The sequence below is a fragment of the Trematomus bernacchii genome, unplaced genomic scaffold, assembly GCF_902827165.1.
Source record: "Trematomus bernacchii unplaced genomic scaffold, fTreBer1.1, whole genome shotgun sequence".
Taxonomy (NCBI): domain Eukaryota; kingdom Metazoa; phylum Chordata; class Actinopteri; order Perciformes; family Nototheniidae; genus Trematomus; species Trematomus bernacchii.
Genome location: NW_022987611.1, coordinates 3,255,130 through 3,324,775, shown reverse-complemented (window position 1 = coordinate 3,324,775; position 69,646 = coordinate 3,255,130). Strand labels below are relative to the sequence as shown.

The 69,646-nt window shown below is 43.5% G+C and overlaps 2 protein-coding genes across 2 annotated transcripts; both read left to right on the top strand.

The window, feature by feature from the left end:
* Positions 1-14,889: 14,889 nt before the first annotated feature.
* On the top strand, positions 14,890-65,344 carry LOC117483607 (ras-related protein Rab-37-like). Its single transcript, XM_034131982.1, has 9 exons — positions 14,890-15,105; positions 41,089-41,199; positions 42,003-42,044; positions 42,175-42,241; positions 42,349-42,401; positions 42,551-42,616; positions 53,955-54,011; positions 54,089-54,165; positions 64,428-65,344. Exons 1-9 carry the CDS (start codon positions 14,950-14,952, stop codon positions 64,531-64,533), a joined length of 735 nt encoding a protein of 244 aa, XP_033987873.1. The 5' UTR covers positions 14,890-14,949; the 3' UTR covers positions 64,534-65,344.
* On the top strand, positions 49,609-52,678 carry LOC117483608. Its single transcript, XM_034131983.1, has 3 exons — positions 49,609-50,117; positions 50,432-50,552; positions 50,643-52,678. Exons 1-3 carry the CDS (start codon positions 49,893-49,895, stop codon positions 50,900-50,902), a joined length of 606 nt encoding a protein of 201 aa, XP_033987874.1. The 5' UTR covers positions 49,609-49,892; the 3' UTR covers positions 50,903-52,678.
* Positions 65,345-69,646: the final 4,302 nt, after the last annotated feature.

Here is a 69,646-nt window from a genome sequence, read left to right as displayed (position 1 = left end):
TTAAAATATAGCTTAATGGGACTCTGATACGTTGTCTCATTGAAAGAATGTCATTATTTTGTTAACCACCATTCATGAACAATTACTGTCAGCTGGCAGCTTGTTTTGTTTAGTTTATTTACTTATGGGTTTATAAGGGCAACAGTGGTCTTTTGGGACCTGAACAAAATGTTTATAGTCAGCTTTTTGTGGTAGTTTTGATTGACAATATATAGAATGAATAATATAGAAATAGAAGAAAAAATGTAGGCACACATGTAGTTTTGACCATTAACTGGGTGGTATTGTTATGTCAATGCCTATTTGTATGGACCTCTATCAGGGACCAAAGAGGTCACCTGCATCCTTTTTGACTCTCCCAAAGCCCCCCAACTACACACACACACACACACACACACACACACACACACACACACACACACACACACACACACATACACACACACACACACACACACACACACACACACACACACACACACACACACAGAGGAATGGACGCTGGACATAGTGCCCCTCTCCACAACAAGCATTCATTTTAGTTATTTCAGTCTAGTATATAAGTTACTTTGTGTGTACAGCAGCGACGTGTAGTCAGTGGAGGCAGGGGAGGCAGGGGAGGCAGAGCCTCACCTGTCATACTCCAATGTAACGGAAAAACAACTAAAGAAAAACGAAATAGTAATAATAATAAAATGTCTCCACTGATCTGTGTTGTAAGTGTGATTTATGTATGATTCTAATCGCTTTTTATAGTCAAAATCAGCAAATTTTACGAGCTCCGCTACGGGAGCGATGACAAGTGAGGCAGGGGCGTGCTCTGCCTCTCGTAAGCCCACAGTAACTTGCTGGAGCGCGGGCACTAATGTAGCGCGGGCACTTATTTTGTGAGCGCGCTCAAGCCAGTTACTGTGGGCTGAGGTGAGGCACAGATGAGATCTGCCTCACCTCAGAATGCGTCACCCCACAGAAACTGGCTGGTAAGCGGGCCCTAAGCGCATGCCTGTTACCATCTCACTGTAGGTCACCAATGTAATGTTTGTAGATCCCTTTATTACATTTATCCTCACCATCCATAGTCTCTAAATAATTTATTTCACGTATATATGATATTTAGGCTCGCTGGTCTCAACGGCAATGAAAATGCACCAGGGGAGGCAGCCATAACCTCTGCCGCACTGAAGGGGGCGCACGTGAGCCCACAGGTTCTTGTTGCTACTGTAATTCTACGCAGAGACGGGAGACGCAAACAACAAACTAGACTTTTGAGACTACAGGAAGATAAGGAGGACTTTTACAAAAAAGTAATAGAGATTGTTGTCCAGAAGGATAGCATGGACTTCATCTTCAAGTCAAGGTAAGACCACATTTGTAATGAAAATGGGATCTTACTAAGAAAGAACAATCCAATATTTAGATTGTGGGTATCCTTTTGTTGAACGGTCTGTTTAAAATGAATCGAAGCATCAGACTAAAAAAGCTTTTGAAAATAACCGAATATTTCGATTAAGGTCAAAATATAATATTTGTAAATCTGACTCAGTGCCTCACCAGCCATGAACCTCACCGCACGTCACTGGTGTACAGTATATATATACAGTATATATATCTTGCTAGTTGTGTACTTTTGTAATTTATGTGGGATTTCTGTCAAATGTTGCTTCAACTCTCTTTGTAAATTTAAATCTGTCTCTTTCAAACCTATTCTCAGGAAAAAAAATAAAGACAGTGGATAGTATTTTTGGTTAAACCTGTGTTCCTTCAGTTCTGTGTGCTCTGTGAGGTTCTGAGAAACCAGCCGCCTAAGACTTGCACTATAGCCCCTTGCGTGCGTCAATCAATCAATCACATTTTATTTATATAGCCCAATATCACAAATTACAATTTGTCTCAGAGGGCTTCACAGTGTGTACAGGTACGACATCCTCTGTCCTTAGACCCTTGCAGCGCTCAAGGAAAAACTCCCCAAAACAGACCCCACAATTAACAGTGGGAAGTAGCAAGAAACCTCTGTGAGAGCAACAGAAGAGGGATCCCTCTCCCAGGACGGACAGACGTGCAATAGGTGTCGTGTGTACAGATGAAAAAGGCAATACAATTACAGCGATTAAAAAAAGGATGGAAAAATTAAATGAAAGCGTCAATGTATATAAAAAGATGCCGTCGACTCATCCTGTAGACTCATCTGGTCCTATCTCTATTGTGTTGTCATAGAAAGGGGAGGCAGGGCACTATAGGGTCCCCCCCCCCCTAAATTCACTAGAAGTCATCATTTAAGGGGTTATTTTTAAAACTTTTCTTCTGTGGGGGGCATACCCCCCCAGACCCCCCTATTAGTGCTCGGTCACTGTTCGCTTTGTGAGAGGGTTTGAAGGTCTAATTTCTAATGTTTGATAGTTACACATACTTGTGGTATGTATTAGTTTTGTTTGCCCCTGGTACGTAAAAAGGATAATAATAGCGTTTTTTAAAATTATACTGAGTTATTCTTCTTGTCAGGAACCGCTACTATTCGTTTGTTTTATGGATTTGGGCCGGTCTGGGTCTAAATGCCAGGGCCGATTTGCTGTCCCAGTCCAGCCCTGGCCGTGGCCCAACCCCACATTCCCCTGATAGGTGGAGAGTTGGCCCAATAGCCATAGCGCCACTTCTGTGACGACATAGAAGTGTTCAAATCTGGATCAGTTTTTATCAGATCCGTTGCATCCCCTTTTTTAGAGATTTGGGTATGGAGGAAAATAGAGAGGGTTGTGTTTTCTGACACTTGGTGAGTTCCCTGGAACACCGGGGACACATATTCATGTATAAAAGACGTACAAAAGTGCATTTTGCATGATAGGTCCCCTTTAACTTGTACTGGATAGAATGGCAGAAAACTTTGTACAGATATTTATGGTTCCCAGATTATGAATATTACTGATTTATTAGGGCTGTCAGTCGATTAAAATATGTAATCGCGATTAATCGCATGATTGTCCATAGTTAATCGCGATTAATCGCAAATTAATCGCACATTTTTTATCTGTTCTAAATGTACCTTAGAGGGATATTTTTCAAGTTTTTAATACTCTTATCAACATATGAGTGGACAAATATGCTGTATATGTTTGTTTATTATCATTTGAACAATGACAAATATTCTCATGAATATTAAACACAACAACCTCTGAACATTACAAATATTCGCCTCAATTCAACCTGGAACCTCTCTCATACAATAATACAGTGTGTGTGTGTGTGTGTGTGTGTGTGTGTGTGTGTGTGTGTGTGTGTGTGTGTGTGTGTGTGTGTGTGTGTGTGTGTGTGTGTGTGTGTGTGTGTGTGTGTGTGTGTGTGTGTGTGTGTGTTAATGTGGAGACACTGTGATGGATCGTTGGAGCTATGTGCAGCTCAAGGCATATATGCTCGAACGGGAGCTGCCTGGACGCTGCAATCATGTACTATCCGTGCTGAGTGTGCTGACTTTTCGTACAATGTCCCACTGTCTGGCTACCTGCATAAAGTCAAGTGCTCGGCGCAGTTGTCGGCGAAATGTCATTGAAACGGCTCCTTATATCCGCTAGCGCAGCTAGCTAGCACCAGATGCTAACAACAACAACAACAACACGTAAGGTGTGCCTCGCGCGAGTCGCGCCACACATACACACACCTTCCCGGTCCTCCCGATGGCCAGTCCGGGCCTGCCGGTGAGCGTGGAAGTGTGTTCTGCCACAAGCGGGCGGCAGGAGCGGGGCTGTCAGCATCAGCTTGTAGATGCTATTTTACACTCGATGCGCTCTGAAACTACGGCGGCCCTGAAACTACGGCGGCCGAGGACAAAAAATACACATGCGTTAATCGCGTTAAAATAATTAGTGGCGTTAACACGTTATTAACGCGTTAACTTGACAGCCCTATGATTTATATAATCCAGGTTTTTTTTATTACAGAGATTTACCTTTATTCCTGTGTGTAGTACTTTGTGTTTAGTGCTAATTAGCTAATGTTAGCATGCTAACACGCTACATTAAGGTGGTGATCATTAGTACCTGATGAACATCAGCATGTAAAGGCATTTTAAGCATGTTAGCATTCATATGTTTAGTTATTTTAGACACTATGAAGGCTTCTCAATTCTCTAATTTCCCCTCCTCGACTCCTCGACTCCTCGGTCCTCCGGTAGTGACCCGGAAATGGATTTTAGCGCGCCATGTTGAAGGACATCTCATTTCTCTAAATGCACATCGAGGACCGAGCATCGAGCATCGAGGAGGCTCTCTAGAGGAGCTATAATCGAGGATACACTGATGGGTCCTCCACGGCTCCTCCGCGGATGTATTTCCAGCAACAGTGATGTTTCAAAGTCGTGACGCACGCCCCCTGGATATTATTTTATGAACTGCTTTCATCGGGTTAGTGAGGGCCTAAGATATTCAAAAAAAGAATATTTGAAAACATTTAAAAAATATATATTTTTTTTAAATATATATTTTTTTAATATTATTTATTTTATTTTTTCCATTAATTTTACCGAAAAAACTTGATTTAATTGTATTTAAAAAAACATTTTAAAAGAAATAAATCCTTCGAATCTGCCTGTTCAGTTTCTGTTTGAATGTGAAGGGTTACATCAGGGGTGCCCAACCAGTCAATCGCGATCGACCGAGATTCCCAGTCGATCGCGAGATGTGTCTAAAAATAGAACAACAATATTCAGTTTTATCGTTAATGTCCTATAACATAATCTTCCTGTGCCAGAATAATGCACTTGAACGCATCAAAGCTTTGTGATTGGCCGGCGCTGACGTTGTCCGTGTCAACAGGAGTGACAGTCCGCACACACACACACACACACACAAGACCGCAATTATGGCAGAAGCAAAAAAGCCCAAAATATATAATTTTCACTCCGAGTGGGAGGATGATTATTTTTGTATCTATTCCAATTCAAAGTCCATCTGTCTCATCTGCAATGCGAGCGTGGCTTTATCGAAGAAGGGTAATTTAGGAGCGGCATTTCAAAACAGTGCACAAACGCTCCTAATTCTGCCCTACGCTCCCAAAAGGTGAGGGACCTGAAAGGACAGCTAATTGCACAGCAGTCCATTTTCACCAGGCCCAACAACAAGAGCAAGGCTGCTACCAGTGGCGGCGCCAGGGTATGGCTGGGGTAGGCTACAGCCATACCAAGAAATGGCTTAGCCCCACCTTAGCCCCACCATGAAAAGTGATGCAAATTCAATTAAATAATAAGCGAAATGCTAAATGTTGAGAACACGGATTGCGAAAATATACGGGTCGTGTCCACAGCACACAAACTGATCCTGCTGTAACAACAAGTGCACGTTACTTATGCAATATGGTTGAGACCATTCGGGCTTATGCTATAAGAGGGGTGCAAGGAATAGTCTAAGTAGTGGGGGAGTTTTATACACTAAAGGTGTGGAAATTCTCTGGCGTTATATCAGCGCGGCCGCGGTCAGATCAAAATGCCTCCGAATGCAATTTGAATAGACCTACAGCCAATCAGAGCAACGCAACGTTGGATCTGCGTCATGCCTTATTGATTGAGATCAATCGAAACCGCCATTCAGTATCCCCATTGGATCTTCAACGTGTACTATCATACGTCACGTTCACAGTGATCCCTTTTTATTTACTACAAGACAAATGTGCCGTTTTATTTCATACAGTTCCATTTTGATTGAGACAGGGAAATAATCTAAACCTCACGCGTGGCGTTTCACTGTCAAGGGGGGCGATATAGCGTGTATGTAATTACATTGAAAATACTGACTTGAGCACCACCACTGTATGGGTTAGCCCTACCATAGATTACCCAACAAAAATGCTCTGGCGCCGCCACTGGCTGCTACCATAGCATCTTATCGTGTCAGTCACGTTCTTGCGAAACACATGAAGTCTTTCAAAGACGGCGAAGTTGTGAAAGAAGCATTCCTGGAGGCTGCCGACGCGCTTTTTGGGGACAGTAAAAATAACAGTAGCATTTCAACAGGTTTTTGATATAATAAAAACTCAAGTTAGATACCGTTATTAATCAGCTGTAAGTTTTAGTTTGTTTGAACTTATTCATTATAATTATTGTACAAAATGGTATAAGAATGCAAACATTAAAATCTGTTCTGTTTAAATTGATTATAGTCTATTATCAATTCAGGTTAAGAAACTAGTGTTGCTTGCATCCTATTTTAAAGGCATGTCTTTTTATACTCTACTAAAATGCAACAAAAAAAGGGTTTGATTCTATTAATTTTGTCTTTTTTATTGCACTTTGGCAGCAGATTCCTGTGTAGCTTCAGATCAGAGTTGTCTTATTAGTAAGCCTAATTTATACTTTTGTAGCAACACTATTTTTATATACATGTAATGGCAAAGAAAGGGTTCAGAGTCTTTCCTTTTTTTCCTGTGTCATATGTGGCAGCACTGTTCAATGTTTCTTGAAAACATTACCCACTGTAGTGTGTGACGTGTGAATAAACTCCAACTCTGTATCAACAACACTGTTGTGTAACTTCAGTTACATACTTGTATGTGTGTAGATTAGAAAGAGGTAAGATAAAGGATCTGCAGTATTTTATGAAGTATTAATCGTACAAAGGTCAGTTTTATACAAGTAGAAGTGTGTATTTACCTGGTAGTAGGCTGTCAGTAATGGCTACGCCTCTCTATTTGGACTGGTAGGTCTCGGCAGACTGGCAACTTTAAAAGTAGCTCTCGGTTCAAAAAAGGTTGGGCACCCCTGGGTTACATGAAAGAAGCTCGTCTGGCCCTCTCTGTGATTCACAGAGGGCCCGCTATAGTAAAACAACGAGAGAGTAATGTCAAGTGACAGTACAATTGACCAATCATATCTTCCCTCTAAATGGGTGGGCTTTATTATCGCAGACTTTATGACAAGTTCCGCCCGCTGCGCTGCCAAGTTTATGCATGTGATATAACAACGGGTCAAGCTAGGCGGAAGTAGCTAATTAGCATACGTTCATTCACGATGGCTCACGTCAGTGATAGTGATGACATAGTTGCGAAACTACAGATGTAGCAGCTTATTTCAGACTCCAGCTTACAGCTTCCTGCCTGCTACCTGCCTGCTACCTGCCTGCTACCTGCCTAAGACCAGCATCTGGGAATGTTAAGCCCTCCCACTATTTTCCAAGAGGGCGTTGCCAGATTTTCAATTTCAGGATTTAACCAGGAGATGGCGCTTCATTCACAAATACAGAAAGACAACTTTTCATGGACTTTCAGTTTTGTTTAGAAGAGCATTTGAACACATCAATATTTTAGATCAAATAAAGTATATCTAATCTTGTAATTCAATAATATATAGTCTTTATATATTAAATAATCATAATAATAATGTAAATGTTTACATTACACTTCTTTATTTGTCATGCGGTCTACCTACGCTGTAAAATGTATTATCTCTTCGATTTACACACGGCATCTATTGCACTTCTGTCCATCCTGGGAGAGGGATCCCTCCTCTGTTGCTCTCCCCGAGGTTTCTCCCATTTTTCCCTTTGAAATTTGGGTTTTTCTCTGGAAGTTTTTCCTTGTACGATGTGAGGGTCTAAGGACAGAGGGTGTCGTTTTCTCATACTGATTTTCTGAACAAACTGTGCTGTTGTATTTGCTGTAAAGTGTCTTTACTGTAGGGTATTTTTATTATATGTACAGCACTTTGGCTCAACCAAAAATCGTTTAAAAATGTGCTATATAAATAAAACTTGATTTGATTTGATGCTCATACTTTTACCTTTACAATCGTTTGCTTTAATATGCAGTATATTTTTTGTATATTTTTGTGTTTGCTTCCTCCTGCTCCCTTTCGGACACATACTGTATGATTTATTATTATTATTAATATGAAGATATTATTAAGATAAGATAAGATGTTACTTTATTGATTGAACATTTTAGTTTCGAATGTGGTATCCCACGGTAATTCAGAAGGCTCACAGGCCACATTCCGACCATTATTTAAAACAATGGGTGCTTTCATAATAATGATGAGAAACTATGAAATAAGAAATGAATCAAATTTAAATGTAATTATCATATCATATATTATATAGTGTATTGTATTATTAAGTAATATCATACATTAACCCCATTATAGCAGATGCCACATTGAATGGATGAACACATTTATGCATCAATAATTACAACAGAGTATTTCTAAATACAAGTTGTAATCTAATCCTCTTATTTTACACAATTGACAGACAGTGTTATGTGTACGTCAATAGTCATATATTGTCATAACCTTTTTGTGTGAAATAATTAATATTATTATTATTTCCGCCTACTGTTTGGCGAGCTGCATGAGAAACTGACGGGCTGTCAGGAGAGAGAGAGAGGGAGAGAGGAAAAGAGAGGATCCGTTTCTCCCGTGTTATTATCCAAAGTTAATGTAAACTTTTGAATAATGTACTTATTATTATAGTGATGAACATTAAAAACAAAGCACGTTGGCTGATTTTGGACCCCCTCACTATTTGTTTTCACTACTTTAATTAAATGTTTGATAAGTGCATGCAGATCATAGTACAGTATGCTCGTTCAGTAAAACACGTACACAGATAAATTATTTTGTATTCCAAAAATCAGGACGTAAAGTCCCCTGGTTTGTGACAAGATGTGAAGTCAACAGATAGTCACTCAGAGGGGGGTACTATTTCTTTTCAAATGCATATAGGCAATGCCATTCATTTACATGTAGGCAACACTGCCCTTCCAGTCAAGAATTTGAATTTGAATGGGATGGGGAGACGTGTGTGATTAAAAATGAGTGGCCAAACTAGGACTTAGTTTTTCAAAAGAGAAAATGCAGATATTACACTCAGAAAAGAAATGGTAGACATATCAGTACTCTTAGTGCCAAGTTGTCTCAGACAATCTGCATTTCCTAATGTGGGACAGTTCTGTGCAAAATGTGGGACACTGAAAAGTCTATGTTAAAAAGCCTCAGTCACCTTAATTCATGTAATGAAAACATCTCAGGTCAGTAACACTGAAAGCTAAATGTGCAATACCATGCAAGGGGTGCATAACGTGGCAAAAATATGCTGACAAAGACTATGTAAACATATATTTTGATTATTATATGACAAATATGTAGAATTAAACAATACATTTTAAAGCACTTGTATACAGACAGGACGTAACAATAATAACAACAAAAAAAGATTAAAAAAAACAAAAACTGAAAAGGAAGTGACAAATGAATTTCGACACCACTACCATCAAATACGGAGCGAAAAGTTTAACCACAAGAATCAAGACTATATGAGCTACCACTAAACAACTCACAGTCTGAAAATTACCATTAATAAAAACCCTGAATGTTTACTTTTCGTTTTAAACATCAGTAAACGTGTCATTTAGGAACTGCGACAGCATAAATATGCGAACACAAACCTACAGACTGCTGGAGAAGAGATATCACAGGGGGGGGTTGGGACACACACATTCCGATGGCCAATTAGTTTTAAACAAAGAGTATACTCAACATAGGCCTACAGTAGGCAGTGGGGTGGGGGCTGGTGAACGGTATGGTCAATGTTTGTAAACACTGTGACATTTTGACTTTATTTGATCATTTCAGTTAACCTGTTAAGCACCTAGCCTGTTTTTCATGTTTCAGGCTCGAAAATGACATGCCCAAAACAAATTACTACAACTTAACTTCTAAAAGGGTTATATGAATAATTTCTTTTATCAAAGCAAGGTTACATCTGTGAGTTGGATGTAGAAGTGTCAGAATCAATATACATTTTTTTTATTTTAAAGAAAATTCAGATTTTACACAGTAAAAAACTGTAAATTATAGTGTCCGTCCAAAAATTATTTTGTACAGATAGAGAAAACTACCCTTGGATGATGGGTTAGTAGACTAAAAGCTTTAGGAATCCAAAGTACAACATATAATAAGTACCCTGTATCAAGATTGATGCAAAACAAGTGACATTTGACCTTTTTAGAGAGGTTTAGCCAAAACCACCCCACCTCTGAGGTGATTTGGGTGAAAATGTTTTTTTTTCTATATCTCTGGCCGCCCTTGCTCAATTTTGATGGTTGACACACCTTTCTGACCGTTAGAGCCAATAGAATCGAAGGGGGAGGCTCCCTCTCACACACATGGTAAAAAAAAAAGGTTGGGGCTTCGCGCATGCAGTTTTGCATCAGAGCGAGCCTGTACTCTAGCTCTGACATCTGGAAACGGAAAAGCAGTTTTATTGCTTATGGATTATCAGAAATAATTTCAAAGAGGGCACAGATACATTGGATTAACCTATGGATTAACTGCAGCATCGTTTTTTTATCGTTTTAATGCCATTGAAGACCAGTTTTGACCAAGGTAAGCCATGTTAGCGTTTCTAGCTACTTAGCTCCACATGTTATGATGTACGCTTTCGTTTATAGCGTCGCAAATGTTTATCACTGAGTGTTGAGGTTTGGCACCACTAGATTCAGTGTCTCCAGGCCACCAAAAACGAGTGGTTGGCTGTGCATCTAGGATAAGTAATAAGGGAGTTATTGTGAGTTTAAGTGCCGTTTTAGGTTACGTTTTTTCGCTCGTGGCTAATTCAGAGGCTGAGTGTTAGCATTGTGGGGTTTTTTTGGAGAAAAAAAATAAAAAAGATCAGTTAGCTGAGTTTCTTCCCGTTACATGGATATAAAACATTCATAGTTTATTAAATATTAAGATCCCTTAGACGTTGTTTCCTGCAAATTACGCGTTTATCCGCCCGGTACCGGGCGGATGGTGCGTAACAGGTTAAATCAATAAAAACATTTTCTAAATCCATAAAAGCATTTCAATTAATATTGGGAGTCATGTCGTTACTTTGTTGAGAATGTGGCCATGTAATAAGCGGGATAATTTGCAGCGACTTGGTCATTATGGGGAAAAATAACACCCAGGGATCAAGATCCCTCCGCTACGCGTCGGGATCCTGATCTGCCGGACAAGGCTCCATTAAAATATAAATATTTATATTGAATTACTGAGTTTAGGTACGTTAATAACGTTTTAATTAAGTTGAATACAGAATATTCATATTTGTCAGTGATTTCATGTCAATTCGGCGAACATAAACATAAATGATCGTGGTGAAGATGATGATTAAATTAGGATTAAAAATCGAGAGCCGGCTGCATTTCCTCTTGTTCGTTTTTTTCGACTAAACAACATTATTTTGTTAAATAACAACATGGTGATGTTTTGTAAATGATTACATGTCTCTTATTTAGCACAGACTATGATCCTATCCGTGACATATGGATCTTAACAAAGATCCGCTATACAGTAGTACCAGACATACTGGTATCTGTATCAAAGTTGATTTCACATGAGCTCCAGTGTGGAACCCTACTGCACCCCCTGGTGGATCAATGATCCATTGCAGCTGGCTTCACAATAATTACATTTATTTATCACGGGGGCGGTCTCAAGTCAGACTGGAGGCAGTCTCTTGATCACGGGCAAATCACGGCCCGTTCACGGGCCGTTCTCGGGCCGACCACGGGCCGACCACGGGCCGACCACGGGCCGACCACGACCCTCGCGTTTCAAACTGCCCTAAATTAGCTGCTACATCTGTACTAACCGAGTCTTTTTCAAGAATGAGTTACACTGATCAATTGGAGTTAATTACCAAAGGGCGACCAACACCACAGCTTAATTTAGTTCAAAAAACCAAACGTTCAAGAGGCATTTTAATTTCGGCAATTACGCCAGATACAACTGGATGACCGGATCAACCATGGAACAAAAGCTGTACTGCTGGGATTGCTTGCTTTTTGGCGCGGACAGTGGGCCAAAGATGGATATTCTGATCTAGGAAGTTTATCCAAATCAGCACATCGCCATCAGAATGCTTCAGGTCACCTCAGAGCTACTATTCACCTTAAAACATTTGGGGACACCAGGATAGAGCTCCAGCTGGATGAGCAACAACGCCGGGGTGTCATCATTCATAATGAAAAGGTGAAGAGGAACAGAGGAATTTTGAAACGCCTCATAAATTGTGTGGTCTACTTAGGCAAGCAGGAGTTGCCGTTCCGAGGTCACGATGAGAGTGTAACTTCATCAAACGAGGGGAATTACATAGAGTTGCTGGATTTAGTGGCAGAATATGACAGCGACCTGCACACACACCTCGCCACATCAACAGTCTTTACCGGCACGTCTTCAAGGATTCAGAATGACCTGATCAGCGCTGTCGCTAGTGTAATGACGGATAGCATGAAAGAGGAGCTGAGGAAGGCACCTTTTGTTGCCGTCATGTTGGATGAAACAACAGACATTAGCAACGTGGCACAGATGTCATATGTACTTCGATATGTCACTGAAGATGGGATAAAAGAGCGTTTCTTCAAGTACGAAGATGTGACAGAGGACAAACGAGCAGAGGCCATAGCTACACGGCTGCTGGAGTTCCTGAGGGAGAGTGGCTGTATTGACAAAGTGGTCGCGCAGTGCTACGATGGAGCAGCTGTTATGGCCTCTGGATTGAATAGGGTGCAAGCGAAAGTTAAGGAAACAATTCCACAGGCCCTTTTCATTCACTGCTATGCTCACATCTTAAATCTCGAAACTCAAAACATGAAGGTAAAGAACTATGCTAGTATTACATTAAATGAAAAGCTAATCTTAGTGTTTACTGGAGGTCTATAAGTAGTTTTTTCTAAACTAAGCATGACTCTGTTGCTGCCCATTATGGACACAAGCAATTTTCACCCATTTATTAATTATATGTTTTAAATTTGATTCTTGACATTCAAGGCCTAGGGGACAGCAAGCCATCTCAGCTCATGGAGAAAATGCTGAATCTGCTAGGAGGGGAAGACCCCCGGATTTTGTTTATGGAGGCTTTCCTGCGCCACTTGCCAGGTTCAGACGGCGCTAGCCAACACGTCCATTACGGAGCCCCGTGCCTTGGCTGAAGAGGCTGACCGTTTTTTCCTGGCTACCCAGCAGTCCGGTGCAGAGGCGCTAGCTGTGGCGCTCAGTTCCCCCTCACCAGTTATGAAGGCTTGGGGGGGGCAGGCCGCGACGGTGCCAAGCCGGCGTGGGGACACAGGAGAGTGTTTTTACCACGTGCGGTTCGGGGCCAAGGCGAAGAAGTGCATCGCTCCCTGCAGTTACAAACCTCCGGGAAACGGAGGAGCCGGTGCTCGGTAGTGGCCCTGAGCGTTGGCGGCACGAGCAGGCTTCTCTTCGTCAGTGACAGAGTCTCAGGAAGCTTGTTTCTGTGTGACACGGGCGCTCAATGGAGTGTGGTTGCTGCGTCGAGGGAAGACCGTGAATTTACGGCGTTTGTCAACCACAAGCCGCTCACGTTCGCCATGTCAAAAGTGGCTGAGCCTTGGTCTGCACGTCAGCAGCGGCAGCTGTCTTACATCTCGGAGTTCACCACAGACATTAAGCACGTGGCTGGCAAATCGAACCTGGTTGCAGATTGCCTCTCCAGGGTCGTCATCGGGGCCGTCCAGTTGGGCCTGGACTATACCCGCATGGCGACGGACCAGGTCACGGACTCCGGCGTTCAGGCCCTGAAGGAGGATGGCTTGGGGCTGCGCTTGGAAGGTAATTGGGTCGACAAGCTGCCTTGGGTGATGCTGGGCCTGAGGACCGCGCCTAAGGAGGATCTGCAGTGCTCCACGGCTGAGATGGTCTACGGGCAGCCGTTGAGGGTTCCGGGGGATTTCCTCCCCAACGCATCGGTTCCCTGGTCGGCGACGGCCCCGCTGAGGCCTTTGCTCCGATCCCCACTGCTCGGCACGGAACTCAGGTGTCCCGGGTTCCCGTGGAGCTCCGCTCGGCAGGGCACGTGTTCATCCGGCACGACGCGCACAGAGGCCCCCTGCAGCCCCCTTACGATGGGCCTTTCTGGGTCTTGGAACACGGGGACAAGCACTTGGTGGTCGACCTGGGTGGCAGGGCCGAGCACATCTCGGTGGACCGGGTGAAAGCTGCTCACCTGGACTTGGACCAGCCGGTGGTGCTGGCTCGACCTCCGCGACGGGGCCGCCTCCTCGGCTCCCGTTTTTCGGAGTCGGGGTGGTCGGCTTGTCGTTCCTCCCTGCCGCACAGACTTTGTGTATGAGTGAATTCTGGGGGGGCTTGTGTGGTGACATTTACGGGACATAATTCACTGATGCATATAATGTGTGTTGCAACCCGGACCCGTTAGTGAGGTTACCGGGGTTTGGTGTTATTCATGCTAGCTGGTTACACAGAGCAGCACATGTACTTACGTCCTCTTGATTTAATGAATAATAAAGTGTGGAAGTCCATTCTGAATACACCACCTCTGACTCCCGTTCATCGGCTCTACAATATTGACAATAACAACCGACCGTCGGGGCATTTGCTTGGCATTTCCGGGTATTTCTCCACTGGTTGAGCCATGTTAACAATACCGTGTAACTGTCACGTTTGAAGGGACGAAATCGTGACATCTTCACGTCTCCCAGCATGGTAAATCGTCACACGTTCACGTCTTGCCGTGATACCGGGTTGATTATTTTAGATGTGTTACTGATGTGTATGTACTCTGTAATAATGTAAATGTTGCCTTTTTGATAAACCAAAACATGCTCACTCTCCTCAGCCTCCCCTCCTCCATTTTCCTAATTCCTCACTCCATTCTCGTCATCCTCCTCTTCCTCGTACTCTCATTGTCCTTCTCCCCATCCCCCTCCTCCTATCCTCCCAGTCAAACTTCACTTCCTTTCCTTCCCTCAGCCTCACCCTCTCTCCAGCAGCACCACCTCCCCCACCTTTCTGTTGTATTCCGCGATCACGACATGCCTTTTAAATGTTAAGTGATGAGAGAGTGATTCAGAAGAGAAAGAGAGAGAGAGGGGGGGGGGAAGAGAGAGAGGGAGAGTCTTATCCCCCTCGCGAGCTGCTCGGCTGCAGAGCGCGCGGAGGACAGGATGGAGCGGATGGAGTCCATGGAGCCGATCTCTGCGCACTACACCACAGATTACCCGGAGATCCATCCTGATAGCGGGTTCGAGTCCAGAGAGAGCTGCGACATCCAGGCGAAGACCCCCCCGCCCGCCACATATGATGAGGAACTGGTGCACAAGGTAGGCTATGGGAAATATAATAATATTATATTTGATTCTTAGACTGCGTCTCCTATTATTTGTCCATGTCGTACTGGCATTTATGACGTGTGTTCAGTAGCTGCAAACTTCCTCCTGTCAGTCCTGCTCTCTCTCTTTCTGTACCATCTTCGACATGCTCTATCCCATGCACCCCCACTGGACCTCATTATCACTGAGACTGATTATTTTAGTGTTATTTAAATGTACTCTGTGTTATATAATACCCACTTCCATTTTGAAATGTGCAATTAGATGGAGTAAGAGTGACTGCAGTAGAGGGATGAAAACAACAACAACAATAATAATAATAAGCGTGTGTGTGTCCACAGGCACGTCTCAGCCTAGATTTAGCTGCTTACTAAGGATCACTTTTGCCCTTTAATTCTTGTTTTTTTGGTCCGGTTTTATGTAAAATAGCAGCTTAAAGACAGTTACATCTGAAACCATATGAATCATATAAATGTTGTTAGTAGGCAAGACACTTCACCCCAAAATTGCTCCTGTGGGGATTGTCCACAGTATTGAGTATGTAAGTCGCTTTGGATAAAAGCGTCTAACAAGTAACATGATATTATGTTTTATATTATTCTAAAGACTTTTCATGTGTCTGACACACTTTTCAGGTGTTGACAATAACCATAAAAACAATCTGCTATAACGTCATCATAGTCTTTCTTAAAAAGAAGGTTTTTGTTCCTTTATTTGCTGTGAATTACAATAACTGAGAACTGAGATTGCCCAAATGGTTTGTAATGTAACCATGCTCTCTGAACAGCAGCATTTAATAGCTCTAGCAACTGTGTGTGTCTGTTTGAGTGTGTGTTTAAGACTTTTATTGTGAGGGAGCACATTATCGCAAGACAAGCTGTCGTTTCAAAAATCTAAAACCATCCTTCCAGATGAGTCTGTCTTTCTGTCTCCCCGAGGAACCTCCTGTCTGTGTTCTCTTTTTCAATCTCCCTTCAACCCCTTTTTGAAAAAGTGATCCAGATCTCGGGCTGAGGAGCTCCGAGGAACCTCCCCGGTGCCATGTTACTACACAGTAAAATCTGGAGTGTTAATTTAACACTCTGTGATAAGGACCATATGTTCACTGGCTCAGTGTTAAAAATTGACTCTTTAAGTGTTAAATTAACACTTAAAGAGTACCCAGGGAATTCTACATTTCACATTTAATACCTGGATCACCTCTAAAGAAGTTAATGAAGCTTCTTGTTAAGAACATCTGGGCTCAAACAGAAAGAAAGGAAACTCCCTGCATATAAAACCATCTTCTCTCTCACACCACTAACATGCACAATAAGTCCGTCATCCACATCCTCCATGTCTCCTTCCAGAACATCTGCGTCACTGTATTGCCTCCTGCCTTAAGAGAGAGGCCCACTTCCCAACTCTCCTCTGTTACCACGGAAACAGCATCATACCCCCGCACCACAAACACACTCATCATCATCTCAAATGCCTGTTTAGTGAGGTGGTTTGTCTCCTATGTGCTCACACACATGCAGCATTATGTGCTCTCAGTGATGGAAACATGAGATGAAATATTATTTCTGTTGGTTTGAAGTATGCTCTACCTGTGAGCCCTTTGTTGAACTTTTCTGATAGGTATTGGGTTCCGTTTTTTGTTTGTAATATTTTATTTATAATGTTCAGGTTTATGTAACAATTAAACATAAAAAAACAAAACATGTAGCATAAAAATGCAAAGCATCCCCCCTCCCCCCAAATAACAAAACAAAAGACAAACAAAAGTCAGTGCGTAAATCAAAACACAACGAGATACCACACATACACAGTGCTACTGTATATCCAGAGGCCTGTTGGTTAATCAGATGATATACCTTTTCTAAGACTATATGTGATCTTTTCAAGAGGAATACAACTGTTCATTTCTAAAGACCATCTATCAATGAGGAGAGGAGAGTCAGATGTCCATGTTAGTGTTATGCATTTCCTAGCCACACATAAAGCCATTTCCATAAATTTAATTTGGGATTTAGTTGAAGATCTATTGAGACTTGTGAAATCGCCCAGTAAGCAAAGCTCAGGATCTAAAGGGAAGGTAGATCCTGTGATCTTGGTTAAGGTGTCACAAAAATCGTACCAAAAGGACCTCACTTTTGTGCAAAGCCAGGTACAGTGTAGGAAGGAGCCAACCTCAATACCACACCTGAAGCACATCTCTGACAGCTCGGGCTTGGATATATGTAGTTTCTGTGGGGTGAGGTACAGTTGATGGAGGAAATGATAGTGAACCAGTCTGTACCTGGCATTAATAGTAGCTGACAAACTGTCTTTACATAAATCTGACCAGAGCTGTTCATCAATTGCTGCATGCAGATCTGACTCCCATCTCGCTCTAGATTTGTGTAAACCTGGCTTTGGGCCCTCATTCAGCAGTAAAGAGTACATTTTAGAAATACCTTTGTATACATTTCCCTCATGAAGCAGTTTCTCCACATCAGTCAACACAGGTAACGTCATCCCAGGGCCCAGGTTGGCTCTAAGAAAGGATCTTAATTGAAGATAACAGAAGAAGGTCTTGTTGGACAAGTCATATTTCCTCTTTAATATTTCAAAGGACATGAGGAGTCTTTTTTCGTAGCAATCTTCCAAATGTTGGATCCCCTTGTGATGCCAAGTTTCCAGAATCTTGTTATTGAGAGTCCTGGGTATGAGTTCATTTTGTCTCAGAGGTGACTTTGGTGACAGTCCAACTTTCAGTCCCAGACTTCTATGAGTCTCACACCACATTTTAATCAAATGCCTTAAAATAGGGTTGTCTGTCTTGTTGGATACAATCCTGGGGTTCCATTTATAAATAAAATCGCTGAACACTTTTTCTTTCAGGGGGTGCAATCTAATTTGTATCCAGGATGGGGCACCGTCGCCCTCAAAAAAGGCTGAAACAAATCACATTTGAGCCGCCAAATAATACTTTTTAAAACATGGTAATCGAAGGCCCCCTGATCTGTAATCCCACGTTAATTTCTACATAGATACCCTGGCCACCTTACAGTTCCATATAAACTGTCTAACATGTTTATTGAGGGTTTTAAAGGCAGTTAAATGGGTAAGGACCGGAAAAGATACTGTAGCCTTGGTAGTATATTCATTTTCACACAGTTAACTCTGCCAATTAGAGTAATGGGTAAACTCATCCACCTTTGTAGATCACTTTCAATTCTACTGAGCAATGGGAGGTAGTTAAGTTTGTATATATTTTTAAGGTCATTATCTATAGCTATCCCAATATATTTTATATTGTTAACCGACTTAAATGGGCTTGTACGTTGATACTCAGTGTAATCAAAGTTAGTTAGTGGATTGATTTAACTTTTCCCTTGGTTTACCTTATATCCTGAGATAACACCATAAGCATTTAGCAGAGTCTGTAATTTGGTGAGGGAGTTACCAGGGTCTGTCAAGTACAAAAGTACATCATCTGCCAGGAGATTAATTGTATGATTTGTCTGATCTACTCTAAAACCCTTTATATCAGGATCCTGTCAGCTAGGGGCTCAATAGCCAATACAAAAAGCCCTGGAGACAGAGGGCAGCCCTGTCGGCTTGATCTACTCAGGGGAAACGCAGTAGAGATCTGACCATTAGTAGTAATTTTGGCCCAGGGTTCATGATAAAGAGTTTGGTCAGATAAAAACTGACCAAACCCAAACTTGGCCAAGACTTTAAATAAATATGGAAGGTCGAAGGCCTATTCAGCGTCTAAAGCTACAGCTATACTGGGCTCAGTCTTTGACTTTGTTAGGTGGATAATATTAAAGAGCCTACATAAGTTATCAGCTGATGAACGTTTATAAATAAAACCACTCTGGTCCGGATTAATTAATTGTGGCAAACATTGGCCAAGCCTGTTAGCCAGGGCCTTAGATATTAATGTATATTTCGAATTCAATAATGACATAGGTCGAAATGAAGAGCACTTTAATGGATCTTTATTTTGTTTGTGGATCACAGTGATTATGGCAGTAGAGAATAATTCGGGCAGAGTTTGAGTTTTTGATGCTAAGTTAATTACATCCATGATGAGTGGGATGAGTAAATCCTTAAATTCTCTGTAAAATTCTGGTGGGAAACCATCTTCCCCTGGCGATTTGATTGCAATGAGCCCAAAGCCTTTTCAATTTCTTTCTGAGTGTAGGGAAGATCAAGTTTATTTTGGTCTTCCTGGCCAAGCTTTGGCAAGTCAATAGTGGACAGGAATTCATCAATTTTAGTCAGATCTTCTGGTGATTCCGATGCATATAAATTTGCATAAAATTGTTTAAATGTGTCATTAATTTCTACCGGGTTATTATTGAACCCGCTTCAGTTTGAATTGCGTTAATTGTTCTTGAGCTTTCCTCTGTTCTCAGTTGCCAGGACAGAATTGTATGTGCCTTCTCTCCCAATTCATAATACCTTTGTTTAGTTCTTAAAATGGCTTTTTAAATGTTATAAGTTTGTAGCGTATTGTATTTGAGCTTCATGTTTAACAACGATTGGTATAATACCTCGGACCCAGATTGTTGAAACTCCTTTTCCAATTTCAAAATATCTGTTTCCAGTTTTTCTATTTCTGCCATATATTTCTTTTTAATACCTTTTGTACAAGAGATTATTTGTCCCCTTAAATAACCTTTAAGTGTGTCCCATAGTATAAAACTATTGGGGGAGGAAGGACAGTTAATCTCACAGAATAGCTTTATCTGGTCCCCAGTGGCGGCGCCAGAGTATTTTTGTTGGGTAATCTATGGTAGGGCTAACCCATACAGTGGTGGGGCTCAAGTCAGTATTTGCAATGTAATTACATACACGCTATATCGCCCCCCCCCCCCCCCCCACATTTGTCTTGTGGTAAATAAAAAGACCTGGAGCCAATCCTGCAATTTCCCCACAGGTGAAAGAGTTGACATGCTGAAAACCCAACCCCTGCAGGGGGGTCTGGGGGGATTCTCCCCCAGGAGATTTTTTGAAATACTAAAATAAAATACACATTCTAGTACTCTCTTGAGAAGAAAAATAAATAAATCTATTACTACACATTTAAAAAAATGAATGCCATTTTAGTTTTTTGTTACTTACTTTGTTCTGAAAGCTGAACCTGCTGCTCCTCACAGAGAGAAGAGGCTGTGTGAATTACTTTACATTGTGGATAAGGGTGGATAGCCCCCATTGTTCTGTGTGTCAAAATGAAAGACAGCCCACACACCTATCAATCATCAAACCGTGGGGTCTTATTTCATTACGTGTTGATTTCTATCAACACGTAATGTTGTATCGATGTATATAGAGGTGTACTACCGCAAAAGTATTCTCCGTCGGGACTTCCTGGAACAACTCCACGCCGTTATCGTAATTCTGATTGGCCAGAAGACATTATCAAAGATGTTTTATTGAGAAGATGATCACTACGTGACAAAAGTTTTCAAAACCGTTTCTAGTCTTCGGTATTTCCAGACAAGTGGCTACTGAAATCAATCTTACTAACTGCTGTCTGTGCAATTTACTTCGCACGAGTTGGCGGACTTTATTTTGCTTACTTTAACATCATTTTTCATGGTGGGGCTAAGGTAGGGCTAAGCCATTTCTTGGTATGGCTGTAGCCTACCCCAGCCATACCCTGGCGCCGCCACAGCTGGTCCCTAATAAACATGCAAAAATCTGTTTTTTGAAGAAGGGTAGGGTTCAGTCACCATCTATATGACTTAGTTGTTTTTTCTGGCATCAAAATAGACAGGGTCAAAGGAGAATGATTAGACAGGGTCCTAGATAAATATTCAGATTCCAATGCTCTATGGACTAGCTGCGTTGATAAGAGAAAAAGGTCAATCCTAGTATGAGACTTATGGGGACAGGAATAGAAAGAGTAGTCTCTGCTTTGAGAGTGCATCTGTCTCCAAACATCTGTCAAATTTAGATCTTTCATAAATGCCAGGGTGGTTTTGGCAGCTTTTGATTTAGATACTGCCAAGGATGACTTATCCCTCTTAGGTGCCTTACAAACAATGGACGTCCGCTCTCGGGAGCACCGGAGTGGTGCGGTCACCCTAAGTGACAGACCTAAAGTATCCGGGATTCAGGCATCTTCCCTGGCTTGTACATTTTTGGTGATGCGCCCTGGAGGTATCAGACTATTTTAAACAACTTTTCCCCGCCTTTCAAACACTTATTCCGGGGTTTTAGCCAGTCATTTTGCACGAAATCATTTAACATTGACGGTCTCCTGAAAAAGCACATATTCTGTGCATTTTCAGGAGAGCGTCTATGTTAAATGATTTCGTGCAAAATGACTGTCTAAAACTCTCTTCCAGACATTTAAAAATACTTTCCCCGACCATTTAAACATTATTTCTGGCTTGTAAAGTGCAGTTATGCGCCCTGGAGATATTATACTATTTCAAACAACTTTTCCCCTCCTTTCAAACACTTATTCCTGGGTACAAGTGTTATATTTCTTCCCCCTGGGTGTGTGTGAGACAAGTGAAGTGAGTCAGCCTGCCAACAAGCAGCAGTGTGCTGTCATTTGAAACATGTTACCCCACTGTTTAACACACTTTTACCTGTGTTTTGAGGACTCTTTCCTGGGTCAATGTGTGCTCTTTCACCCCCCTGGGTGTGTGTGAGACAAGTGAAGTGAGTCAGCCTGCCAACAAGCAGCAGTGTGCTGTCATTTGAAACATGTTACCCCACTGTTTAACACACTTTTACCTGTGTTTTGAGGACTCTTTCCTGGGTCAATGTGTGCTCTTTCTCCCCCCCTGGGTGTGTGTGAGACAAGTGAAGTGAGTCAGCCTGCCAACAAGCAGCAGTGTGCTGTCATTTCAAACATGTTACCCCACTGTTTAACACACTTTTACCTGTGTTTTGAGGACTCTTTCCTGGGTCAATGTGTGCTCTTTCACCCCCCCTGGGTGTGTGTGAGACAAGTGAAGTGAGTCAGCCTGCCAACAAGCAGCAGTGTGCTGTCATTTGAAACATGTTACCCCACTGTTTAACACACTTTTACCTGTGTTTTGAGGACTCTTTCCTGGGTCAATGTGTGCTCTTTCACCCCCCTGGGTGTGTGTGAGACAAGTGAAGTGAGTCAGCCTGCCAACAAGCAGCAGTGTGCTGTCATTTGAAACATGTTACCCCACTGTTTAACACACTTTTACCTGTGTTTTGAGGACTCTTTCCTGGGTCAATGTGTGCTCTTTCTCCCCCCCCTGGGTGTGTGTGAGACAAGTGAAGTGAGTCAGCCTGCCAACAAGCAGCAGTGTGCTGTCATTTGAAACATGTTACCCCACTGTTTAACACACTTTTACCTGTGTTTTGAGGACTCTTTCCTGGGTCAATGTGTGCTCTTTCACCCCCCCTGGGTGTGTGTGAGACAAGTGAAGTGAGTCAGCCTGCCAACAAGCAGCAGTGTGCTGTCATTTGAAACATGTTACCCCACTGTTTAACACACTTTTACCTGTGTTTTGAGGACTCTTTCCTGGGTCAATGTGTGCTCTTTCTCCCCCCCTGGGTGTGTGTGAGACAAGTGAAGTGAGTCAGCCTGCCAACAAGCAGCAGTGTGCTGTCATTTCAAACATGTTACCCCACTGTTTAACACACTTTTACCTGTGTTTTGAGGACTCTTTCCTGGGTCAATGTGTGCTCTTTCACCCCCCCTGGGTGTGTGTGAGACAAGTGAAGTGAGTCAGCCTGCCAACAAGCAGCAGTGTGCTGTCATTTGAAACATGTTCCCCGACCTTTTAACACACTTTTTACCCATGTTATGCGTCCTGGAGGTATCAGCCTATTTTAAACAACTTTTCCCCGCCTTTCAAACACTTATTCCGGGGTTTTAGTCAGTCATTTTGCGAGATATCATTTAACATTGACAGTCTCCTGAAAAAGCACATATTCTGTGCATTTTCAGGAGAGCGTCTATGTTAAATGATTTCGTGCAAAATGACTGTCTAAAACTCTCTTCCAGACATTTAAAAATACTTTCCCAGACCATTTAAACATTATTTCTGGCTTGTAAAGTGCAGTTATGCGCCCTGGAGATATTATACTATTTCAAACAACTTTTCCCCACCTTTCAAACACTTATTCCTGGGTACAAGTGTTATCTTTCCCCCCCTGGGTGTGTGTGAGACAAGTGAACTGAGTCAGCCTGCCAACAAGCAGCAGTGTGCTGTCATTTGAAACATGTTACCCCACTGTTTGACACACCTTTAGCCACGTTTCAAGCACTTACTGCTGGGTCTATGTGTGCTCCAATGTGTCCTCTTTCACCCCCCTGGGTGTGTGTGAGACAAGTGAAGTGAGTGCAAGGTTATGGAAGTCCCACTGTTGGGGACTGCTGCTGGAGGTCTCTAGTCCGTCCTTGGGGGCTCTGTGAGCGGGCTAGAAAGGTGACCTCTCTGGGTGATTTAGTCAGTTTATGGAGCTTAGCCCACAAATCCTGGATGATCCAGGCCGAATTTGGGTGCTCATAGGCGGACATCGAAGCACCATAAAAACCACCCCCCTTGTAGAGTCACCAGGGGCACGAGAATACCCTCCACAGAAGGGGTGGTGGTGCGTCAAGAAGGCCGAATATGGATGCTGATGGGCGGACATCGAAGCACCATAAAAACCACCCCCCTTGTAGAGTCACCAGGGGCACGAGAATACCCTCCACAGAAGGGGTGGTGGTGCGTCAAGAAGGCCGAATATGGATGCTGATGGGCGGACATCGAAGCACCATAAAAACCACCCCCCTTGTAGAGTCACCAGGGGCACGAGAATACCCTCCACAGAAGGGGTGGTGGTGCGTCAAGAAGGCCGAATTTGGGTGCTCATAGGCGGCCTGCTGCAGAGTCATTTTCAGGCTCCTCTCCACAATTGTCCCCCTAAAATGATTTAAAATCATTATTTTTGCATTTAAATGCATTTATTCTATCATTTATATGGTTCCCCAACACAATGCACATAGTCTGGAGCTCACTGGGGTCCTGCATATAATTTAATCAGGCGTTTTAACACTTTTTCCCATGAAAATGATTTTTAATCACTATCATGGGGCTATGAAAATAAAATTCCGGGTAATGCAGAGCACAAGTGCACCTTTTACTATTTAAATGTATTTGTATTATATATATTTGGGCTAGAAAGGTGACCTCTCTGGGTGATTTAGTCAGTTTATGGAGCTTAGCCCACAAATCCTGGATGATCCAGGCCGAATTTGGGTGCTCATAGGCGGCCTGCCAGGCGCCCCCACCCGTGGAAAGCAAAAAAAAGTGAAGAAAACGCTTAATTATATCTTAAAATAATCAAAAATGAAGTTTTGAAAAATTGTCAAAATTTTTCTGAGTACCAACGGGAGAAGGGGCCAGACTCTTGGCGCTTCGGGCCGATTTTTCCCCTTCTCCGATGGTTGGTACAACGGAGAAGGGGAAAAAGTCCCTGGGCTTCATTTCCACTTTTCTGTCAAAAAGATTCATCCATACTTTTCAAACTACCTTCCGCACGAAATCGGAAACCCAGTTTTTGGGTGCACTCAGAAAAAAAAACGGCTGTTGCAAATCTTGGAAGAATGTATCCGCTCACCAAGCACTCTGAGTGGGCCTAATTTTGTGGCGCAAGGACCCCCCAGCCTGGTTCTCCCAATACTTTAAGTTTGACATGGAGGAATGCGAGGGCACTTTCCAGGTGACTCTACCCGATTATGAGACACTATTTTGGGGCCTATTTTTTACATTTTCCTGGTTCTCAAAATAGTTTAAGTTCGACATTTTGAGCCATGGAGGAATGCGAGGGCACTTTCCAGGTGACTCTACCCGATTATGAGGCACTATTTTGGGGTATAATTTTTACATTTTGACCCCTTTGCCCGGTTATCACCAAAGTTGAGTTGTATGATTTCGACCATGGAGGAATGTCAGGGGAGTCCGCGGGGGACTCCTGCGGGGTCATGAGGCACTATTTTGGGGTACAATTTTTACATTTTGACCCCTTTTCCCGGTTCTCACCAAAGTTGAGTTGTATGATTTCGACCATGGAGGAATGTCAGGGGAGTCCGCGGGGGACTCCTGCGGGGTCATGAGGCACTATTTTCGGACACTTTTTTCCCATTTTCCCCCCTTTTGCCTGGTTCTTTTTATTTTTATTTTTTTTCCTGTTTTGGCCCGTTTGACCCGGTTCCTTCTGCCGGGGGCACTGCCCGGTCCCGGGTGCCCCCCCAGGGCTCGCGTAAAGCCGTTTCACCCCCCACATTGACGGATTTTGACCATTTTTGGCCGGCTCTCACAAAAGTTGAGTTTGTTGATTTTGACCATGGAGGAATGTCAGGGGAGTCCGCGGGGGACTCCTGCGGGGTCATGAGGCACTATTTTCGGACACTTTTTTCCCATTTCCCCCCCTTTTGCCTGGTTCTTTTTATTTTTATTTTTTTTCCTGTTTTGGCCCGTTTGACCCGGTTCCTTCTGCCGGGGGCACTGCCCGGTCCCGGGTGCCCCCCCAGGGCTCGCGTACAGCCGTTTCACCCCCCACATTGACGGATTTTGACCCCTTTGCCTGGTTCTCACCAAAGTTGAATTGGATGATTTCGACCATGGAGGAATGTCAGGGGAGTCCGCGGGGGACTCCTGCGGGGTCATGAGGCACTATTTGCGGACACTTTTTTCCCATTTCCCCCCCTTTTGCCTGGTTCTTTTTATTTTTATTTTTTTTCCTGTTTTGGCCCGTTTGACCCGGTTCCTTCTGCCGGGGGCACTGCCCGGTCCCGGGTGCCCCCCCAGGGCTCGCGTACAGCCGTTTCACCCCCCACATTGACGGATTTTGACCCCTTTGCCCGGTTCTCACCAAAGTTGAGTGTGATGATTGCTGAGTCATGATGCACTTTTTTGGGGTACATTTCCCCCATTATCAACACGGACTAGAGATGTCTCGGAGATGGCTCGGACCCCACACCCTGGTTCTATGTAACCCTGGAGGAATGTCACATGAGTCGACAGGGGACTGCTGCTGGCTAATGAAGCACTATTTCCGGGTACTTTTTTTTCATTTTCACCCAAATTTCCCTGGATGAAATATTTTTTAGTTTTTTTAGTTTTTAGCCCAGTTTTGGCCACAGCGTTGCCTGGAGGATAGGACCGAGATATGACAGACTCTCTGGCCGCCTCACAAGTCACTATTGTCGGACACTTTCTTTGCTTTACCCCGGTTCTATCACTCTTTCCTCCTTTGACCATACAACCCGTTTCCTGCTGGGGTGGTGCCTGGTTCCGGGGTACCCCAAACCCTCTCATGGTCGGGGCACCATGTATTGATGCATCGGACCCAATGTTGCCATCACCAGCCCCGCGTTGGTGCGGAAGTGGGACCATCTGACCCGGTGGTAACCCAATACTTCCCTTCGTCCATGCACCATGAATTGATGCATCGGACCCAGTGTCGCAACCACCGCTCACGCTAACGCATATAAACGGAGAACTATAACATAATTTTGATCAAATTCATTATGTGTGTTTCAGTAAGGATGTCATCTGAATGCCCGGTGTGCAGACTCTTCTATCTGGCATTGAACAAACACCTTAAGCACAAGCATGCAGTGCGGAACTTGGAGGAGAGGGGAATCCTCCTGAAAATAGCCAGTGGAAGGATAAATGTTCGGACCAAACCCTGTCCCATCGCTGGGTGTTCGTACGCTGGGAAGAGACTGGACCGTCATGTAAAACATGACCACCCTGAGTTGTCCCGACATGAGGCACAGCAGGTCATGGCAAGGCTGAAGCATAGTGTGGCACTGCAGTTGCTCCATGACCTCCGTGAGACTAACCCCATCATTGGAATGGCTACATCATTGGATATAGACAATGAGGAGGAATACCCCGGGCACCCTCCACCCTTCTCCCCACATACCGAGTGTGACAACGAGGACTGCAGGCAGGTGATGCTGGAAAATGTGGCATTGAGGGCTCAGAAGGATGCCCTCAATGATGAGGTGAAGACCCTGCGCTCCAGGCTGAAAAAGGAGCTAAAACCCAGGAAGCAGAGTGCTGCTGTTCTTGAGGAAGAGGACGAATGTATACGATTTAAGGGCCTGGCAATCCCAAGTACCTCCGGCATAAACACAGTAGCCTCAGGCAGCAATACCCCTGTGAAGACTGTCATGCAGTCCCCAGTAACCTCCGGTAGCGAGACCCCTGTGAGGAGCCCGGTGAAGACTGTCATGCTTGCAGTAGCCTCCGGTGGGAAGAGACCGGTAAAGAACCCTGTGAAGAGCCAAGTGAAGACTGTCATGCTTGCAGTAGCCTCCGGTGGAAAGAGACCGGTCAAGAACCCTGTGAAGAGCCCAGTGAAGACTGTCATATTACCAGTTTCCTCCGGTAGCGAGACCCCTGGGAAGAGCCCGGTGAAGACTGTCATGTTTGCAGTAGCCTCCGGTAGCGAGACCCCTGTGAAAAGCCCGGTGAAGACTGTCATGTTTGCAGTAGCCTCCGGTAGCGAGACCCCTGTGAAGACCCCGGTGGAAACTGTCATGTTTGCAGTAGCCTCCGGTAGCGAGACCCCTGTGAAGACCCCGGTGGAAACTGTCATGTTTGCAGTAGCCTCCGGTAGCGAGACCCCTGTGAAGACCCCGGTGGAAACTGTCATGTTTGCAGTAGCCTCCGGTAGCGAGACCCCTGTGAAGACCCCGGTGGAAACTGTCATGTTTGCAGTAGCCTCCGGTAGCGAGACCCCTGTGAAGACCCCGGTGGAAACTGTCATGTTTGCAGTAGCCTCCGGTAGCGAGACCCCTGTATGCCGGAAGACCCGTGCCTCTAAGCTGGCTAATGACTTGCCCTCTCCCTCAAATTACTGGTCCACTGGGTGTGGACGGGGGAATACCATGCGTGAAATCACGTTGCCTAGAAGCATGGAGGCGTACCTTCAGACATACTTGGATCACTGTTTGTTGAAGATCAGCCGGATAAAGAACTTCATAGTATACATGGCCCATGGTGTTAACCGCCTGTCAGACTGGCTGTTCCTAAGAAACATGAAGATGATCCGTGGCTGGAGCGAGTATATTGTAAAGCCGGGCCGGGCAGTCACAACATCAGAGTTCTTCCTGAAGAATGTGCACCAGTTCATGGGTGTTACGAACCCACTAGGGATGAGTAAGTTAACACACACCAGATGGTTTTGGTAAGTAATTATAATAGGATTTAATGAGCAACAACAAAGGTGCACAACAAAATGAGGTCAAAATAAGCCTAAGCCAAACAAAGAAGCCAAAAGGGCGCAGTTCTACTGCTAGTAACAGAAGGAGGACTCTTGAAAATGAGCCTAATTAACACACCTGATATCTCTTCCAATTAACTTTATTGGAAGGAGGCTGCAGGAAAACGCAGCTAACTAGATGAACTAAACACACGCTACTCTAAGCACACATATAAACACACTAAACACACAACACTAAACACGGATCACAATAGTCAAACACAGTCTATTGCTCAAGACTGAAGTGTCCACGACACAGGAGCAAAATGTGTGAGGCGTCTGATCGCAGCAGAGCCTCCCGAGTGATAATTGTCCCCAGGCTTTGTAGTAATCTCCGGAAGGTGTGCTCTGGGATTGCACGGGGATTGGAGAGCGTCAGGCCCGGCGTGCTCCAATCAGCATCTTCGGAGGAGGACCAGGAGATGACAGCCAACGACATTGGGGCAACCACACAGCTCATTTACATATTACACACAGCTGCAAACAATCTCAGACAGGTTAACGGGCAGACAGAAACAGCAGCCGTAACACCTCCTCCCTTAAGACACAAACCTATGGTTTTGTTAACCTACCTAATAACTCTGAAGGATTCGAAGGACTCTAAGGACTCTAAGGACTCTAAGGACTCTAAGGACTCTAAGGACTCTAAGGACTCTGAAGGATTCGAAGGACTCGAAGGATTCTAAGGATTCTAATAACTCTGAAGGATTCTAAGGACTCAAAGGATTCTAAGGACTCTGAAGGACTCTAAGGATTCTAAGGATTCTAAGGACTCTAAGGACTCTAAGGACTCTAAGGATTCTAAGGACTCTAAGGATTCTAAGGACTCTAAGGATTCTAAGGACTCTAAGGACTCGAAGGACTCTAAGGACTCTAAGGATTCGAAGGACTCGAAGGACTCGAAGGACTCGAAGGACTCGAAGGACTCGAAGGACTCGAAGGACTCTGAAGGACTCTAAGGACTCTAAGGACTCTAAGGACTCTAAGGACTCTGAAGGACTCTAAGGACTCTAAACAGACTCACTCCACACAAGGGTGGCCATACTAAAAACACACAAACTAATTTTCCTGTCGGTAAGCTTCGGGAACGAGTTCGTACACTCTGAGGATGGCAGTTTTAACGGAGTCATAATTAAGACTTTCCTCCAACGAAAGAGCAGCTACTGCTTCCTGAGCTCTCCCGTGAATTTTGCATTGCGCTAAAAGAGCCCAGGCTTCAGCCGGCCACCGCAACGCTGCGGCAATGCGCTCAAACGCGCCAAAATATGCATCCACTTCAGTCTCCCTGAATGTTGGCACTAATGAGAGGTTTTTACTCACGTCAAAGGTGGGTGGATGAGGGCCTGCGGCCGGGGCAAAAGCACCGGGTGCGTTCAGTTGTGATTCCAACTCCAGCTGACGCACCCTGACTGCTTTGTCGGCCTCAATTTCCAGCTTCCTTACTTCCAGCCGGAACTGTAATTGTGCCTGCTCTGCTCTGTCTGTCGCCTCTAACTGGAGACGTGCGAGACGGACCTTAAGTTTAGCCCCCTCTCGGGAGTCTACGGAGCTACCAGGGAATAGAGGTTCATGGCGAGGCAACGTGAGCGGTGGTGTAAACCGCCCGTCGTCCTCACTGTCACCACCCTCTGCCTGAGCAGCTGAAGGTTCCGCCTCAAACTTCTGTGTCTTCCCAGTTTCAGTTAAAGCATCAGACGGTGCAGGCAGCACAAGATTACCCCTTTCCACCAACTCATCCACAATGACAGCCTTTAAATCTGCTTTTAATAACTGTCTTGCCCCAGTGAGCCTGAAGTGTTGAGCAATCTCTAACAGGTCTTCCTTACGACACTGATCTAGCTGCTCGATTGAAGGACTGATTAAAAAGGACTCCAAATTAAAAGATGCCATACTCAGGTGAACTGCACTCAAAATGTTACCTAAATGTTACCACTTAAACCCATTTATAACCCCAGAATTCAAGTGAATTTATCTCGGACGAGCCCCCAATTATGTTACGAACCGACTAGGGATGAGTAAGTTAACACACACCAGATGGTTTTGGTAAGTAATTATAATAGGATTTAATGAGCAACAACAAAGGTGCACAACAAAATGAGGTCAAAATAAGCCTAAGCCAAACAAAGAAGCCAAAAGGGCGCAGTTCTACTGCTAGTAACAGAAGGAGGACTCTTGAAAATGAGCCTAATTAACACACCTGATATCTCTTCCAATTAACTTTATTGGAAGGAGGCTGCAGGAAAACGCAGCTAACTAGATGAACTAAACACACGCTACTCTAAGCACACATATAAACACACTAAACACACAACACTAAACACGGATCACAATAGTCAAACACAGTCTATTGCTCAAGACTGAAGTGTCCACGACACAGGAGCAAAATGTGTGAGGCGTCTGATCGCAGCAGAGCCTCCCGAGTGATAATTGTCCCCAGGCTTTGTAGTAATCTCCGGAAGGTGTGCTCTGGGATTGCACGGGGATTGGAGAGCGTCAGGCCCGGCGTGCTCCAATCAGCATCTTCGGAGGAGGACCAGGAGATGACAGCCAACGACATTGGGGCAACCACACAGCTCATTTACATATTACACACAGCTGCAAACAATCTCAGACAGGTTAACGGGCAGACAGAAACAGCAGCCGTAACAATGGGGTACATGTCTGAGTCAAAGCCCCGGGGGTGCAAGCTCACCCAGTCTGATATGACCCACATAATGAGAGAGGTGAAAGCCAACATGAAACACTTGAATAAGGCAGTCACTCTACATCAGTTTAAGGTGAAGAGGAACAAACTGGATCGTCTGCCGAGCCAGGCGGAGCTTCTCGCCGCCATGGCGGCCGCTGAGAAGCGCATCCCGGAGCTCCTCGACCTGATGGCCGGCACGCCGACCTCAACCACCCAGAAGCTTCTCTATGGCTATCTCACCCTCCATTGGAGCCTCCTGTATGGCCACCGTACGGGCGTGTACGCAAACATGAAAAACAGTGAGGTCTTAGAGGCAGCCATAAGGGGAACTGCTGAGGGCTACATCATCCATGTGCAGGATCACAAGACGGCCAAGACATATGGCGAAGCACAGCTGGCGCTTACAGTAGAGGAGTTTAGCTGGGTCATGCGGTGGATGGGGATTAAAGAGGCATTGCTGGGTGCTCAGAATGAATTCTTCCTTTTCACAAGGGGGAATCGGGCCTCCAAGAACCTGAACGCTCACTTGAAGAGGGCATGGGCTGATGCTGGGCTAGAAACAGCCGTCACCTTCACAATCCTGCGCACTGCCCTGGCTGACAATATCAAGCATCACCAAGATCCAGAAAGCCGGTCGATTCTCGCCAGGTTTATGTGTCACGACGTAACCACGGCGGACCGGTTCTACGCGAATGCGCCAGGAATAAAGGAGGCATTGAGAATCCGCTCCATGTTCAGGGCGTCATCAGATGCGGCAGCAGCTGCATCATCATCAGAAGGATGTCTACCGCTGTCAGATGGGGAGACCTCCGAAGAGGGCTGCTATAACAGTACTGCTCCATCATCTTCACCTGATGGGTCATTGGAGCGGCAGCAGCAGCGGAAGCGGAAGCGGGAGGGAAAGAGGCCAATGAAGTCGGGACCGGGGCTGGTTGACACTCCTGATGATGGGGCAGGGGCCGTGGACTCAACCTGTTTGCCCTGGTGCACCGTAAGAATTAGACGCCTAATTTGGTCCCCTGAATCCCGCTAAACATTGTGAATATGTATACCGTGTATATAATTATTATTATAATCCTGTGTATACATTTTGTAAATAGTACAATATCTCCAGGGCGCATAACTGCACTTTACAAGCCAGGGAAGGGGCCAGAATCCTGGGCATACATTTTGTTAATAGTGCAACACCTCCAGGGCGCATAACTGCACTTTAAAACGTAGGTTAAGAAATTTAGTAGTACTGTTATAGCAGCAGTAGTACGTGTAAATAGTTTATGTTTTAGGCTCTGTGTACTGTGGTTTTTGTTAAAATAAAAAAAAAAAAAAAAAAAAAACAATAACCTTGATGGTTACCAGGGGCAGAAAAAGTGCCACTTTCCATCAGCACCGGGGAGGCACTCTCCTTGGTGCTGAACCCTGTGATGAGCGCTCAAGTGTTGGCGGAGGAGGTGTAAGCCAGAGGAGGGTGAACAAAAGTTAAAGTGTTTGAACCTCCAGCCCAGAAGGGGGGGTGATGCCGTGAAGAAGGCCGAATATGGATGCTGATGGGCGGACACAGAAGCACCATAAAACCACCCCCTTGTAAGACCACCAGGGGCACGAGAATACCCTCCACAGAAGGGGGGATGATGCCGTGAAGAAGGCCGAATATGGATGCTGATGGGCGGACACAGAAGCACCATAAAACCACCCCCTTGTAAGACCACCAGGGGCACGAGAATACCCTCCACAGAAGGGGGGGTGATGCCGTGAAGAAGGCCGAATATGGATGCTGATGGGCGGACACAGAAGCACCATAAAACCACCCCCTTGTAAGGTCACCAGGGGCACGAGAATACCCTCCACAGAAGGGGGGGTGATGCCGTGAAGAAGGCCGAATATGGATGCTGATGGGCGGACACAGAAGCACCATAAAACCACCCCCTTGTAAGGTCACCAGGGGCACGAGAATACCCTCCACAGAAGGGGGGGTGATGCCGTGAAGAAGGCCGAATATGGATGCTGATGGGCGGACACAGAAGCACCATAAAACCACCCCCTTGTAAGGTCACCAGGGGCACGAGAATACCCTCCACAGAAGGGGGGGGTGATGCCGTGAAGAAGGCCGAATATGGATGCTGATGGGCGGACACAGAAGCACCATAAAACCACCCCCTTGTAAGGTCACCAGGGGCATGCTGGAGGTCTCGAGTCCGTCCTTCGGTGCTCTGTGAGCGGGCAGAGAGAGGTGATTTTCCCCTGGTCTCTGCTGGAGCTGTGAAAGAAACAGAGTCCCACTGTTATGGGGACATGCTGGAGGTCTCGAGTCCGTCCTTCGGTGCTCTGTGAGCGGGCAGAGAGAGGTGATTTTCCCCTGGTCTCTGCTGGAGCTGTGAAAGAAACAGAGTCCCACTGTTATGGGGACATGCTGGAGGTCTCGAGTCCGTCCTTCGGTGCTCTGTGAGCGGGCAGAGAGAGGTGATTTTCCCCTGGTCTCTGCTGGAGCTGTGAAAGAAACAGAGTCCCACTGTTATGGGGACATGCTGGAGGTCTCGAGTCCGTCCTTCGGTGCTCTGTGAGCGGGCAGAGAGAGGTGATTTTCCCCTGGTCTCTGCTGGAGCTGTGAAAGAAACAGAGTCCCACTGTTATGGGGACATGCTGGAGGTCTCGAGTCCGTCCTTCGGTGCTCTGTGAGCGGGCAGAGAGAGGTGATTTTCCCCTGGTCTCTGCTGGAGCTGTGAAAGAAACAGAGTCCTACTGTTATGGGGACATGCTGGAGGTCTCGAGTCCGTCCTTCGGTGCTCTGTGAGCGGGCAGAGAGAGGTGATTTTCCCCTGGTCTCTGCTGGAGCTGTGAAAGAAACAGAGTCCCACTGTTATGGGGACATGCTGGAGGTCTCTAGTCCGTCCTTCGGGGCTCTGTGAGCGGGCAAAGAGAGTTGGTTTTCCCGGTCTCCGCCCTGGAGGTGTGAATGCAGGTGCCTGCATTTAAACAGATTCACCAGTTTCTAACATTACTTTAGCCCTGATCAGAGCCCTGTTTTATGGGTAAGAAAGCGATGTGCTGTACCCTGGGTCTATGGCTCTCTGAGACCCTGCTAAAAGCAGTGCCTATGCTGCCTGCATTTAAACAGATTCACCAGTTTCTAACAAGACTTTAGCCCTGATCAGAGCCCTGTTCTCAAATCGTATTTTCAGAATCTGACCCTCTGCCATAACTCCGCTATTCCCTGTGAAAGTGTGAAAGTGCTACATTTTGAAAATATCAGAATACCTCCATGGCGCATAACTGCACTTTACAAGCCAGGGAAGAGGCCAGAATCCTGGGGTAAACATTGTTTAATTGTTTAAGTGTTTTTAAATGTATGGAACAGTGTTTTGTCTCTTTCAAAACTCTCCCGTCATTGGCCGGATACATGGGGACGATTTTATATTCACTATGACCGTTACTATTCCAGTGAGACGAAGTACGTCCGGTGACGGGAGTGATCCCATGTTAATTTTGTCCAAAAACCAGAGCATTCCCTTATCCAGAATAGGATCCAGGCAAAAATTCAAATCGCCCCCTACCAGTATGTTTTTGTCATCCCCCTGACACCTTAAGAAAGATATCTTGAATGAAGGATGCATCATCATGGTTGGGTGCGTATAAGTTTAAAAATGTCCAGGGTTCTGAGTAAATCTGACAATTATCTAATACATATCGGCCTGATGGATCAATAATAGTTTCTCCAATCGTCACTGGACGATTTTTTTAATTTTTTTTTATTTATTAAAATAGCTACTCCCCTGGCTTTGGAATTAAAGGATTATGAAACTACATGTCCTACCCATTCTCTCCTCAGTTTCTTATGCTCCTGTGTGATAAAATGGGTTTCTTGTATAAAAGCAATATCAATTTGCAGTTTTTTCCGGTGTGTCAAGACTCTTTTCCTTTTAACCGGTCCGTTTAGCCCATTCACATTAAAGCTAACAAATGTCACTGCCCTGTTCATCAACAATAAGATTATACATCGATCATGGTATTACGGCCTCTTTGTGAAGTCACCATGCAAGTGTAAATGTATCTCCCGCAGTAAAGTGGCAAAAAGTAAGATAAAGCACTGACAATAGAAAAAGAAAAGAAAAACCTCTAGGCATTGGCATTTGAGCAGTCGTATCAGAACACGTCGAGGTCTCTGGTCTGCAGGTAGACGGGGTCCAAGAGCCCAATGTGCCCGCTCTATTATCAGGGGCTCGGAAAAATGGGCGGTGGTGGCGAAGTCCGTAGGGACTTGGCTTGGCAACTGGAAGGTCACCAGTTCAAGTCCCGGCAAGACCAAGTGCTACCGAGGTGTCCCTGAGCAAGGCACCGTTCCCTACACTGCTCCACGGGCGTCGTTCATAAGGGCAGCCCACTGCTCCTAACACTAGGATGGGTTAAATGCAGAGAAACCATTTCGTTACATAGTACCTGAACTGTGTAATGACAATAAAAGTGTACAAAATAAAAATACTCTTGTCCCAAGGTGGCTGGGATCCAGTTAACAAAAAAGTTTACCAGATAATTTCCCTCGCAGCTTTCCCCGAGATTAATGACATGTATATCATTGCGTCGGCTGTACACAGTCTTCACAGTCTCATCTGGTTTCTGACCTAGTGCAGCGTCCAGTGTGTTTTTTGTGGATGAATTCCCCTAAGGGAGGGGGGGCCAGTCCATGTAAACATTTATAAAAAAAACACATACTTTTAAAAGACTTAAAATTGTCAAAACTCAAGAAATTGTGTTTTTCAAGGATGGTACAGTGGTGGTATGAATATGGCTTTCTGTCAAACACCTTGATAGCTCTCTTGTACAGCTGTTCTATCGGTTTAAGGTTTGTGGCACAAGAAAACGACCAGTTTGTCAAACAGTATTCAATGTGGGATAGAATCATACAGTGGAGGTATGACTTTGCAGCATTGACAGTTAAGAAAGGTCTAATTTGTTTTAAATGTTGCAAGTTAAATGTAATGGTATTGGATACTGTAGGAGCCATTTTATGGGTGTTGTTGGTGTCTCAGTTTACCTTATTTATATGTATGGTGCAATATTATTTTGAACACTTGGTGGCGGGGTTTAGCTGCACCGGGTGTATAAAAGGGGTCACAGGTGACAAGAAAGGACGAGGACACAGGAGGAAGAGCACATCGATTCCACCAGCCCGGCAGATGCTCATACCACAACCCTTTGACACAGCATAATTAAACCTTGGTATGTAAAGCTAAATAAACATCATTCTAAACTGCAGCAAAAGACCGGAAAATCATCTGTTTGTGTCTATGTCTGGATCACTCTAAACCCTCCTGTGAAGTAATGGCAAAGGATATAGGCCATTGGAACATTTCTATTGCCATTACAGATACTTTAATGTGTTTCATAAAAGTCAAGTTTGAGTCCAATATGACTCCAAGATACTTGAACTGGGAGACTAGTTCTATTTCTGCTCCGTTTAAAAACACATTGGATAATATCCACATGTCTAATCTACTTTTATAATTTTCGAATCATAAATCTAATCACCGCCGTTAGAAAGTAGCAAGCAACTGAAGCAAGTGCAATTATGGAGGGTGGAGATTTGGAGTATTTAATCAAAAATAATTGTACTAAACTTCCGCTACAGCAGCAACTAAAATTAAATCTGATGACAGGCCAATGCCGAAACTGGAGCTGCATCCCTAGCCTTAGAACCTCTTAACCCTGAGATTATATTTTTTACCTCAACCTCTGTGATTTCCTCCAGGTCAAAAACTGGGTGTGTATCCACAGTCGGGCTAGGTGAGACCTCAGATGGCGGGAAGAGCTTTGTAATATCCAGAGCACTATTTATGAAATACTCATTTAGAGAGCTGGCCAATACTGCAGGGTCTTTTATCAGGGTATCATTGATTTTTAATTCTAGAACATTATTTTCCTGTTTGGTATGTTTACCTAATAGTTTATTTAGGATTTGCCAAACTTTTTCACCGTTACCTTTCGCACCTTCAATTATATTGATGAAGAAGTTTGCTTTGGCCTGTCTTATTGTTTGTGTTACCTTGTTACGAGCATGAGTACATTTATGTCTGTCAGTGGATAGTCCGGATTTCAAGCTCTGCTTTAATAGTTGGTCTCTAGATTTCATTAGATTCCTGCACTGTAGATTCAGCCAGGGAAGATGATGTTCCTTCCTGTCCCTAAGGCACCCTCTCCTTGAGAAGGAAGACATTGTATCATTAATTTTAGATATAAACAGATCACTGTTTTCACCAATGTCTTCAGAGGACAGAGTGTCCCCCCAATCAATCATTTTCACTGCATCCATAAAACGTTGTTGCAGATTTTTGGGGATGAAGCGAGAACCGAAGGCAGGGGTTTTAGGTGTGGCCATTAACCTTTTTTTGTGAGTTTCCTGGTAAAAAGAACGAGATTATGGTCAGAAAGACCAGTCAGGAAGTTGTAGGTTTTAACTATTCTGTCAGCTTTGTTAGTAATTAATAAATCTATCATAGTCTTGGAGGTTTTGGTTATTCTAGTCGGTTGATCCATTAGTTGTATTAAGTTGTGTTTATCCGTGATCCGTTTTAAGTTCTTTCTATTTTGTTTATCATTCCAGTTTATGTTAAAGTCTCCTAGAATAATTAGCTCTTTGTTGGAGTCACAGGAATTCAGCATGAGTTTTACCTGGTCATAGAAATCCACCTTAGCGGTGGGTTGTCGATACAGACAAATCATGGTGAGGGACATTTCCTCAGATCGTTTGATTTCCACACCAACACAATCAAACTCAATATTAGCTGGAAGAGCAATCTCCCTACGAGTAAATGTATTCCTCACATAAAGCAACACACCCCCTCCTTTTCCCTTCAGTCTGTCCTTCCTAAACACATTATATCCTGACATAGATACAAGAGTAGATGGTGACGAATGTTTTAGCCAAGATTCAGATATTCCCAAACAGCCAATATTGGACTCAAGGAGGAGATGTTCTAGCTGTTCATGTTTATTGCAAATGCTGCGGAAATTTAAATGTCCACTGAATAGTCCCTTCGGCTTGCACCGAGGATCCCACACTATTTTAGCTTGATTCACTGTTTGAAAATTTTTTGTGTAACGGTGTTTTTTAAATACCGGATTTCTAGGCTTTACCTCGGTGCCGTTGTTGACAGTGGAGCACAAACTGTTGGTTTGTGGTTCTCTGTTGCTAGGCTGCTAGCTATCGGCGCGGACCCACAGTCCTCCGGCAGAGCTAGATGTTCAGCTAGCTTGCCTCGTCTGAAGCCAGCCGGTGATGCGTGAATCTCCGCTGCTAGGCCGCTAGCCCTCGGCGCGGACCCGCAGTTCTCCGATGGTGTGGGAGCTATCCGGCCTCTTCTGAAGTTAGATGGTTGTGTGTGGATCTCTGCTACTCGGCTACCAGCCTTCGGCGCGGCCCCGTAGTCCTCCGACGGTGTGGGTAGAGGTCCTGCTGCTAGGTCGGCAGCCCTCAGCGCGAGACCCGCTGGTGGTGCTAGCTGTTCAGCTAGCCAGCCTCTTCGGAAACCGGCCGGCGGTGTGTGGAGCTCATCGGCCGGGCCGCCAGCTGTCAGGTCGATGGAAACGACGCCGGGACCCGGACACGGGTGGATATCTCTCGATAGCAAGAGACACAGCAGAGCCAATAGCCCAATATTCTCCTTTTTTCGTTTTTGTCCCTTTTTTGTGTTAGAGAGAGTCTGCCAGGAGTGCCAGATGAATGAACTGTAGATTACATGCCGACCATGGCCCAATGTTGTTGTTTGTTCCCTGATCTCAAGTCCATGCTACATTCGTCCGACCAAATTAAAAGTGGGTTCGGGTGTTTTTAAAGGTTTTAAATTGAATTAGGATGGAGAGCCCCTGGGCTAGCATCTACCTAGCTTCGCTGCATCCCGGGTTCTGTTTTTATGAGATGAGTCTTTTATTATGGCCCCAGTGTGTTATATGCAGTGACGGTTGACCGGCGTTAGCTTAACCTAAGAAATTATTCTGCACATGTGGCTGTTGTAAGAGTGATACTTGGCATTAAACGCTTCTGGAGGCTGATGCCGTTTTCTTCCCTTTCCAAAGAAAAAAGGTGTAAGGAGTGTATTAATCCGTGTATATTTCCTCTAACGCAGCCAACACACGGCGGCGTGCGTTGCCGCTTGGCGGTGGGCGTGTCTTGAGCTTGGAGAGTTTACGCGAGCAACGCGACCAACAACCAATCACATGAATCTCCCGTGTCTCTCCCCAAGGGCTGGAAAATTGAAGAAGTGACCAGAAAGTCGGGTTTGTCACCTGGAAAAAGCGATGTCTATTATTTTAGGTACTAAACGAACGGGGGCTTGCAAAACGTTTAGCTGCTGCAGGACACAAGAGTTTGCGGAAACAAGACAGGAGTTGATAATTGGAAGGGGGGGTCTGTGCAAAGTTTGTGATGGGAAGGGGGGGGTTTCTGTTTGCAGCGGGGTAAAAAGCCTTTAAAAAGGCTCCCGTGTATGAATCTCACCATAGACATTAATGTCTAAAAAGCGATTTTTAATTAATGTCTATGGTGCTATTTTATGCAACATCGCATGGTGGCTAAATATACTGTCTATGCCTGCTGTCCATTCAAACGAAGTACACTGGATATAAACTCCCCGAACAGGCGAAAACCTACCAGTTTCACGCACTGTCTCTGCCACCTCCCTCCATGCCTGGCTCCTCCGGTTTGTATCCCGGTAGGTGAACAGGGACTGAAAGCACCGGGTGATTCCCTACCGCTACGATTATTTTCTCCTCCATTTTTTGGCATATGAGGAAATGAACTGCGGTCTGGCTCTCTCAGCATACACGCGGTTTGATTGGCTAGCGCTTGAACTGTCAGATTTGCATACGCGGGATTTGATTGGCTGACGCCTCCGCCTCAGCTTCAAAAGTAGAACATTGCTCTACTTTTGCAGCGAGCACCGCGAGAAAAGCTACGCTTTGCTCCCAGAATGCAGTTCGGCGAATCGTGACGTCACCCCATTCAAAGTGAATGGGCAGAAGCGTGTGTAGGGGCTGTAAGGCAGCAAACGTTAGCATGACCTGCGAGCATAGCCTACTACCTGACAGTTAATGAGCATTACTTCCTGAGCAGGAAAGGAACGTTGGCTTTACTAATGGCATCATATTGTGTGCTAACAGGTGAAAATAAAAGTTTTTCAAATGTGTCACAATTCTGTGGCAGTCTTGTGTGCTACTATTTGACTTTTAACATTAAAACCTGTGAGTTAATAACTATAAAACATTTAGCTTATTTTTAAGTATGCCAAAAAAGTGGTTTTGTCAGTGCTTTTAATGAGTTCCCACCAAAGTTTTAACCCAGGCTAACCTTACAAAGGTGCTTACCACAGGCTAAACATAATTATTCTTAATCTATTCTCTGCTCTGTCAGAGTAAATATAAGTGGACGTTGTGGCCATGCCCCAATAAAATGGATACGGTACTTCAGAGGATGCATGTTTGTTGATACAGCATCCATATTTTATCCTCAACTGAGATGTGACCCACTTCTGAGAGTTTCTAAAATCCCTCTAAAAGCTGAGATCAAAGGCTGTGTGTGGCGTAAAAGCTGCTCCACCTAATCCTCTCAGCCTCTATCATTCATAAAGCCTTTAGACCACTTATTGACACTTTAGAACTTATGACTGTTTTTTACTTTGTCTTCATACTGTGTGTGTGTGTGTGTGTGTGTGTGTGTGTGTGTGTGTGTGTGTGTGTGTGTGTGTGTGTGTGTGTGTGTGTGTGTGTGTGTGTGTGTGCCTACAGAAGGGGAATTATTGTCTGCAGGCCCTGGTGACTAACTTGTATGTTGCCTTTATTCTTTTCATGTCTTCACAGTGATCTCCTGCAGTTTGTGAGTCACACTGTAGCAGACACTGCCAGCTCTCATAAAGGAAATGTTATTGGAAAGCTTGAAGGAGACATGTTCACGGTGACACAGAGGCTGACTTACAACCAACAATTATAAAATTATGGTGTGGGATAAGCCCGAAATGGATGTTCAAGTTTGATTCTAATTGTAATAAATTTCTTTGTTTTTCCTGCAGACCATCCTGGTGGGAGACAGTGGAGTGGGGAAGACTTCTCTGCTGGTGCAGTTTGATCAGGGGAAGTTCATCCCAGGCTCCTTCTCTGCTACAGTGGGCATTGGATTCACGGTGTGTGTGTGTGTGTGTGTGTGTGTGTGTGTGTGTGTGTGTGTGTGTGTGTGTGTGTGTGTGTGTGTGTGTGTGTGTGTGTGTGTGTGTGTGGGTGTTTATATTTAACAAACAGGACATTCTCGTATTGTAACTACACAGCAGAAATCACATGTTAAAGTGTCAGGTCACCCAAATCACACAAGAACACACTCACTTTCCTCTGCTGCCACCAAGCCATGGAGATACAAAAAATTAAAATATCTGCCTTCTCTTCTTTACCATGTCATTTTGAATTAAAAAAACAAAAGGTCAACAGCAGAGTTCCCCATTAATGTTGTAAAGCACCCACATAGACATATTTTATTTCCTTTGACTACAAAGGCATTGCCCTTAAGACTGCCTCCAGCAGAATGTAGGGCAGCCTGCCGGTCAGCAGCTAAACTGCTGTGATGAGCCTGGCCCTTTAGGACTGTGTGTGTGAGCAGACAGAGAACTTGGCCCTGGCGCCTGTAGCAATTTGGAATTTGATGATGTTCCTGGAGGGAACAGGTCAGAGTCCTTCTACAGGTCTGCTGCGGGCCTCTTCCTTGGCCAGCCCGCTCTTTTTAGATGTAAAAGTTGTCAAACCAGAGAGCCTATCACACTTTGTGTAACAGGCACACTGGTTATTTGAAGTAATCTTTGTTTGAGTGGAGTGGAGCCCGACAAATTAAAGAAAAATCTATCTAAGGTTTTCCTTGGTTGTTTTTTTTTGTGAGGTGATTAACTAAAATCAAGTCTTCAGCTCATTCTAACATGAAATCTCTTTCTGCTTCTACCAGAATAAAGTGGTGACTGTTGACGATGTAAAGGTCAAGCTACAGGTCAGTTATATATCAGCTCAAGTGAAATGTGCTTTCACATTAGGATCCTCCTTCTAAAGCACAGGCGAGTTTCCTCTTGAGTCAGCCAAGTGGAACCAGGCCAAACTGTCAGTTTCTTTTTTTATTTCAGATTTGGGACACCGCAGGACAGGAGAGGTTCAGAAGTGTGACACATGCATATTACAGAGATGCTCACGGTAAGGCAGATAAAAAACCATAACCTACATGTGATTGTCAGATCTACTTTACTCATGTTACTGTGACCTGCAGAATATAACCATGTGTCATTCATCCTGCTCCAAAGCCCTGCTCCTGCTCTACGACATCAGCAGCAGAACCTCCTTTGACAACATAAGGGTGCGTGTGTGTGTGTGTGTGTGTGTGTGTGTGTGTGTGTGTGTGTGTGTGTGTGTGTGTGTGTGTGTACCTGCTTTCCAAGTTTGGCCTAATGCATACACACTTAATTTCTGTTTTGTTGGACTGTGTGTGTGTCTCTCTTGTTTCAGGCGTGGCTAACAGAGATCCATGAGTATGCACAAAGTGATGTAGTCATCATGTTGCTGGGCAACAAGGTAAGAGGGACTTGTTTGAGAGGCTCAGCAACGAAAAAGTCTTGAGAAAATAGAAATGGATGTGATCTTTAGTGAAACCTGACTGAATGCTGTGGCTTTTTATTAAAGTTTATATCCAAAACATTTCTCTGTACAGCAGCAGACTGTTAGTAAGCTTTGGGAACTAAGGAACACATTTTTCAGCTAAAGACACAGATCTTTCAGTGGTGTAAACATTTGAGAGACTTTTACTTTACTTGAGTATTTTAAATTGTTGCTACTTTTTACTTCTACCCCACTACAATTCAGAGGTAAATTGTGTACTTTTTCTCCTACATTTACTTAAATCAGACTTTATTTCCACCAGGAGTAAATTCATAAGCTATCCTGCAAGTCATTCAAACTAGCTGCACCTTTACCAGCTTTGATTCACATATGAAAGCATCCATAATTAAAATCTAATCATATATTATATATTAGCCAATCTGCAAGATGTGTACTTTCACTTTTGGTACTACTTAATATATCTTCATGCTTCTTTCTTGTATCCAGCCGTCTTCTACAGTATATCACGTCTTTCTAGTGGTTGGCGCAGGTGAGCGCAGCAGCATTTGGTTTGCCCAGGTCATCGCCGTTACATTGTGGGGCTCGGCTGCATCTCTTTCCATTTCTTCATGGACGCGTTGCAACGTCCTTTGGTCTCCAGTACTTCAGTGGTGTCCAGAACATTTTTGGTCGAGCCAAAGTGCTGTACATGTAATAAAAACACATTACTACAATCACAATAAAAGACAATCATTTACAACAGAAATATAAAAAACAAAAACACAGGCTAACAGAGATCCATGAGTATGCACAAAGTGATGTAGTCATCATGTTGCTGGGCAACAAGGTAAGAGGGACTTGTTTGAGAGGCTCAGCAACGAAAAAGTCTTGAGAAAATAGAAATGGATGTGATCTTTAGTGAAACCTGACTGAATGCTGTGGCTTTTTATTAAAGTTTATATCCAAAACATTTCTCTGTACAGCAGCAGACTGTTAGTAAGCTTTGGGAACTAAGGAACACATTTTTCAGCTAAAGACACAGATCTTTCAGTGGTGTAAACATTTGAGAGACTTTTACTTTACTTGAGTATTTTAAATTGTTGCTACTTTTTACTTCTACCCCACTACAATTCAGAGGTAAATTGTGTACTTTTTCTCCTACATTTACTTAAATCAGACTTTATTTCCACCAGGAGTAAATTCATAAGCTATCCTGCAAGTCATTCAAACTAGCTGCACCTTTACCAGCTTTGATTCACATATGAAAGCATCCATAATTAAATCTAATCATATATTATATATTAGCCAATCTGCAAGATGTGTACTTTCACTTTTGGTACTACTTAATATATCTTCATGCTTCTTTCTTGTATCCAGCCGTCTTCTACAGTATATCACGTCTTTCTAGTGGTTGGCGCAGGTGAGCGCAGCAGCATTTGGTTTGCCCAGGTCATCGCCGTTACATTGTGGGGCTCGGCTGCATCTCTTTCCATTTCTTCATGGACGCGTTGCAACGTCCTTTGGTCTCCAGTACTTCAGTGGTGTCCAGAACATTTTTGGTCGAGCCAAAGTGCTGTACATGTAATAAAAACACATTACTACAATCACAATAAAAGACAATCATTTACAACAGAAATATAAAAAACAAAAACACAGGCTAACAGAGATCCATGAGTATGCACAAAGTGATGTAGTCATCATGTTGCTGGGCAACAAGGTAAGAGGGACTTGTTTGAGAGGCTCAGCAACGAAAAAGTCTTGAGAAAATAGAAATGGATGTGATCTTTAGTGAAACCTGACTGAATGCTGTGGCTTTTTATTAAAGTTTATATCCAAAACATTTCTCTGTACAGCAGCAGACTGTTAGTAAGCTTTGGGAACTAAGGAACACATTTTTCAGCTAAAGACACAGATCTTTCAGTGGTGTAAACATTTGAGAGACTTTTACTTTACTTGAGTATTTTAAATTGTTGCTACTTTTTACTTCTACCCCCACTACAATTCAGAGGTAAATTGTGTACTTTTTCTCCTACATTTACTTAAATCAGACTTTATTTCCACCAGGAGTAAATTCATAAGCTATCCTGCAAGTCATTCAAACTAGCTGCACCTTTACCAGCTTTGATTCACATATGAAAGCATCCATAATTAAAATCTAATCATATATTATATATTAGCCAATCTGCAAGATGTGTACTTTCACTTTTGGTACTACTTAATATATCTTCATGCTTCTTTCTTGTATCCAGCCGTCTTCTACAGTATATCACGTCTTTCTAGTGGTTGGCGCAGGTGAGCGCAGCAGCATTTGGTTTGCCCAGGTCATCGCCGTTACATTGTGGGGCTCGGCTGCATCTCTTTCCATTTCTTCATGGACGCGTTGCAACGTCCTTTGGTCTCCAGTACTTCAGTGGTGTCCAGAACATTTTTGGTCGAGCCAAAGTGCTGTACATGTAATAAAAACACATTACTACAATCACAATAAAAGACAATCATTTACAACAGAAATATAAAAAACAAAAACACAGGCTAACAGAGATCCATGAGTATGCACAAAGTGATGTAGTCATCATGTTGCTGGGCAACAAGGTAAGAGGGACTTGTTTGAGAGGCTCAGCAACGAAAAAGTCTTGAGAAAATAGAAATGGATGTGATCTTTAGTGAAACCTGACTGAATGCTGTGGCTTTTTATTAAAGTTTATATCCAAAACATTTCTCTGTACAGCAGCAGACTGTTAGTAAGCTTTGGGAACTAAGGAACACATTTTTCAGCTAAAGACACAGATCTTTCAGTGGTGTAAACATTTGAGAGACTTTTACTTTACTTGAGTATTTTAAATTGTTGCTACTTTTTACTTCTACCCCACTACAATTCAGAGGTAAATTGTGTACTTTTTCTCCTACATTTACTTAAATCAGACTTTATTTCCACCAGGAGTAAATTCATAAGCTATCCTGCAAGTCATTCAAACTAGCTGCACCTTTACCAGCTTTGATTCACATATGAAAGCATCCATAATTAAAATCTAATCATATATTATATATTAGCCAATCTGCAAGATGTGTACTTTCACTTTTGGTACTACTTAATATATCTTCATGCTTCTTTCTTGTATCCAGCCGTCTTCTACAGTATATCACGTCTTTCTAGTGGTTGGCGCAGGTGAGCGCAGCAGCATTTGGTTTGCCCAGGTCATCGCCGTTACATTGTGGGGCTCGGCTGCATCTCTTTCCATTTCTTCATGGACGCGTTGCAACGTCCTTTGGTCTCCAGTACTTCAGTGGTGTCCAGAACATTTTTGGTCGAGCCAAAGTGCTGTACATGTAATAAAAACACATTACTACAATCACAATAAAAGACAATCATTTACAACAGAAATATAAAAAACAAAAACACAGGCTAACAGAGATCCATGAGTATGCACAAAGTGATGTAGTCATCATGTTGCTGGGCAACAAGGTAAGAGGGACTTGTTTGAGAGGCTCAGCAACGAAAAAGTCTTGAGAAAATAGAAATGGATGTGATCTTTAGTGAAACCTGACTGAATGCTGTGGCTTTTTATTAAAGTTTATATCCAAAACATTTCTCTGTACAGCAGCAGACTGTTAGTAAGCTTTGGGAACTAAGGAACACATTTTTCAGCTAAAGACACAGATCTTTCAGTGGTGTAAACATTTGAGAGACTTTTACTTTACTTGAGTATTTTAAATTGTTGCTACTTTTTACTTCTACCCCACTACAATTCAGAGGTAAATTGTGTACTTTTTCTCCTACATTTACTTAAATCAGACTTTATTTCCACCAGGAGTAAATTCATAAGCTATCCTGCAAGTCATTCAAACTAGCTGCACCTTTACCAGCTTTGATTCACATATGAAAGCATCCATAATTAAAATCTAATCATATATTATATATTAGCCAATCTGCAAGATGTGTACTTTCACTTTTGGTACTACTTAATATATCTTCATGCTTCTTTCTTGTATCCAGCCGTCTTCTACAGTATATCACGTCTTTCTAGTGGTTGGCGCAGGTGAGCGCAGCAGCATTTGGTTTGCCCAGGTCATCGCCGTTACATTGTGGGGCTCGGCTGCATCTCTTTCCATTTCTTCATGGACGCGTTGCAACGTCCTTTGGTCTCCAGTACTTCAGTGGTGTCCAGAACATTTTTGGTCGAGCCAAAGTGCTGTACATGTAATAAAAACACATTACTACAATCACAATAAAAGACAATCATTTACAACAGAAATATAAAAAACAAAAACACAGGCTAACAGAGATCCATGAGTATGCACAAAGTGATGTAGTCATCATGTTGCTGGGCAACAAGGTAAGAGGGACTTGTTTGAGAGGCTCAGCAACGAAAAAGTCTTGAGAAAATAGAAATGGATGTGATCTTTAGTGAAACCTGACTGAATGCTGTGGCTTTTTATTAAAGTTTATATCCAAAACATTTCTCTGTACAGCAGCAGACTGTTAGTAAGCTTTGGGAACTAAGGAACACATTTTTCAGCTAAAGACACAGATCTTTCAGTGGTGTAAACATTTGAGAGACTTTTACTTTACTTGAGTATTTTAAATTGTTGCTACTTTTTACTTCTACCCCACTACAATTCAGAGGTAAATTGTGTACTTTTTCTCCTACATTTACTTAAATCAGACTTTATTTCCACCAGGAGTAAATTCATAAGCTATCCTGCAAGTCATTCAAACTAGCTGCACCTTTACCAGCTTTGATTCACATATGAAAGCATCCATAATTAAAATCTAATCATATATTATATATTAGCCAATCTGCAAGATGTGTACTTTCACTTTTGGTACTACTTAATATATCTTCATGCTTCTTTCTTGTATCCAGCCGTCTTCTACAGTATATCACGTCTTTCTAGTGGTTGGCGCAGGTGAGCGCAGCAGCATTTGGTTTGCCCAGGTCATCGCCGTTACATTGTGGGGCTCGGCTGCATCTCTTTCCATTTCTTCATGGACGCGTTGCAACGTCCTTTGGTCTCCAGTACTTCAGTGGTGTCCAGAACATTTTTGGTCGAGCCAAAGTGCTGTACATGTAATAAAAACACATTACTACAATCACAATAAAAGACAATCATTTACAACAGAAATATAAAAAACAAAAACACAGGGAATAGTCAGGTGTCATGCTCCGCTCTGACTAGAAGGCCAGGGAGAAGAAGTGAGGATTTAAAAAACCCTAGTGTCTCGGCCGACCTCACATGGAGGGGCAGAGTATTCCAGAGCCTGGGGCCAGCTGCTGCGAAGGCTCGGTGCCCTCGGGTTTTGAGCCTGGTCTTGGGCACTATCAGCAACAGCTGGTCAGCAGACCTTAAAGCTCTGGCTGGGGTGTAGCGATGGAGGAGTTCGGCTATATAGGCAGGAGCCAGCCCATTTAGGGCTTTGAAAACAAATAAAAGGATTTTAAAATCAATTCTGAACCGAACTGGAAGCCAGTGTAGTGAGGCCAGAATTGGGGTGATGTGGTCACGCTTTTTGTGGCCAGTCAGAAGACGTGCAGCTTCGTTTTGGACTAGCTGCAGGCGTTTAATTGACGCCTGGTCCATACCCACATACAGAGCGTTGCAATAGTCCACTACTTGGGTGGGTGGGCCCCCCACTTTGAGTTTGTTAGTTGTTGTAGGAGTTTGTTCCTGGTGGAGAACTTGCCTCTCGTCTTTTGGATGTGTTGTTTGAAACTAAGGATACGATCTAACGTTAGTCCCAGAAGAGACTGGGTGCTGGTGGTTTTCAAGCGTTCTTCCGAGTTTACGTCAAGCTCCTGTTTAGCCTCTCTGTTTTTGACATGAAAGCTACAGATTTGAGTTTTCTCAAGGATTGGGCGCGGGTGGTTTTCAAGATAGTAAGCAGACATATCTGAGAGGCCTCGTTCCAGGGTTGACTCTATTTCTTAGTAGGGCAATGACAGTAGCTTTCTTCCATATGGCTGGAATTAGCTGGGTCTGGAGGCATGCGTTGTACATTTTCATAAGCCATTGTTTTGCGGCTGGGAGTAGGTGAGTCATCAATTCGGTCAGGATGTTGTCAGGACCCACTGCTTTTCCCAGGTTCATAGTGCAAAGTCCTGCTTCAAGCTCTTCTAAGGTGAAGGGCTTGGTTGGTATTGACATGTTCTGTTGGTTACCTGGAATGAATGCAGATTGATGTTCTCCTTTAGCGCTGTGCCTTTTTGCTCATCTCCCGTTGGCTACCAGTTGGCTCCCGACCTGGTTTGGTGTTATGTTGCACCAGGCTTTTTTGCTGTTCTGGGACATATTGGTGTTCGGTATAAGCTCCTGCCAAGCTTTCCGCCTCTCAATCCCCAGGGATCCCATGAGTGTATTCCAGAGCTAGCTAGTGTTGTCCAAAAAGGGGTCATTTGTGAACTCGGTTTCGTAGCACTCCAGCAGCTGCATTGATTCCTCTGTGAGGCCAGCGATGTATTCTTTTCCAGAATACATCCATGAGGAATGTTAGCTTGAGCAGTCTTCTTTACAGCATGTATGAACCTGGTGTAGCTGTCAGGTGTGGGTTCAATGCCTAGTAGTGCTTTTTCCATCCCCTCGCTATACTCGGCCCATTTTACCTTCTTGAGGTTGAAACGGCGTCGAAAGGGAACTTCCGACTTTGTTATAGCATGGTTGATCGTGACTGAGATCGGTCACGAAACACAGGTCAGGGTTGTATCCTCTTCTCCAGAGGCAGCTGTTGAAGGATTTGCGATTTTTGGGGTGGCGCGATTACATGTAAAGTCAATGCAGAGACGCGGACAGACGCAAATTCGCTCCGACGGCGCGCATGAAGCGGTTGGCGCGGCGTGAATCACGGGATTGAGGGGATTGAAGGGGGCCGTGTCAAACGCAAGAGTTAAATGTTTTCAACTCGAGCGTCAAATTCACGTGACACGTTCTCGCAAAAGCCAATCAGGATTCCCTCTGACGTCCTGCTGTTGATCAGTTGTAAAGATGGAAGACACGATCTCTGTGGCTTTGAGTGGGTTCCCGGAGATATATGATACTATGTCGTATATATACCGGTACTGCAACAAAAAGGAGCTGGCTTGGAGGAGAATAAGCAAGGAAGTAGGCATACCTGGTAAGTTATACAAAATATACATCTGTTGCTTGATTACAGATACCAACAACACATTAGCATTAACCAAGTTAGCTCAACCACCGGTTTAACGGCAGATAATGGTTAAAAGTTACCGTTTGTAAACGTTTTTTTCTTGTCAAAGGAGGTATGCCGAAGGAAGTGGAAAAGCCTCAGGGACACGTCAAGGAAAGAAAGAGGGAGAAAGATAGGAGGAGTGGGTCAGCAGCAGGGACCAATCAAAAGTGGAAATACTCTGCGGTCCTGTCCTTCCTCAACGCATTTCTTACCCCGAGAAAAACTACCAGCAATATGGTGTCGAGGAAGACAGGACCTCAGAGTACGGAGGTGAAGCGCAGGGAGCAGACGGGAGAGGTTGGTTGACAAGTGGAGACACTCACCCACACTGCATAGGAAAGTCATACAGAATATCTACATAGCTAGTCATACAGAAAAAAATGATATCAATTTCTATCTTTACATTTAGTAGTCACTAGGTTGTGTAAAAATCAAAGGCTATAACTGCTTAATTTATCAATAAGTAATTATAATAATATAAGTGCATTTGTAAAAAGTTGTATTCACACAAAAGCTAGAATTACATTACCTGTTCCATTTTATTATCTCATTACTATATTTGCCTCAATGGAATACAAAAGACATCTTTCTTATATTTTCAATATTTACAGATGAACAACATCAGTTTTCGGAAGGGCAGTGAGGCAGAGGATCACCATGATGCCCCTGCTGATGCCCCTGCTGCTGTCCTGATAGTTGCAGGGCCTAGTGGTGAAGGCAGAGCACCAAGGGGTATGTGCATGACAGTTTTGATTGCATTTTATTATATTGTTGCATTGCTGTATCTTCACTAAAAATATGCTATTTGTTTTTGTCATGCAGGAAGAAAAAGGCCCAGAAATGTAGAGAGAGAGAAGGAAAGGGAGGTGCATGAACGCCTCCTTGAGGCCTTGGCAGTGCGGGGATCCGTTGCTCTGCCTGCCACTGTTAGCACCCCACTAACAGAGGATGAACTTTTCCTCAAAAGCCTACTTCCTTCTCTTCAAAGACTGCCAACGCAGCAGAAGAACTTCGTGAAGTTTGAAATTCATAAATTAATTTATGAAGCAAGCACATTTGTGCTAAATTTGGAATTCGAATAGATTACCTGCCATGGGTTGACAATATTTGAAGGGAACAAACCAGGCTTTTTAAAATGTAATCTACTGTATACAGTATACATTTAGATTATAATTTTTTATTCAAATATCACAATAAAACGTTGTTTAATGTTCCTTTATTCTTTCGCCATCACATACGTTTCTTTAGGTTTCTTTATGGTCATCACATAATTAATAACGTAATTAAGGTGATTGTATTGTGCACAGTAGTGTAAAGTAACTAACTTTTACTTGTAACAGAGTATTCCTAGTAGCAGTCTGCTACATATAATCCTTTGTAGAAATATAAGAGACTACATATTTTCACAATTTCATTACATTTAAAGTCAAAATGTACTTCTATATATGCTTTGCCTATAATCATAAAGTCATTTAAAAAGCAGAAAGTGGCACTACCTCACAAAACAATAATTCATGGATTTAACAGAAACAATTATATGAATTGGTGACCTAAATCTGGTGTTGGGATAGAAATGTTGCTCAATAGTATGTGTGGGTGGCTCTTAAAAGAGCCTTTATTGTGTGCTGGTGCATTACACGTCGTCTTGCCATGGGACCGTTCCCTCTGCATTGAAGTATGATGTGAAGACCTCCCTAACTGATGGCCTCTCTTGCGGAGTTGTTGGCTGCAATTCTTCCTAGACCTGGCAGTGGCTCCACATCAGCAACTGAGATGGCCCTCTGTGTATTTGCCTGGGTTGTCCTGCGCAAGAAGTTATGGAGAATACAGGTAGCCTTCACAAACTTCTCTGCAACTTCTGGCTGGACTTCAATTACAAGCCTGTACATCCTCCACTGAGATGAAAGAATCCCAAAGGCATTCTCCACAACAAGCCGAGCTCGAGACAGACTTCGTTGAAGATTCTGCGCTCTCTGGGAAGGTTGCGCCCAGGGAATGGCCTCATGAGGTTTTTTCTGAGAGGAAAGGCCTCATCTGCAACAAAGACATGTGGCAGTGGTCCCAGGTGGTCAACTCCTGGGAGTGGCAGGCCAGCAGGCAGTTGGAGGGAGCCAGATTTCAGGGCTTGACCAAAAGCAGAGTTGGCCAGAATGCCCCCCATCACTTCTATAGCCCCCAACATCAATAACACGAAAACAATACTGTGCATCCACAACTGCCAAAAGAATGTTCCTTTGTAATAAAAAAACTGGGATCTTGTGTTTTCTGGGGCTTTGAGGACAACATGTTTCCCATCCAATGCTCCACAGCAGAGAGGAAAGTTCCCCTGCTCATGAAACGTTTCTGCTATTGACCTCCACTCCTCTGTAGAGGGCTCAGCCATGAACTCCTCCACAAGCCAGTCCCAAACAGCAGTGGCCACATCAGGGATGACAGTTAAGACAGTTGAGATACCAACACGGAAGCTGTTGGCAATTGTCCTGAATGAATCTCCAGTGGCGAGATATTGGCAGCACAAAAAAAATATATATATAAAATAAATCAAACAAAGTTGTATGAAGACATACCCTGATAAAGTGGTGTAAAGTAACTAAGTACATTTAATGGTGTACTTTTACTCCACTACATGTATTTAATACCTTTAGTTACTTTCCAGATTTGAATTAATGATGTGAAATATAATCAAGTCTTAAATCAGACTTTATGTCTGTTTTGAATGACGCGATAAAACAAACTGCAAGCCGCGGTGAAACTCGAGCTATTGGAGTCCGGTGTGAACGCAGCATAAGACGTATCTCGGCTACCAGTTTCATACCTGGTAGGGTTGGCCGGTCAGACCCAGATGGGTCTCTTGCATACAGACGGTCAGTGGTTGCAGAATTGGCTACTTCAGACATTCATGGTACGTCCACACGGCAGCGTTGCGTGCTTCAACGGAGACGCTTCCCATTCACTTTGAATGGGGTGACGTCACACTTTGCCGAACTGCATTGTGGTTCCGTCGCGTCACTTTGCCTCTGTTGCTCGCTTCGAAAGTTGAGAAAAGTTCAACTTTTCAAGCGTCGACGGAAGCGCCAGCCAATCAAATCATATGCCAGTACAAGCTCTAGCCAATCAAACCGCGTGCTTGTGTGTCTGGGGCGGGAGATTAATGTGATTGGTTGTTGGTCGCACGCCAGACACGCCCACCGGCAAGCTTCAACGCGACGCTGCCGTGTGGACGTACCGTCACTGTGGTACAGTGTCTGTTTGCCCGGGATACGCCACATGGAGGCTTCTGCTTGCAATCCCCAATTTCATTTTCATGCTAATACTTTTGTAATTTTTTTAACCTGTTAAACCCGAGAGACCCCGGTACTGGGGCACTGCCGCAACATCTTGCAGGAAACAGTGTCTGAGGGCATGTTCATTTAATAAACTATGAATGTTTTATATCCATGTAACGGGAAGAAACTCATCTAACTGATATTTTTTTTTCAAAAGAAAACCCACAATGCTAACACTGAGCCTCTGAATTAGCAACGAGCGAAAAATGCTAACAGATAACTGCACCGAAAATCACTCACAAAACCTTATTATTTATCTTTTCTCTACATCCATGACATCGTTTCACATCGTGAGGTGACACAGAATAGAAGGGTACCCTCATTATCACTGAATTATACGAAATTGCGACGTTATAAACAAAAACAGACATCAAAACATGTGGCGCTAGGTAGCTAAAAATGCTAACATTTTTACCTTGGCTCTGTAGTCTCTCCAAAGTGGTCTTCAATGGCATTAAAACGATAAAAACACTGCTGAAGTTAATAGGTTAATCCAATGTGTTTGTGTCCCTTTGAAATGATTTCTGATAATCCATGAGCATTGAGACTGCTTTTCCGTTTCTAGATGTCAGAGCGAGAGATAGTTTCACTCTAATGCAAAATTACATGCGCAAAGCCCCCACCTTTGTGTTTTACAATGAGTGTGTGTGGGGGACTCCCCCTTCGATTCTATTGGCTCTAACGGTCAGAAAGAGGTGCAACCTGCAACAAAAAGTAAAATAAAAATGCTGTTTTAATATATGACAGGCTGCAGGGATTTGTTTTATAAATAAGATGTGCTGTTTTAACCCTGCATTGTGTCTGACAGGCTGACATGAGCAGCGACAGAGCCATCAGGAGGGAAGAAGGAGAGAGGCTGGCCAGAGTGAGTGTTTCATTCATTCATTCACTCACACTGTTCCAACTCAGTGATGCTGACACCATGCTCCTCTGCTTCTCCAGGAGTACTCCGTTCCTTTCATGGAGACTAGTGCCAAGACAGGAGTGAACGTGGAGCTGGCCTTCATTGCTGTGTCCAAGTATGAAACTCTTTACCTGCTCTATATCCAGTCTGAGAGAACTGAAGGAATTATTAGCTGCTACCTATCTAACAATATACTAACACTGAAGGGGTTTAATATGATAAAACATTTTCATCCTGTAACGTACGTGCTTACAGATGATGAAATAATACCAACCATTCATGTCATTACACATTTTTTCACCCATCATCAATAATATGTAAGAACATTAACATGTAAATGTTTGTTGAACGTTTCAGCCTATTTAGCAATCCATTTAATAAATAATATATTAAAATATAAATATTGGTAACATTCCATTGAGAAGTATTTAAAGAGAAATTCATTCATTTCCAGGGGTGATTAGATAAGGAAATGTCCACGTTAAATAAACTAACAAAAAATGTAATCAAATGTTATAATAGCCATCCAATCATTTATTTCTTAAAAGGCCATTACAATATTAATCAAGTTGCAAGTTCACGGATGCTATAATGTTGTTTCGTTAAAGGTCCATCCTTTCATAAAGGGCACCTATTATGCAAAATTTACTTTTTTATGTCTTTTATACATAAATATGTGTGGAGACACACAAAGTGTCCAAAAATACAACCCTCTCTCTTTTCCTCCATACCCACATCTAAAAAAACGGGGGTACAGCGGAGCTGATTCAGATTTGCTGCGGTCATGACGTAATATCGAAAATCTGGGCTGGCTTTACGTTGAACTCCTGGCAACGTTCCGCCCACGTCCCAACCTATCGTCTCCATATACAGTCACTTGCTGAATCCCCTCCCTCAGCTGTGTGTCTGTGTATTCAGCAGGATTTCTACGAGAGGGACTTAGAGTAAAGTTGTTAATACATTCAAGAAGAAGAAGAAGAAGGTCACACTCCTTTGACCCTCTAACAGAGGGATGTCCTTGTCCTTTTTCCTTTTCGTCATTTCAAGCGATAAAAACTCTCGATCTTCTCTCGAATTATAATTTTCTTTGACGCGTTCCCTCAAATGACGCCAAGACGCACCCCTGGCGGAAACGCTGCTTCTTATACAGGTACATATTATACAATATAGCGTCAAACGCTGAATAAAGAACATCAAGCTATGTGCTGTATCAGAAACAGTGCACAACGTGTTTTGGAAGTAATATGGTCTGTGTTTACATTAGCAAGCATCGCTAACACTCAGCTAACGCTGTACTGGAGAGTGTTGTGTTCAAAATTCCAGGAAAGACAGACGACTGCTAAGTTTAACTATTTATTATGAGAGAGCAATAGATATATATTCACTTGACCAAGTACTCCGTCACGTCATAGAAATCACAGACAGCAAAGCTGTAATCTGTCAGTCTTTTTCCGGACAAGAGCCTCGAACCTCGTGTGTGCATACATTTTTATTACACAGGGCGTTGCCCGTACATTTATGATTGGTCAAGACTAGCTGAAGAGATACCATGGTTTAGACTTGGTTCTCTTTGTTAGTTGCGGAGACTTAGAAAAAAGTATCTTGGCAACACAACCTTCCAATCAGCATTCGGCCAGCCTGTGGAAGTCCCTCCCTACTCTGGCGCCATCATACGTAATTTGTTTTTTCTGAAGCTTTCTGCAGATATAGTGGAATCTTCAAAATGCTGCTTCCTAGCTGTGTGTGGGAGCGAAGCTCCCATACAACTCAAGGCCGGAGTGATGTCCTGTTTATGAATAACTCTTTGTATTCTTTCAGTGTCTGCACCTGACCTTGCTACTCTGTAAATGTTTTCTATATTAATTGTAGACCTCCTAATTGCCAGTGCAGCTTCAGAATCTTAATACTTGGACTGTGCCAACAAAATAAAACTCCAACATCTTTAGGTGAACTAAATCACATATTTCAATAGCTCTGAATTTCTGACAAGCATCTGTGTTATTCTTAAATCAAATCCTTGAAATCCTATTTAAAATATAAATATAATAACGAACTACTCACGTTTCTGGTAAAGAAACACACTAATGTTATGGATTCAATAACAACTAGAATCATGATACTGTCAAAGTGAATGATTTCCTGGTGATACTGCTTCTACCTGTCAGTGCTTAAATATTATCAAGCTACAAGCTATCTAATGAATACAGAATTCCAACATACAAATGTCTTTCTATTATGAATTTAAATTGCCCTTGTGAAACTAGTCTTGTGTTAATTTCTATCCCCATAATGACCTAAACAATAAAGTCTATGGCTTTTACTTCTAATTATTTACCAGGCTAGAGACAGGATGTTGTCTAAATTAAATTATGTCTCATTACATTACTATGTTTTAGCTTAACTTAACTGTAATATGTTCTTTCTACATTTCAAACCCCACTTACTCTAATATCTGTTAAAATATCCACATTACAAAATGGTTTCATTATCACAGGTCAACTTCTTTGGTATTCCCATTCTGGACATACATCTCTCACAGAAGCCCCTTGGCCACTACTTCTGCATCTGCGTTACCCGTTATAATTCAATTAATATTTAGAAACATGTCAACATTCATCAAACAGTGTCTTATAGACATGGAGCAGGTTCATTCTAAAACTGTCAATCAATGGTCAGATTGAACATTCGAGTTGGGGCGGCAGGTTTCTTTCAATCCCTAAATGAAAAATGTAGATTGTGAATTTTACAGCCATGTTGATATAATACATTATACACACACTCCCCCTTTTTACACATGAACTCATGTGTAACAAAATCCTGTATGGGAAGAAAACCTTCAGGTAATCATTGATTATAAGAACATACCAAACATTATTCACACATTTACATCCATTATTTTCCCACGGTAAACACTCCAGTGAAAATAAGTGTTTCCCTCCATCTTTCAGTCCTAAAAGAAACAGAATCTTCAGATTTTAGTTTGAGCTTCACATTTTGCAAACCGCCACCTCCTGTGGGAGTAAAATATCATCAAGTAGATTAGAAACGGGTCACATGTGCAGTTTTCCAATTTTGTGGAATTTTAGGAAACCTCTCGTTTCCCACACAGAGCCCCAGAATAACGTGTTAGTCCAAAAACATGCATGGTTAGTTATTGTTTTAGAATCATGCAGTTACACTGATCACATGCCGGCATACATTCACACTCACACTGTCTAGTTGTAAAGTCAAGTTTGGTCAGGTACACCCCAGAGTCAGTCATTGACAGCGCTTTTCTCAAGTCACACTGTCAGTCAGGGTCAAAGGCCATTTGGTCTCAGTCTTTTTGGCCATGTGTCATGCTCTGCAGAGACTTTGATATTTCACCATAGGCAGCTATTCTTTGTCTACAAAAATCTGTCATATATGGAGCGCCATCATTTATTAATTCACGATTACAACTATAATTTTCAAGATATCTCTAACTTTTCCTGAAATTTGGTAGCCAACATTTTCACTTCCTTATAGTACTACTACTGCAGTTTATTAACGCCTAATCTATATTAAAATGTCTAATAGATCTATTTCAGAAACTTGTGCACATCATTATTTTCTTGAGTCAAAACATTAATAGGATCTGCGAAGCTCTGCCATGTATTTCATAATTCATTATATTAATTTATCTTCAATTCTGGTCTACTTAAAGAAAAATGTTTAACCTCCCTAACAGTGTGTGGAACCTTGGGTGTCCGAACATGTAACAATTACTCCTTCCTTTATCAAGGATTTAAAAACAGAAGTAATTTCATCAATGGTTTGCAGTTGAATTTAGGAGTTTTCACTATGGCAGGTATATTTTTATAAATAACTTCTCTAAATTTCAGGTCATCACTGATTAAATGGATGTCCATTAGGACATCTCATTTGCCACAGAATCAGCCCTTGCAAAAACAGGGCTGGAATACAGCAAATGGAGCGAAATGAGGCATGGCTAAAATGCATGATCTGTTTGGTATTTTGAAAAAAAGACTTCACAGACATGTTTTATATAGGTATGGCCCTACAATATATTATTCAAATATAGCATGATAGGTCCACTTTAATTTATCATTAATCTCTCTTTCTTATGTGCCACACCCTGTTGCAGTGGCGGCTGGTGGAAAATATTTTAGGTGGGGCTGTGGAAATGGTGATCAAACAATACTAGGGGGTTCCGGGGGGATGCTCCCCCGGTAAAGATTTTTGAGAAAAGACCCCCTAAATTATGACTTCTGGTGATGTTAGAGGGGGGGGGGAAGGACAATTTGAGGCTTAAAAATATGAGAAGACTACGGTGGCCCGGAAGTGCAAGACACCACAGCATTTCATAAAACACCACAGCATTTCAGAAAACACCACAGCATTTCAGAAAACTCAACAGCATTTCAGAAAACACCACAGCATTTCAGAAAACACCACAGCATTTCAGAAAACACAACAGCATTTCAGAAAACACTACAGCATTTCAGAAAACACCACAGCATTTCAGAAAACTCAACAGCATTTCAGAAAACACCACAGCATTTCAGAAAACACTACAGCATTTCAGAAAACACCACAGCATTTCAGAAAACCCTACAGCATTTCACAAAACGCCGCAGCATTTCACAAAACGCCGCAGCATTTCAGAAAACACAACAGCATTTCAGAAAACACCACAGCATTTCACATTGGACGGAAAGGGTATTCCTTTAGGGAGAACACTTCTTGTTTGTGATTGGACAGAGCCAGCCAGAGAAGCACTGCTGTGATTGGTTGTTTTTGCTGCCAGTCAAGAAATGACGCTTCGAGATCGGTCAGCACCCGACAGCGCAACATGTCATATACAGTCTATGGTCCCAACACATCAACCGTTAGCTGTTAGCACACACTCAGAGCTCACAGCTCCTCATATCTGTTCAGAAACTGGACAAAAGTTAAACAACTACAAACCACAGACTGTCTATGTCATGGCGAATACAGTCGCTGCTTTATTTATGTCTGTATGACGCTGTTGTGAGTGTGGACGGAGCAGCTACAGGTTAGTTTAGCCTGATGGATCCGCCCCCTCTCCAGCACGTCTTGTTTGAATGACAGGAGTAAACACTGACAGCTGCGGTGAAACTCGAGCGATTAGAGCGATGCGAAAAAAACATGAATTAATGCTTTATTAATTCATGGTTTTTAAGGGGCTTATCTCCATGTAAATACTATGGTAGACTACCCAATATTCGCATCGCTCTAATCGCTCGAGTTTCACGGCGGCTGTCAGCTGTGTTTGCTCCTGTCATTCAAACAAGACGCGCTGGAGAGGGGGCGGGGCGTATCTCCATGTAAATCCTATGGGAGATACCAACTACAACAAAATGAACATATTGACCGTGATTTAATTGTAATACACGTTTCAAAGTGATGCCGAAGTAACTACATACTGATACCGGTTAGTAAAAAACATGAATTAATGCTTTGACAAGTCTGCAGACAAGACGGCAGGCGAAAAGCTTTTCAAATGCGTGTTTTCTGAATGGAATCGAATCCATCAGGCTAAACTAACCTGTAGCTGCTCCGTCCACACTCACAACAACGTCATACAGACATAAATAAAGCAGCGACTGTATTCGCCATGACATAGACAGTCTGTGGTTTGTTCATGTTTAACTTTTGTCCAGTTTCTGAACAGATATGAGGAGCTGTGAGCTCTGAGTGTGTGCTAACAGCTAACGGTTGATGTGTTGGGACCATAGGGTTGGGACATGTTGCGCTGTCGGGTGCTGACCAATCACGAAGCGTCATTTCTTGACTGGCAGCAAAAACAACCAATCACAGCAGTGCTTCTCTGGCTGGCTCTGTCCAATCACAAACAAGAAGTGTTCTCCCTAAAGGAATACCCTTTCCGTCCAATGTGAAATGCTGTGGTGTTTTCTGAAATGCTGTTGTGTTTTCTGAAATGCTGTTGTGTTTTGTGAAATGCTGTTGTGTTTTCTGAAATGCTGCGGCGTTTTCTGAAATGCTGTTGTGTTTTGTGAAATGCTGTTGTGTTTTGTGAAATGCTGTTGTGTTTTCTGAAATGCTGTTGTGTTTTCTGAAATGCTGTTGTGTTTTCTGAAATGCTGTTGTGTTTTCTGAAATGCTGCGGCGTTTTGTGAAATGCTGTTGTGTTTTCTGAAATGCTGCGGCGTTTTGTGAAATGCTGTGGTGTTTTCTGAAATGCTGTTGTGTTTTCTGAAATGCTGTTGTGTTTTGTGAAATGCTGTTGTGTTTTGTGAAATGCTGTTGTGTTTTCTGAAATGCTGTTGTGTTTTCTGAAATGCTGTTGCGTTTTCTGAAATGCTGTTGCGTTTTCTGAAATGCTGCGGTGTTTTCTGAAATGCTGTTGTGTTTTCTGAAATGCTGTGGTGTTTTGTGAAATGCTGTGGTGTCTTGCACTTCCGGGCCACCGTAGAAGACTGATCAATACCTCCATAACTTCAGTGTGGTTAGCTATGAAACTTCCAAACACCTTGTCCTGGACATAGTTTCTACAGCATAAACTGTGCAACAGTACAGTAGGCCCACACAAACTGCAGAACACCGGGGCTTTGGGAACACTCAAAATTACTTAAAATGATTTAATTCCCATTTAACCTGTTAAGGGGCTTTTTTCCCCCGTTTTTTTTCTCACGAAACTGTGTCTCAGGGCTTCTTAAAATGTAATAAACTATTCATGTGTCCTACTCAGAGGAAACGCAGCTAACTGATGATATGAACCATGTTTACCGAAACAAAACACAAGTCTCACAAGAAGCGTCTAAATGAGCCCTGAGCGAAAAAATGCTAACACACTCTAGGTATAAATCAATCGATATACTTATCGGATATGCACAAACAAGCTTATGCTAACAAGCTGAGATTCCACAGATTCTAGAAATATAAGTATCATCACTGAGCGATCAGAACTCGCGACAGGAGAAGCAAATACAGACATCACACAACGTAGCTTTAGGTAGCAAAACACGGAGATATGCTCACCTTTTGCAGAATAACAATTCTGATCAAAAACGAGAAAAACGCAGCTGAAGGTTAATCCATAGGTTAATCCAATGTGTCTGTCACTTTGAAAAAATGATTGATGAACCATAATTCAATTTTTATGTCAAAAACTTAGTTTTCATTAGCTGCTAATGGTAGCTTCCAGAGTGTATGACAGCTTCCTGTTTTGTCTCCTTGGATACGAGTCCAAACAACTCACAGACTGCACCGGGCGCTGACGTAGGAGCCCTGTGACCATCAGACTTGACGACGCTGATTGGCTGAAATTATGTTTCGGCGGCATAGTTTAAAGATAGCAACAGTTGGCTTCTGCTGCACTTGCTGCACTCTATAGGGGGTAATGATACACGGGCAAGGCCAGGCAGGAAACATGTGACTTATCAGTAACTTTAGACATCGTAACACAATTTTAAACGAGATTTTATTGTAGATTATACATTTTACTGATACCAATTATATAATATTTACCTTGTTTATTAAAAATAAAAATAAAAATAAAAAATATATTTTTTAACACTAGAACCGCCAGAGGTTTTTGTATACCTAAGACCGCCACCTGGGTCAAATTGACCCGCTATTAGAATGCATTGATTTTCAAGGTAAAATGTTCTTTTATTGAACAGTGAGTTTTGATCGCACAGGGATGAAACGTATACCAATAGAATCTGTGGACTCTCAGCTTTTCATAGGGCTCGACATTATAAATGGCCCGCTGGCCCGGAACCATTATTTAGACACCCCGGCCAGCATAACGTACTTTCAACTCGCCCCACAGCTGTTTGCTGCGGAGCGCAGCGCGAGCAGTCTCCCGTGAGCCGGAGCGCACTCCTTCACTACAGACTGTCTCTATCTCTCTCTCTCTATCTATAACTATCTATCAATATATTTATCCATCTATCTCTCTCTCTCTCTCTCAATCTATCTCTCAATCTATAAGGAACCGCAGTAGACAAAAGGCGTTGCTATAGCAACACGTCATGTTTATATGAAAAGGGGTGGGGTCAATATGACCCGCTGGGCGGAAATAGGTATAAATGGCAATTTTTTTGGCGATTTCTTCAATCTGACTTCATATTGACCATTTTTAACAACATAGGGTGCTACATAACACACTTTCAGGAAAAGTCACGGACTGGGAGACTTTAATATTTTATTGAAAAAAAGTTACATACAATAAAAAACAGCTCTGGGTCAAATTGACCCGATTGGCGATTCTAGTGTTAAATATATATATATATATATTTTTTATGCCCCTATGGGCCGGCCGCCACTGCCCTGTTGTATACGTTCTTTGTCCTTTTCACTCTGACTTCTCCATTTTACAAAACCTCTCCTTATTTCACACTTTCTTATCTATTTTTTCTGTTCTCAATAAAAGTATTGGTCATTTAGCAACAAAATGCTAAATTTGCTGTTCTTTTAATCAAACAGCGTCAAAAGTCTTGGTCTTTTTTGCATTCAAATACTATATTTTCTGCCCTAAGTTGTCCCTGCCACCATCTTTAGGATATTATAAGTAAGTTCATAGGAAGGAATGAGACAATCAAGGAGTTGTCACTGTCTTAACGTAATCACCCTTTTAAACCTATGCCGTCTCTGACGGGGCTTTCTCAGAAAGTCTTCACTTTAAATATCTTACTTTAAATCCAATTACTGTACTTGCCCTATTCTTCGTTTTCTTCAAAGCACAGCCTCCACTCTGGAGCCTTTCACAGCACCCCTGATGCTTTTAATGCCCCTGGCACGCCCCAACGTCCCTGACGTTTTTCAAACACAGCCTCCACACGGCGGTGGAGCTTTTCACGGCACCCCTGATGCTTTTAGTGCCCCTGGCACGTCCCAACGTCCCTGACGTTTTAGTACCCCTGGCACTTTAGTGTCCCTGACACTTTGCTGCATGCACATTTACAAGAAATATATCCTTTGCTCCCCCACAACAAACAGCCAACTATATATTTTTACTTTACCTCCTCTTTTCATCCCCCGACACTCACAGTTTTAACAGTCCTATCTCTACCTATGCAGAATGTTGGCAGTAAACAACAGGCTTCTGCTCACCTTTGATTTTGGCCCTGTGAGTATTGATAGGAATCCGGAGGAGGTCTCCGCCGTCATTCAGTCCCTCGGACTCGAAGTCGGGAGTTCCCAATCGTCTTTTTGGAATCACGTCGTGCGTCACCATTTTGTTGTGTTCAAAATTCCAGGAAAGACAGACGACTTCTAAGTTTAACTATTTATTATGAGAGAGCAAAAGATATATATTCACTTGGCCAAGGACTCCGTCACGTCATAGAAATCACAGACTGCAAAGCGGTAATCTGTCAGTCTTTTTCCGGACAAGAGCCTCGAACCTCGTGCGTGCATACATTTTTATTACACAGGGCGTTGCCCGTACATTTATGATTGGTCAAGACTAGCTGAAGAGATACCATGGTTTAGACTTGGTTTTCTTTGTTAGTTGCGCAGACTTAGAAAAAAGTATCTTGGCAACACGATCCTCCAATCAGCATTCGGCCAGCCTGTGGAAGTCCCTCCCTACTCTGGCGCCATCATACGTAATTTGTTTTTTCTGAAGCTTTCTGCAGATATAGTGGAATCTTCATAATGCTGCTTCCTAGCTGTGTGTGGGAGCGAAGCTCAAGGCCGGAGTGATGTCCTGTTTATGAATAACTCTTTGTATTCTTTCAGTGTCTGCACCTGACCTTGCTACTCTGTATTGCAGGCTAAAGATGTCTATTTATTCCAAAGTCACAGCCACATAAATGAGCACAATAAGCTTATAATGTAATGATAAGAATCAGTCTTCCTAATGTTATATAAAAATAGCCTCCACAAGAGAGTATGTGTAAAAAAGCCGGATATAAAAGGTACTCACCTTGTGGTAAACCCGCAAGAGAGAAAGCGTTTGAGCTCCATACTGTTTCAGAAATAATGCTTGATGTGGTTTGGAACAATATCATTGGAATAATATGGCGTTTAATCACGGGAGCGTTTAGCTGAGTTTCTGCTGGTAGACAGCCTTCTCTTCACAGAGCTCACTGCTTGCATGCGGATGCTCCAAAGGGGCGTGGCCAGCAGCTCCAAAGGGGCGTGGCCAGCAGCAGCTCGGTTACATTTAAAGGGCCAGAATCAGCACTTTAGTAACAGGGCTGAGATAGAGGGGTATGAGGCATGCTACAATGGGGGATCTGTTTGGTATTTTGAGCAAAACACTTCAAAGACATGTATAGTTTTGTATAGTTATGGCCCTATAATATATTGTTCAAATATAGTATAATGTGGGATCTTTAATGCATTGTATCCCATTAATTAATCCACATTCTGTTATTGATGTGTGGTTCTGTTATGCAGGGAGCTGAAGCACCGGGCTGTCCAACATCCCAATGAACCCAAGTTCCAGATCCATGAGTACATTGAAGCTCAGAAGGAGAAGTCCGGCTGCTGCAGCTACATCTGAGTCTCTCTGCTTCTGAGTGGGAGGAAGCCCCATGAACTAACTGAAGCTCCTAGAATATTCTGCTGCCATCCTTTCACAAGATAAACCCAGCTACACTCACTTAGCCCATGGTTTGCTTTAGCCGAGAGCTTTTTACCCCAGGAACATGTTCAAACTTTGCCTGACTTAGCATACTCAGCCATAACCACACTCCAACTGAAAACAAATCCGATTTAAATAAATTTTCTTATTTAACTAATTACATCATTAATGCTTTTTTGAACACAGTTTTTTTGTGTTTGCCTTACATAGAACTCAGAGTAAAAGTTTTTTTACCTAATTTAATGTATCATAAAAAGTGTGTTACAAGACACCACTCTGCCAAAGTGCAAGAAAGCTTCAGGCAGTTTCATAAACCCACACACTTCTGGCAAAGGCCAGAGGAGCACACAGTCTTTGGCAGATCAGCCTTGAAAAATGTACAATTGTACAACCTTGTGTATTATGCAATCTACAGACAGACACACAAAGGCCATAGATGCAGTTCAAAGACATCCCCTTGGACAAAGCCCTGTCTGTTAATGACGTACATTCTGTTTTGATGACGTGACAGTCAGCTGTTGAACGCTGGCTGTGAGGAGAAACGCTCAGGGACCACGATGCAGGAAGCTAACATGCTCTGAGCCAGAAGAGTAAGAGCAGCAACTGCTTCTCAACATGCAGAGGAACCCAAATGTTCTGGTCTCCTGAAACATGTCCCTTGCAGAAGATTGCTGCATAGGACCATAACCTGGATCTCCAGTTTTGCCTAATAAATGTACATTACATCACATTGTGTTTATATATTGTGAGTGAGTGAGACGACAATTGACAATGTCTTGTAAAATGTTGGCCGCATTACTTACCTTCCTGTGTGTGTGTGTGTGTGTGTGTGTGTGTGTGTGTGTGTGTGTGTGTGTGTGTGTGTGTGTGTGAGACAGAGAGAGAGGGAGAGAGATATATATATATATATATATATATATATATATATATATATATATATATAGATAGATATACAGTAAATATAATTTGTGTATTTTGCTTTTATGGCTTGATGAAGGACTCTAAAGCTCAGCTGCTGGGTTGCATGTACGAAATGTGTGCGCAGTACCTCCAGAACATATGGAACTGTTTATATTTGTATCAAGAAAAAAAACTATACGGTAATAATAATATATAAGTAATAACAAATATTTAGCGTTTTTCTTTTTTTTAAGTTGAACAATGAGGGTTAACTTTAGTTTTGGAATACAACATCTAACATATAGGTCTTCATCAACATATTAAAGCTGCATTATTGGACAGATTCCTTGTCCGTCCATCATTGCTTCTTGGGCAGAAATACTACACTGGTGTCAGCAGAATTTCACATTTTCAGGCAGAAAATCAAACAGAACTATGAGCCTGCTTGAAGTAGCTAAAATACTTTTACATTAATAATGCAAAAATATTCATTTGTGCAGCTTTAAGAAACTCTGATGTCTGAACAACAAGGTTCAAGGTTCTTTATTTGTCATACGAACATAGCTACAGTGTAGTTATGACGATGAAAATCTTAGGTCACAGGCTTCTCCAACAGTGCAAAACAATAACACAGATAAACAGAAAATATAGTGCAAGTAAATAGTAAATACAAAAAGAAAAATTGTTTAAAAAAGTGAAATAGTGCAATAAGAGTCTATATGCAAGTTATTGGGATACGATATATTAGGTAAATAGATAAATAATTTATAACTAGCAGCCAGATGAATATTATGGATGTAAAAACCGCGACATGAGAAAAGGCTGACCTGCCGTCAAATCCCTCATGGCAGGACGAGATGGCTGCTGCATACACCTTTACCGTAGAATGAGCAAGCCCTCTGTCCACCAATAACTTTAAGAAGGAAAAAATAGAGCCCAACTCACAAGATAGGGGCTCTATTCTCCGCTCCTCACACCATCGCGGGAATCCCAGCCACTCCGGCCTGTAACAGGCTGTGGTGGATCCAGCTCTAGCTGCCTGGATAGACTGAATAACGCTGTCAGACAATCCACCCTGTCTCAGCCTGTCCCTCTCAGGAGCCAAGCCTGAAGAGGACGGCCCAGAGTGGGTAACGCCCCGATTGCACCTGCCTCTTGAGAACTGGGGGATTACCCAGGGCTGGCCCACCTTCATCTGTGTCATCTCTGAGTACCACGGAGCCCCGACGCGATCCGGTGCTACTAGGATGACTGCCAGACGTTCTCGCCTCACTCCAGGAGAGGGAGAATGAGAGGGAGAATGAGAATGAGACGCAGTGGTGGAAAGGCGTATAGCAGCTTCCTTGGCCATGGCTCGTGTGCAAACGCGTCCACACCCAAGGGTGGGTTGTCGCTCAGGGCCATGGAGAACCACAGGGCACAGTGGCTGTTGCGCCGGCTGGCGAACAGATCCACTTCCGCTCTCCCGAACTGGGCCCAGATCTGCTTCACCACCTCCGAGTGAAGTGTCCATTCACCTGGCAGGGGGCCGCCCCTTGACATGAGGTCGGCCCCCCTGTTCTCCAGTCCCGGGATATGGAGGGCTATCAGAGATAACACCACCTCTGAAGCCCATAACCACAGCCTCTCTGCTGTGGCCAACAAATCAAATCAAATCAAATCAGGTTTTATTTATATAGCACATTTAAAAGCGATTTTTGGTCGAGCCAAAGTGCTGTACATGTAATAAAAACACATTACTACAACAAGGCGGCGGAGCGGACTCCGCCCTGCCTGTTGATATAAGCCACTGTGGTGCTGTTGTCGCTCCTGACCATTACATGTCTCCCTTGAATAAGGGGCATGAAATGCTGAAGGACCAACACTACTGCCCGTAGCTCTAGGAGGTTGCTGTGTCGAGACTCTGTTAGAGCCCAGCGCCCACCTATAGCCCTCTTCAGGCAGGTCCCTCCCCATCCTGTTCTGGATGCGTCTGTGAACACTGTGATGTAGGAGGTCACCCGTCCCAGTGGAGACCCCCTCCGGAGGTGATCCGGGGACCCCCAAAACCGGAGGTTGCCCTCCACTGAGGGAGGGATGGTCACCAGCCGCCATTTGTGCCTCTTGGGATCCAAACGCAGGCTGGAGAACCACCTCTGCAGGCGGCGCATATGTAGTAACCCCAGCGGGACCACCATGTGAGCAGCCGCCATGAGACCCAGAGTCTGCATGACAGTTAAAGCTGTCACTGTCGCCCCCTGTCGCAGCCTGTGCACCACCCTGAGAAGGGACGCACGTCTGCTCTCTGACAGGGTGGCACGCAGCGCATCTGCATCGAGCACCACTCCCAAATACAACGCCTGTTGGTGAGGTATGGGGGTGCTCTTTTTCCAATTGATCGCAAAGCCTAATTTGGTTAGGTGTGTGATCAATCGTGCTGTGCAAAACATTGCCTGTTCCCGGGACCCAGCCATGACTATGAGGTCGTCTAGGTAAAAGAAAGCTCTCATGCCGTGGGCGCGCAGCGGTTGAAGCGCTGTGGCCACACATTTGCTGAATGTGCGTGGGGATAGGGAATAACCGAACGGCAGCCTGTTGTACTCGTAGGCTATCCCCTGGAAGGCAAAACGCAGATACTTTCTGTGCTCTGGAGCAATTTCTACATGAAAGTACGCGTCTTTCTGGTCGATGGTGGTGAACCAATCGCCTGGCTGCACAAGCCCCAGTAACTGTTTCATAGTTAACATGTGGAATTTCCTGCAGGAAATGTGGCGATTCAGGCCGCGGAGATCTAGAATAGGTCTGAATTCCCCTGTCTTCCTGAGAACCAGGAAGTACATGGAATAAAGACCCTTTTCTCTGTGCTGAGGGTGCACAACAGACACAGCCTGCTTCTGCACCAGAGCCTGAATCTCTGCTGAGAGGAAACCCATCTCCTCCTGGGAGGACAGATTTACCTCTCGCATGCCCATAAAAGGAGGTGGGACGCGGCAAAACTGGAGTGAATAGCCCCGTTTCAGCGTCCTGTCCATCCAGCTTATTAGTACACAGCTGAGTTTCGATTCCCCATAACATTGTGTTTATGGACAAGCCCTCAGCTGTGGGGCTGCAGCTATGAAGCTGTGATACTCTCTGGTGACCCGTTCCGCCGCAAAACTCCCCGTGAATGGAAGATTTGCCCATGGAGGGTCGACGCAGAAAGGGCCGATTATTTACTAAGGTACCTGAACGCACCGCCTCATGCTCTCCTCCGCCTCACACCATAATGCTGTTTTCACCACTACGGTAAACAGCATTAATTGGAGTCTTTATAGGCGTAGTGTGTTTTTACTAAGGTCCCTGAATGCACCGCCACGCGCTCTTGTGTGAGTGCGGACTCCGCCATAATGCAGCCTTTACCACTACGGTAAACTGCATTAACTGGAGTCTTTGCTCTAGGCGTAGTGTGTTCTCTGACAGCAATACGCCGGCCATAATGTCCCTATACCCGCATAGCGCTTTCCTTTAAATAGCACTCCCTGCGGTTCATCCCTCTCATCTGCGCATGCCCACTAGCCACCTCCTTTACAGGAGCTACAGTTGGGGCAGCGAATGGGGAATTTGTACGGTTAACATTGTGTGTAAGTGTAGCATTTGTGGAAACAAAAGACACTTAGATTTGGATACAGATCAACCTCATTCTTATTAGAAAACGTAGTGATCTGTGCATTATACAGGGAGGAGGCGGGATTCGCCCTCTCGTCCCGGGCGGAGAGATTTTCTCCCCCCGCCAGTCAGATCCGTGAAGACGGGCAGCCCGTCCCCGTGAGTACCCCGGTTCCACGGGGTGGGCCGAAGAGGTGGAGGGTACCGCGGGCACGGGATCTCCGTGCCGGCACCTCTCCCTTTGTCTCAACATTTTTCCCACACACACACACATCACTCTGGAACTAGAGTTTACAAACGTAAACCACCGTTCTCCTGCGGAGGTCCCTGAATGCACCGCGGCCACTCTTTTACGAGGTAAAAACTCTTTCACCCACGTATTAACGCTGTATTTCCCCTTCAACGGTGAAATGCATTAATCGGAGCTATTATACCAGGCAAGGTGTGTTTTCTGACAACAGCACGCCGGCAATAGCGTCTCTTGAACAGCTTTGACAGCACTCGGTTT

Excerpts from the sequence above, each read along its gene's own strand:
- LOC117483608 (XM_034131983.1), top strand. The coding sequence starts at position 49,893 with ATGCCGAAGGAAGTGGAAAAGCCTCAGGGACACGTCAAGGAAAGAAAG. Across the intron at positions 50,118-50,431 it reads GCAGGGAGCAGACGGGAGAG|ATGAACAACATCAGTTTTCG; the intron begins GTTGGTTGACAA and ends CAATATTTACAG. Across the intron at positions 50,553-50,642 it reads TGAAGGCAGAGCACCAAGGG|GAAGAAAAAGGCCCAGAAAT; the intron begins GTATGTGCATGA and ends TTTGTCATGCAG.
- LOC117483607 (XM_034131982.1), top strand. The coding sequence starts at position 14,950 with ATGGAGCGGATGGAGTCCATGGAGCCGATCTCTGCGCACTACACCACA. Across the intron at positions 15,106-41,088 it reads ATGAGGAACTGGTGCACAAG|ACCATCCTGGTGGGAGACAG; the intron begins GTAGGCTATGGG and ends TTTTTCCTGCAG. Across the intron at positions 42,242-42,348 it reads ATATTACAGAGATGCTCACG|CCCTGCTCCTGCTCTACGAC; the intron begins GTAAGGCAGATA and ends CCTGCTCCAAAG.